The sequence below is a fragment of the Miscanthus floridulus genome, chromosome 12 (assembly GCF_019320115.1).
Source record: "Miscanthus floridulus cultivar M001 chromosome 12, ASM1932011v1, whole genome shotgun sequence".
Classification (NCBI taxonomy): Eukaryota; Viridiplantae; Streptophyta; class Magnoliopsida; order Poales; family Poaceae; genus Miscanthus; species Miscanthus floridulus.
In genome coordinates this window covers 6,116,502-6,186,736 of record NC_089591.1, presented here as the reverse complement: position 1 = coordinate 6,186,736, position 70,235 = coordinate 6,116,502, and the positions used below count along the sequence as shown (strand labels likewise).

Below are 70,235 nucleotides of genomic sequence, written 5' to 3'. Positions count from 1 at the left end.
GAGCTCATTAACCTTCTTCTTGAGGGTCTCATTTTCAACCATAAGTGAGGCATCATAAGTAAAACCATCACTCATAGGTGAAGTGGAAGTGGATGATGAGCTACATGAAGGGTTAGCGGGAGCAACAACAATAGGCATATAGAAAGATTCATCAATTATGTCGGATGTTAAGCCTACATCACATGTTACTACCACTTTCTCATTTTGCTCAACAAGAGTGGAATGAGCCTTTCCAAGCTTCTTGTTAGCCTTGCCAAGATTCTCATAGGCTTCCTCTAGCCTCTCATGAGATGTATTGAGCTCATCAAAGGCTTGCTTAAGGGCTTTTAGTTCCTTATGTAAGTCTTTGCATTCCCTTCTCTTAATGTCAAAATGTTCTTTAGCATCTTCTAACATGTCAATTAGTTCATCTTTAGTAGGCTCATCATCATCATCACTTTCACTTTCATTATTATATTCCTCATCACATCTATCATCACAAGTTTGTACCTTAGTGGCCTTAGCCATGAAGCATGTAGATGGAGTGTTTAAGAGGGAAGGCTTCTCATTGATGGCAATGCTTGCGAGAGCCTTCTTCTTGAAGGTCTTGTCATCATCACTATCATCATCATCACTTGAGGAAGCATCACGATCCCAAGTGACCACATATGAACCATCCTTCTTCTTCTTCTTGAAGGTCATCTTGTTCTTCTTCTCCTTCTTGTCCTTCTTCTTGCCCTTCTTGTCATTATCTTCATTCTGACTATTGTAGGGGCATTGAGCAACAAGATGATCCTTGCTTCCACACTTGAAGCACCTACTTGATTCTTGCTTGTTCTTGGATGAAGATTTCTTCCTTCTTGCATGGTAGCCCTTCTTCACCATGAATTTGCCAAATGTCTTCAGAAAGAGAGCTATTTTCTCATCATCTAACTCATCAAAGCTTGAGTCTTCATCTTCACATGATGATTCTTGCTTTGCCTTGCCCTTGGATGATGATGTGGCTTTGAATGCCACACTCTTCTTCTTCTCATCTTTCTTCTCCTTCTTTTCTTCCTTCTCATCATCATCTCTATATGTATCATCGGTCATTACATCACCCAACACTTGGTTTGGTGCCATGGTGTCCAAACCACTCCTCACTAGAATAGTGACTAATATGTCAAATCTTGATGGTAAGCATCTTAAGAACTTGTGGGAGAAGTCCTTGTACTTCATCTCATCTCCAAGTGCTTTGAGATCATTGACAAGCACTTGAAGTCTATGGAATATCTCCGGTACACTCTCAACTTCCTTTATTTTGAAGCTAGCAAACTTTTCTTTGAGGATGTATGCATTGGCACCCTTTATGGCTTGAGTGCCCTCAAATGACTCCTCCAACTTCCTCCATGCCTCATGAGCCATCTCAATGTTCTTAATTTGCTCAAATCTCCTCTCATTCAATGCATCATGAATGACACTAAGAGCAATGTCATTATTTTGGAGTAGCACTTCTTCGGCGATGGTAGGAGCCTCCTCATTGACAACCTCAATCTTAGTCTCCACCACCTTTCACACCTTTCTATTGATTGACTTGATGTATGTTGTCATCTTCACCTTCCAATAAGGATAATTGCAGCCATCAAATTGTGGTGGCTACTTGGTGTTGTTGATTTGAGCCATTTGGACACCAAAGGTTGTTAAGCCTCAAATCAAGGTGACCATGGCTCCGATACCACTTGAAAGGTCTTAATGGCTAGAGGGGGTGAATAGCCTATAAAAATTTCTACAACAACACTTAAGCCAAGTGGTTAGACAATTAAACGGTAAAACGAGTGTTGCACTAGCCTACTAAAAATGTAAGCCTCCTATCCACAATTCTAGTTGCTATAATATCTATTTCACACACTTAAGCCACTGGGGAAAGGTCAAGAACCCCTCACAATTACCATGATCGGAGCCAAAGACAAGCACCTTCCTTCACTCGACGATCCTCGCTACACCAAGTCATCTAGGTGGCGGCAACCACCAAGAGTAACAAGTGAATCCGCAGTGAAACACAATCACCAAGTGCCTCTACATGCAATCACTTAAAGCAATGCACTTGGATGCTCTCAATTCTCACCAAATGATGAATCAATCAAGTTGGATGAGTGAGAGGGAGATGGCTATGCTCACTAGAATGTATTCTCAAATAAATGGCCAACAGAGTGAGCAAGATTCGGCCACATGACTTAAATAGGCATCTCCTCGAAATAGAACCATTGGCCCCTGTTGTCTACCTTCACGGGACAACCGGACGCACCGGACAGATCAACTGGACGTAGCCCGGGCAATGTCCGGTCGCTAGATGGAAGCCATGTTGCCTCCGTGTTCCGTGGTCGTGCGATCCTAATGATCAAGTTGAGATCGGACGCGCCAGCATTAGACTGGACACAGCGACCTGACGTCCGCTCACACGAAACCACACCCTCACAAAACCATGACTAGACGCGCTGTGGCAGAACTGCCTAATCTAATGCCTCACAAGAGTGCTTGTCTTCCATTAGACACTAAGCACTCAAGGGAGAACACTAAATTACTATGTTCCATCGGGCACACCCCAGGGGAGAACCTGAAAATCCACATTTTTGCCATCAGGATCACAAATAAGAGAATAAAGCTTACATCATTCTGAACCATTTCTTACATTACTTTTAGTACAACATCAGAGTATAATATTTATTAATATAACAGCGGAATGAATTCATATTATCAGAGTTATGAACAATTTAATTGAACAACGGAATATAAATATGTGATCAGAATTACAGCGGAAATGAATATCTAATCGTGACATGATGAAGTATTGGTAAATAAACTACGACAACAGATTATGACACTTTCATTTATAAAAGCATTTGGTGAGAGTTATAAATAACAACTACGATCGCAACATAAAAGAATCCTCGCTGAGCCCACCAGGAGGTATCCACACACAAGAGTCAGCTCTAGCATCCACCTATCACCTGCAACAGGGGGAATAAAATCCTAAGTACTCAATTATACTCAGCAAGACTTACTCGACAGGAGAAAAGAAAAGACTCCAAGGATATGCAAGGCTATCTGGCTTGTGGGCTTATTGCATTGCAGGAAGCATTACTAAGCGTGCGTCTTTACATTTGATTTTTATTAATAGCCGCATTGGTTCATTAACTAACCATTCTATGTAAGTACCTGTGCTACTTTCAAGCAAGTGGTAAGCAATCAGATTTCCTTTGTCCATCTTCCATCTTTCATCTTTCAGTTCTTACTACGATGCTAAACCGTAGACAAGCTGTACCGAATCACCCGGCGATTCACGAATCAATGTCCCCAGTTGGGTACCTCGAAAACACACGCTCCGCTCGTACCCTGGGCACAAGCAGGACCAACCCATCACTCTTCTATCCCGGGTGTCCAGGTCCCCATCCAAACTAGGACTCTAAGCCCCCGCCCCTGAGTCCCAAACTCAGTGCGGTGCAAGGACCTCCTCCACCAAAATAAAACCCCGACAGTCGGTCCAAAAAGAGCCAGATCCATGACAAGAGAGCAACAAGTCTTCCAAGCACCCATACACAAGTATGTGCTCGGGATAATAAGTCTATGACCTGCCTAGAGTCTTATGCAACGAACGGTCCTTAACTGACCAGACAGGGAAAGCAGTGTAACCAAGCCATGCCCCGTGTCCATGGCGACACAACCTCTTACACCCACCAATACCCAAACCATATCCCTGCTCGGTCACCATTTTTTCCTTTTCCAAGTGATGATAATCCAATAATATATTTCCTATATCTCGCGAGTGACAGGCAATCACTCGACTTCTACCGGAGTCCTATAGCATAGCAATCTACACGATCCTGTCATACTAGTAAGACCCGGGTTTCATTCAACTCCTCAAAACATAATGCACAAATATAATTTAAACTGCAGAAAGGTAGGGGTTATGCACCAGGGCTTGCCTGGGTAAGAGATATGAAAAAGTTAGTATCTGCATCTTCAGATCATCCACCAGCAACTGAATAACAAGCCCATCGCATCATCTCCTAGAGAGAATACTATTACACCATCTTCGGATTTCCAATCATCCTTCGATTGATCCGTTGATCCATCATCATACCTATATGATATGCAATGCGATGCAGTGCAAGGATGTAATTAATCAACTGCAATCATGACTCGTAAAATACGACGTACGCCTCTCGAGTTAACCGGCTAATTCTAACGACAACCGTACTTAGGCTACATATACACGTGGTCGGATAAGGCGTTATTTCCCAACAACTATTTTAGTTATATAAACCAACGGTGTTTCTTCATTTGATTCTATCGATTTAATCATTATTCGAAATAAGACATCATTATCTATTTAGAAAACTAATTATTCTGGTGCTATAAACATTATAGTGAGTACATAATATTGTTCGTAACTTACTATATAATTTTTAGATTCAAAAATATTACCAATTTATCATGAAAGTTCCTACAAGTTTATCTTTTCATACTCTTAAGTACCTCAATTTAATTATATAGCTTCCAATAATATTATCCAACTACGTGAACAAAATCTACTAATAGGTAGCTCATGATTTTAGGAACTCAACAAAACTGGGTTCACTATTTTTTATCCCTATACTATTTTATATTGATTTTATAATTTTATTCCCGAGACTAAATTAGCAATCGCTTAGAACTAAAGGGCCAACAGACATCAGCCGGCCCAGTGGCCCGTTCGACCAGGCCCAGCGGTGGACAGGCGGTGGCCCAGCGGCAGGCAGTGGCCCAGGCGCGGGGCGGCAGGTCGGGCAGCCGGTAGCATGAGCAGGCCAGCCCAACAAACCGGCCCTGTCACGAAATCCACAGCGGTTGTGGTAATATTTAAAAGAGTCCTCGTTCTATCTCGTAATCGCAAAACCAATGAGGCCACTATTCTAGTGAGTTATATTGTTCGCGTTTTACTCCCTAGACAAGTCAAATTCATGTTTTCTCACCTTCACTTTCCTTCCCCAAAAACAGAGGACGGAACAGGGGAGCACCGACCGGCGGAAAAAAATTGGCCGCGGGGCAGCGGCAGGCGGACCGGCGATGCGCTGCAGCATGGCACCAGCGACGCCGGCGCGACATGAACGCGAGAAGTAGGCCACCGCGACACGATGGCGCGTGACCCCGGTAGATGCACGACAGGCAACGCCTCGGCACGGTGAAACAGCAGCCAGCGCAGGGAAGAAACGGGGTGGTGACGCGCGCGGAACAGCAGGGAGCACCGGCACAGGAGGAAGGAACGGCGGCGCTCGCGCGCTGTGCACGGCAGCTCAGCGCTGTGGCGCTGCGGATCCGACGCGGTGGCGGCGCGTGGGGCATCAGTGGCTCCGGCCGTACCCGAGGATGGGAGCAGCACAGCCGGGCGGAACCGGTGGAGCACTGCAGCGGGACCCGGCAGGGGCAGCGCCATGGCCAATTTCTGGCGTGGCCCAAGGGGCTCGATTGCACCTGCGCATGGTGAAGAAGAGGCAAGGTAGAGCAGCGCGCTGTGGCCATCATGGCCGCGGATGCGGCTATTGCGGTGATGGGATGCATCACCGGTACGGTCAGCAGGCGGGGCTGCGCAAACGACGGCAGGTGGCGATGGCGCCTGGAGAATAGCTGCTGTGGCGCGGGCGAAACGGCGTGACCATGGGCGCAGTTAGGCAGGCATGGTGGCCACGCATGGCTGCAGCGGAAGAGGAAGAAGAGGGGTGCGGCGGTGATGTGGCACACAACTGTAGAACCGAGGGTGTGGGCCAGCACGAGGCCGAGGTGCGCGCGTATGTGAGTGGATGGAAGGTGGCAGCGCAGGTGGAGCAAGGTGCTGTGGCTCGGTGACGGGAGGTGAACGGCGGGCGCACATGCGCGGCCAGCAACGGGGTGCGGGAGGAGCAGAGAGGCGCTGGCACCTGCGCGGAGGTAGGGCGTCGGCGGCGAGTCGCCGTGGAGCAACCGCGTGCAGAGGAGGTGGCGTGGACTGCGGGCACGGATGGAGCAACGGCCGAGGAGCTCCACAGGGGCTGAGCGTCCGGGCTGAGAACTGGCGGCGCGGACAAGCAGAGGAAAGGGAGCGTGGCAGCGGCCGAGCAGCGGAACAACGGCGCAGCAAGGAGGGGCGCCGGTGCACGGCAGCACAGGGCCGAGGAGTGGACCAAGGCGATGCGGGCACTGTCAAAATGGGTGCTGGCTCGGCACAGACACAGTCCAAAGACAGTCCGACCAACAGCAGAGGTAAAGGAGGATAGGCCTGCTGCAGCGGTGCTCGGCTGCTTGCTGTAAAATAAAATGACTGCTGGTGCTAAAAAAATGGAAGCCAGTGGACAAAACTTAGGCATGCAGGACGAGACGTTAGCTTTTCCTGGCCTATCTCTGAGCACATGCATGCAGCTCCACGCTACTCACTCACGAGAGCTGGCTTCAGGCGATAGCAAGGACAGCGCGACATGGCCGGCAGTGGCATTCATTGCAGCAGAGAAAAAGAGGGAGGGAAAGGCCGTCCTGGCTCAGCTTGGCAGATGAAAATGAAACAAGCAAAGGTGGACAGAGATGGACAGAGGCAGCACGACATGGTTAATAGTTCGATGGGACAACGGAGGCAGAGAAGAGCAAACGCGAGGAAGCAACGCATCTGGTCTACTGCGCTCGTCCAGGACCGCAGCAAGCAAACAACGTGAGGGTTCGGCCAACACCATCAATAATTATTTCCCGCAAAAGTTCATACTTCACACTAACCCATAGCGACAAAATATTTAGGCGCTATTTAATTACTTTGCTCAATATAGTTTGCTAAAAATGGCATTTTAAAACTAAGCTTGATATTTAAATTTTAAAATCCGAGAAACTCGTTCTGGAAATCTTTCTTAGGCCTAAAGCGCGGCGCTAAGTAAGATCGTAACACCGGGGCGTTACACGCGCCGCTGCCCTGACCTGACTCGCGCCAACGCAGAGTCAGATCGTTTCCAGTAAGCTCCCTGAGCGACAAATATTGCGATCGGACGCGTCCGATCAAGAGCGACTGGACGCGCCCAACGTCAGATCCTCTTCTTGCTTGCACAACCGCTCACGTCAGCGTACATCATCCCTGATAGGACACAGACCCTATGCGTCTAGTCACAATTACTGTTCAGCATCCGGTCAAGGACCAGACTGAGCCCGAGCACGCCACCTCCACTAAAATTGACCAGACACACCCAGCGCCGAGTCCGGTCATCACGTGACCAGAGTCCGATCAAAGAAAAATAGCACCACCTCTTCTCCAACTTCGTCACCCTTGATCAAATGTGCAACCACCAAGTGTTTTACCTTGTGCACGTGTGTTAGCATATTCTCACAAATATTTTCAAAGGTGTTAGCACTCACTAGAATCTAAATGCATATGCAATGAGTTAGAACATCTAGTGGCACTTTGATAACTGCATTTCTATACGAGTTTCATCCCTCTTAATAGTATGGCTATCTATCCTAAATGTGATCATACCCACTAGGTGTCTTGATCACCAAAACAAAGAGCTCATATCAAGTTTCACCTTTGCCTTGAGCTTTTTGTTTTTCTCTTTCTTCTTTTTCAAGTCCGAGCACTTGATCATCACCATGCCATCACCATCATCATGATCTTCATTTGCTCCATCACTGGAATATGCCACATATCTCATAATCACTAGAGTAATAGAGTAGCACTTAGGGTTTTATCAATTCATCAAAACTAAACTCGAGCTTTCACACGCCTTCATAGCTGTTGCTTGCCCTTCTCCACTCTGTGAGACACCCCCCTTGCTGTGACACCACCCACTACCGTCATCCGCTTCTCCAGGTCCGTTGAGGCTGGATTCAGCTGTCCCAAGGCAGCCAATGCCTTCATGCCCGCTAAGCCGTGCGCGGGGCCTCCCCCACCGCTACCCCGAGCTAGCAATACCTTCTCGTCCTCCAGGGTGCTGCCACCGTGCCAACCCTCGTCCTTCCCAGACATTGCCTCTCCATTGACCCTTGTCCTTGTGGTGGATTATGTGCACGATCTCCCATGAAGCGTGGCAGGCAAAGCTCAGTTGAATTTGGGTCACATAATTCAAAAAAAGGAAGAATAGAGAATGACAAGTGGGTCACATATGGCAGTGTCTATTAGGATGAATTTGGGACCCCTAATTTGAGGGTTGTCAGCTGAAAATAGCCCCTGTGGAAGTAGGAGATATTTTTTGAGTAGTATTGTTGAAGATTCTCCAAATATTGCCTGATCACAAATTTAAAATGCAACAAGTAAAGCGTACAAATCTACCAATGGTGGTATGGCACGTGCCGGCTTAGGCCTCGGCGTAGAAGATGGTGCACTAAGCAAGTAAGCATCAATATCTAGTCATAATCCATCTGCATCATGTTCCTCTAACTGGTTAGACTCCGCTCTCACTTTAGCACCAGCTCCTACGGAGGAGCCCTACCAAACGGTTTAGTAGGAGAACCCATTTGAAGCTATTTTTCAGTGAAAAAGAGAAGCCAAAGCCGTTCTGAAGAGCCATAAATGGCTTTGGCTCATCCAGAGAAGCCCTAGAAAAGAGCCATACCAAACAAGGCTTAACTCTTACAATTGCTTCTTCCACACTTTTAGCTGCAACGACACAAAGGGAATCTCTCATCTTTGCGATGATGTAGATTGCTCCATTTGTCTTTGAATAAACAGATTTTTAGAGTTGTCTTAACTCAAACTTGTTAAACTTTGATCGGATTTCTGGAAAAAAAACATCAAGGTTTATGGTATCAAATTAGTATCAATTGCATCGCATGGATGAGATACTGTACACTATACAGGAAGGAAACAACCTATGTTATTTGTGTTGATTCGCGTGGTATCACCTGCTGGAAAGAAACAACCCATCATCACAATTTAAAACAACGAATGCGACCGTGCCCTGCTCCTGCTGTAGGGGTCCCCCATGGACGGGTAGACTATGCACTCAGCTCACAAACGGCCCAGTTCAAAAAAACCCACACTAGCCATTATTAATTTTTTATTGCCTATGAATATTCCCATGTGATAACTAAAAATGTTTTGTTCAATCAAAAATGTTTTACTTCATGAGGAAAATGTGGCTTACATTACATAAGAAAATATTATCTTCAACTTACGGAGCAGTAAAATCTAATTCACATTAAAGAAAAGGTCCTCTTAGTAAGAACAAAGACCAAGCTGTACAATGAAAAGGTTCATCACAATAAAAAATGTTTGAGAAAGATATTCCCATTTAAAAAAAGTTTGAGAAATATATTTGATTTGTTCCATATAGAAGCACACAAAATCTAAAGTCACCTTATAAAAATACATGTCCTGTGTGTATAGATATGTATAGATGCAGATTACTCTTGTTCCACAAGTCTGAAGTGTTGCTGAAAACAGAATTCAGATGTGGAGGCTGCTTGTTTATGTTATGGTGTTTGATTTTTCGCGGAGTCTCCTAGTTATAAATCCAGAGGTCAGAAGTTGATGTAATCTGAATGATTTGAATAGGTTGTTGTGAAGTTTGCTTGAATCTTCAGAAACAGATGCAGATTACTGTCTTACTGATGTTACAGTGTTGCTGAAAACAGAGTTCAGATGTTGCAGGTTGCTTGTTTATGTTGTGGTGATTGATTTTTCACGGTGTCCAAGCTAAGCGACGATCCACAAGACCACAAATCCATTATGAGAAGTTTAAACAGTGCCAAGTTGCAAACAGAGCTATAAACCGCTGGCTTCAATCACGTAACGTAAATGGCAGCGGAACACCATGACTTGCTAATTTACCGGTGAGTGGGGAAGCACCGGCGTAAGCAACGGCTGACCGGAGAAGAAGGCTTCCAGGTTAGCAACGACGTGGTCGCGCAGGTCGGACATGGACTCCGCCGTGAAAACCGCCACATGAGGCGTCATCACGACATTGTCCATGCAGAAGAGCTCGCCCGGCGCTCCGGGCTCGTTCTCGAACACATCGAGGCCGGCACCTGCGATCCTGCCCTCCTTCAGCGCCCTGACCAGCTCCGCCTGGTCGACGTTCGCGCCGCGGCCGATGTTCACGACGACCCCGTCCTTTCCTAGCGCCTCCAGGACGTCCTTGCCGACGATGTGCCGCGTCGCCTTGTTCAGCGCGCACGCGACGACGAGCACGTCGGATTCCACCGCGAGGTCGTGAACGTTGGTGAAGTATCTGTAAGGGACCGAGTCCTTGGGCGTTCTAGAGTTGTAGCAGACGATGCAGCCGAGAGCTTGGAGTCTCTTTGCGATTTGTGAACCGATGTTCCCCAAGCCGATGATGCCGACACGCCTGCCACCGATCTTGGAGCCGAGCGGGTGGCCCCCCTGCACCGGCCAGAGGCCGCGGCGGACGAACCGCTCGGCGGCCGACACGCGGCGGAGCACGTCGATGAGCAGGCCGACGGCGTGGTCGGCGACGTCGGCGGAGAAGACGCTGCCGGAGTTGGCGACGACCACGCCGCGGCGTGCGCACTCGTCGAGGTCGATGAAGTCCACGCCCGCCGCCAGGCACATGACGCAGCGGAGGGACGGGACGGCGTCGAGGAACGCGGCGTCCACGGGGATCAGCCCCGCCCCCACGACGATGGCGGCACGAGGGGGCTCCGGAGCGGCCGCTGCGGCGCCGAGGAAGGCCGGGAGCTGCGAGCGCTCGGATGAAGCGAAGAAGTCGAGGACGCGGAAGCGCTCGCGCAGCGCGGCGTGGAAGGAGGCGTCCTTGTGTGGGACGAGAAGGAGGACGACCTTCGTAGCCGGGGGCTCGCCGCGGGACGCCATCATGCCGGCCGGCGGAGGCGGAGGGGGGCCGTATGTAGTGATTGGGAAAGAATAGCAAATTAATTAATCTCGAGACTGAAAGCTAGTTTCATTTTGATGTGGAAGCTAGTTTTCTTGGGCAGCTGCGATCTCACCGTCAATGGTCCCACCTCTGTCTTCTAGAATGTTGCATTTCGAAGAATATATGCCTGGGCCTAAAATGGCCAAAAGCCTGAGGCACGATGGCCTGGGCCATGGTCCGAGTTTTTGGCCCAGCCCAGTCACGGCATGGCCTGGTGGCCATTAGGCCCATGCTGGCCCGGCCCGATGAGAGGGTTGTGTCTGGGCCGCTGTCTCATCACGGCCCGAATTGTAACTACTAACAGCTCAGTACTCCCATCCTGCTGCCACCCTCACCTGGTTGAACAGAGGTCGTGATTTGCCTTTCCTGTTCGTGACTCCCCTTCTTCTTTTCGACTCGCGACGCTCTCCCCTTCACCTTCGCGACTCACGATGCTCCCTCCACTTCCCTCCCCACCCACTCTCGTCCTCCCCCCTCCCCCCGTGATGTTCCCCTCCTTCTTTGGTCACCGCGCGCGGATGTGGCGCCATGCCCCGACATACGTGCTGCAACAGTGGCCATTTGCCCGGTGTAGACGTAGCGGCGACTTGCCCCCCTTGTGCTTTGTGTCGTCTTGGGTCATGCCCTCTAGGCACGTTGGGCCCGTGCCGATATGGCACGACAAATCTTTTTTTTGGCCCAAGCACGACCCGTGGCACGCCGGCATGCCTTCGGGTTGTGCTGGCCCAAGCACGACTGGCGCGGGGTCGGAACCATGGCGGTGGTTCGGATGGACTCAAGAACACAAGAATCATAGAGGGGACGCAATGGTTTATCTTGGTTCAGGCCAATCGATGTCCTACTGTCCAGCAGCTGATAATCGTTATACTCGAGAGCACCCAAAATTTTGAGAGTTACAACACAATGTACAGTAGAAAAGAGATTTGGAGAGGTTGACAACTGCCATGCCTACGGGGCAACGCCTAGGGAGCCCCCAAGCCTCAGTGGCTCAGGGCGTACCTTCTCTTGCCCGGGCCTTGGCTAGCGCCAGAGGTCGGTTGGGAGCCTAAGGCTCAGGTTGAGCCCCCGAGCCCCGAGCGAAAATGGCGGTCACGCTCGGACTCGGCTAGTTTCCTTGGCCTGAGGGCACGCGCGAGCGTACCCGATGGGTATAGCCCCAAGCCCTCGAGCCCCGGCGCGACCCTGGTAGAGTCAGTTGGGGGGTCTCTTGGTTGGGAACCTATGAACCCGAGGCTTAACATACCCATATATTAGGATCTCGTGAACGACTCTAAAAATATCTCTGCTAGTTTTCTTTTTTCGCTCGTGATATAAAAAATATATATCTTATGTGTACTATTTTCATGAAAGTTTTAATGATTTTCATAATCTATCCAAGAATTATATGAGATGTAGTATAATAAATGCTAGGAAATTGCATTTTAGATTTGTAGATGTGTGTGCGTGCCATGCCGGCCCAAGCACGGCCCAAAATACGGGCCGTGCCATGTAGCCCACCATGCCGAGATCCTAGGCACGACACGCCCTTCGTGTTCTTCTCGTGCCGCACGGTCCAAAATATTTCGTGTCGTACCGTACTTCGTGTCAGTGCTAAAAGACCAGTGTGACCCGCCCTCAAATGGCACAGCCCAAGTCCTAGCTCTACTGGTTTCGATGCAATGGGCCAGCACGACATGACCTGACCCTTTGTAGGGTCATGCTTGTGCCGTAGGCACAGCCCGTGGGCTGGCACAGCATGACATGAAGGGACAAGCGGGCCATCTTAGCCCGACACTAATCAGGTCGTGCCTTTAATGGGCCTAGGCCTGGCTGTGCCGTACCGCAATAACGTGGCCCATGTTTTATGTTCTTGTAACACCCGTAAAAACATTTTGGGTGTTAGAAAGTGAAAAGTGATAAATAGTTACTTAGGAGTTTTAATGAATGACAAAAAATAATGTTTTTATCTATTGCTCGAAAGGACTATTAGATCATAGATGTGTACAGCTCGTCGATCATATTTTGTTTGACTACTCATACGCACCGTTCAGAGTTCGGACCAAGAAGTTACTGGTCAGTTGGAAGGTGAAGGGAGAAAAAAAGGCACGTGAACGTTAACCCATAACACAGTGTGTGTGATGAACAGTACTTACAGGTCATCACTGGTGCACGCTGGCGGGAGCGGGGCGCTGCGGACTGGTGTGGATGGGGGCGAACGCTTTACGCCGTTGAACGCGTGGGAGGGAAAAGTACAGAGGGTCCACGATCATAGGTAGGTCACTAGGGGCCACCTAGCTAGTGACGGTGAGAGAGGGGAGCGGCTCTCTCTAGCGCCTAGCGGGTGGCGCACTAGGCACGAGTGTTTCTGATTGGAAAAAAAATTAGGATGGACCCTGGGTCCATGCAAGGTCTCGTGAACAGCCATTGAGTGGAGAGGCTCATGGGACCTTGCATGGACCCTAGGTGCATCTAGTTTTTTTTCAGTCGGATTGCTGGTTGCATCGGAGAGCACGACTTCGGGCTGGAGCTCGCACAGGCTGGGGCGAGGTCGCGGCGTGGGCTGGCTGTCGCTGGGCCTCACGTGTAGGGGAAGGGGAGCGGGGTATAGGCTGGGCCGTCTATGCTGGTCAGCTGTGGCTCGCTTGGTCATTTCCCTTTTCCCTTTTTTCCTTTCTGTCGGGTTCATAAACCTGGGGTCCCTCAGGGATCGGCTTCCACGCTAGGGCTCGGCCTAGGAAAACGGCCTTTCTTTCTTCGGGCCCGGCCCGAAAGTCTAAAACCAACTAGACCGAAGTACTCGCTTCAGGCCCAAGTCGCCTTTGGCCCATCTCTCCGACCAGAAGCGCTAGCTTAGGCTCAGGCCGGCTCCGAACGGCCTCTCCGATCGGAGCGCTAGCGTCAGGCCCCGGCTACCTCCGCACGACCTCCGCTCGGAAAGCCTAACCCGAGGACTGCCTCCGACTCTGACCCCGTGTCTTCGACCAGGATTCATAGAAAAACACCTGCCATCACTATTCTCCGACTGGCGCGCTAGAACCGACTGGGGACCATCCGATTGGGGACGCCCGCTCGGAAAGAACCAGAAGGCATGCAGAGAAAGGCAAGACATGGCTCACAAGTCAACACCACTGTACCAGGGACCATACAATGCACGAAACAGTGCTCTGCAGCTACCCTAACACAAAGTATTGTAGGGGCCGCTAGAAACTCCCATATGGTAAGCCCCCTCCATGTGTCTCTGGACACCGATTGCAGTATGGGCTCTAGGATTTGCCATACCGTGCGAACATAGCACAACTCCTCACATGCCACTAGGCATCCAGAAGTATTCTGCAGGTACCGGCGTCATCCTTCCAGAAGAAGATAGCTCGACCTTCCATACACATCTGACATCCTACAGCGACATCGATAGTATTGGGGGGCTCCAACCATTATCCAGTTTTCATCACCGTAGGCAGCAAGACTTAGAAATATCTGTACTCTCCCTCTCTCACCTGTAAGAGCCATCCCCTTCATCTATAAAAGGGGATGCGCTCCCTCCAACCAGGGGAGATCGATTCTTCAAGCCCAGACTCACTAGATCGACATCAACGCTCCCAACCATAGGACCACCAAGTTCTGACCGCGACCCTTCCGGTCAAAGCCGACCGAACCTCTTGTACACCCCCTTCTTCCTCCTTCTCGTTTATACCCCCACTACATACTTTGAGCACCTGGGCTCAGGAATAAAGTTGCCGACCGACCCCAACTGGACGTAGGGCACATTGCCTGAACTAGTATAAATCCTGTGTCATTGAGTGCTAGGCCACCTCCGATCACAAGGTACAGCAAAACTACAAATATTTACTAGTTGTCACTTTCTGCACCGACAGTTGGCGCCGTCCGTGGGGAAGACGTTGTACGTTCAACACCTTTTGGTCATCGGTTCCCCTATGGCCTTGCGTCCTCCGCGGGCGCCTACGCTCGGGGGCTCCAAAGGATGCTGGCACCGTCCCCCCTCATGTCCGAGTTCGTGGGAGTAGTGGGCTTCGTTCCTGCCATTCCTCACAAACTTCCGGATGATGATGGTGAGAGCGACGATTCAAGCATCGGTGACGTGGCACCCCGCCACTGTCCGTCCTAGGAGTGCGCTATGGCGGACGCTCCGCGACAACCACCGATGGTTGCGGAGTCTGTACAGACTCACACCCCTCCGAACCCGCATGCGGGAGCCCTCGCGTCTACGCAAGCACATGCTGAGGAATTACGACAACGACGGCAGAATCAGCCGCCATCTGCACCGGCGCCGTTGGTACAACACGTTGCGCCCCACGCGCCTGGCCTAGCGGGTGGCGCCCGTGGTCACGCTCATTAGGTTCAGCACGACATCATGAGTGAAGGGAACGATGTCCCACAATTCGCTCGGGGCGGCCAGAATATCGCTGCTGCAGCAATGCTTCTCCACGGTGTTTCTGAGCCCGTCGACCCTCAGGAGCGGGCAGTCTATCGAAACCTCTGGGTTCTAGTAGAGGCCACCACCATCCAATAGGCGGAAAGCTCCGCATCGTGACTCTGACCCTCGTCCTCTCTCCCCACTGGGGGACGGGGACGCACTAGCTGGATTAATCTGTTTGCTCACCGCCGTAGCCGGTAGGCTCGGCTCGGGGAGTGGCAGCCGCGCCACGGTCCAACCAGGCGCCTGCTCCACACCGACCGCACCGAGATGCTTGTAGCGTTGATAGCAACCGTCGTCGAGCCCGACACGGTAACAACATCCGCCATACAGCAGCAGGCGACATGGACCCTGGCCGAATCATCGAGGGAAGCAGAGAAACAGCGCCCCAAGCATGATCGTCGCCCAGATGACCGGAGCCCTAGCCCTGAGGGCCTGAGGCCATGGGCCTTCAGCCAGCGCATCCGGAGAGCGCTGTTTCCACAGCATTTCCAGCCTCCCACCAACATCACCAAATACACCAGGGAGACAAACCCAGGTATTTGGCTTGAAGACTTTTGGCTCGCCTGTCGAGCCGGAGGAGTGGATGATGACTTTTTCATCATCCAAAATCTTCCCATTTGCATAGGGGAGCATGTTTGGCATGGCTCGAATTCATTCCACACAACAGTATCCGCGACTGGATAGACCTTAAGAGGGTCTTCAGTCGGGAATTTCTAGAGGATGTACGTCCTGCCCGGGAAACTCCTAGGACCTCAAGAGCTGCCAGTAGGAGCCCAGCGAATCCCTACGGGATTACATCCACAGATTTTCCCAATGTTGTAACTCCCTCCCTGATGTCATTGATGTAGATGTCATTAGCGCTTTCCTCTCTAGGGACAAACTATGAGTCCCTGATCCACAAGCTTGGCTGCCTAAAACCCGCACCACCCGCGATCTACTCGACGTCGCCACCAACCACTGCCTCTAGGCAAGGAGGCAGTCGGAGCAGTCTTCAACGGAAGGTCGGGACAAAGGCAAACCCAAGCGCGTGGATCTAGACGAAGGCCCCTCCACTCAGAGGGGCAAAAAGAATAGGAAGGATCGACGCCGGACGGACGACACGCATTGATCGCCGCAGCTGATCGCTGCACCTAGGCAGCCCTAATAGGGACTGCCTGACCACTTCAACAAACTCATGGATGATCTATGCCCCAACCACAACTATCCTGTCAACCATCTCTACAAGGACTGCTAGCTCCTCAGGCGCCTGCTGAGGTAGGCCGGTAGGCCAAGGGAAGAAAAGGGCGAGGAGGCAGCGACCGAAGAAGGGGGCGCAGCGGATAAGGATCCAGACGACTAGAGCATGAAAGGATCCAACCGAAAGCCTACCAACTGAAGGACAACAATGATGATGCTCTCTCTGATGACCTTGGAATGGCTATGTCTCTTCTTCTCTTCCTAAGTTTCAGTCTTACCTTTACTTAGCGAACGCTCCCGTAAGAGCACCCCGATTCGAACACTTTTCGGCTCGGGGCGCTCGGGGGGCTGCACTAGGGGGCTCTACTACCCCTTTGTTTTTGTTTTTACCTTAAGAACTATTTTGGTTTTGTATGAAGAAACTCCTTCCTACCTGAACAAAAGGGTAGTTCGGTCCTTTATTTTACCTTACGTAACTTTGCTTTAGAACGTTTCGACTGATTGCACCCTGCCTTTTCCTACGGTTATGACCGGCCGAGCCTCGCGGGCCACGCCCTGGGCTCACAAAGTTGTGACCTACGGAACAAATGGGCAGGTATGAGATAGAAAGAAATTTAAAACAAAATTATGCTAAGGGAAAACTAAGGAACGAAAGGGAACAAGCTTCCCCGAACAGAGCAACTCCATCACAAGAACAAAAACCAATTACAGTCATTAAAACACACCATGAAACGTCTTACATGGGGGCTTCCCTATGAACTTAAAACTTCCTACATTTGCTAACTACTATTATATTTTTACATGCTACTGGGCCGACCCGGCGACATCCGACGACGGTGCAACCGACGAAGGCTCGAGCTGCTCACTTCCTGACGACGTGGCATTTGGCTCAGCCAAGACCAGGGTGACATTCACCTCCAATCCGACATCACGCTCTAGGTTTGCAAAAGGATCCATAAGTCCTCCCCCCCCCCCCGCTCACTCTTCCTCTCACTAAGGAACCACCGCAACGTATAGGCACTCTCGGTGAGAAAGAAGAAGGAAGGAAGAGCGAGGAATCTCTACTAGAAAAGACCACCAGACCTCCCTAAGTTGATCGAGTCACCTAGGAGAGATCAATCGGCCTCCTGAGTCGATCAATTCACTCAGGATAAGCACCTGAGATATAGGTAGGAAGCAAAGGGGCGCCCCATGCGGGCCATACCGACTCCGTCTCAAATGACGAGCACGGGTCCCAGTCAGACATTTCTAACTGAAGCTCTCCGAACCCCGCCTCTCAGGTCATCAAGGTAAGCATGTGTTCATTAAATACAAAACTGTTCACACAAGAGCTAACCCACGATTGACAAGCGCAGGTCTTGGACAGGCGTTTCTAACTAGAGCTCTTTGAACCCCGTCGCTCCAGTCTTCAAGGTAAAACACAATCAAAGCCCCTCTATTTTCATTACAAATCATTCATACATCCATACGCGCATTCATCTCATACGCTTGAACCCCCTGTACGGTTAGGGCATGAACCGCCTGGGGGCTCGGGAACTAAGCATCGCACGTGCAGCGAAATGCACCAAAACGCTTCGTGTTGTGCCACAAAGCAGTGGCTTGCCTCATTCGATATGAGCAACCAAACAGAGCTAGGGGAGAAAACCGTAGATGAGCACCGTGCGGCCTTCGCCCGGTCTAGCAAACCGGGTCATCTCAACCTTCTCGTTCGATCCTGAACCTCTCGCCAAGCCCATAGAATCTCCATCTAAGGGGAGGCCGTCAGGCCACCCAGGTCGGTCTATGGAACGACCTAGGCATCGTCGGGCTGTAGGTAAAGGAGTAGTGGAATGCCACAAGAGGGCTATGCTGACCCCATCACGTACGATGGACCTAGATTCCACTTGATCACACCCGTTAGCGAGCTCACTGAGCTAGTCTTTGAGCCTGAGCGATCGAGACAGGCGATGAAACTCAGCCCCTCTGGTTGTGAGGAACCAGATGGGGTAGCGTAAAAATGACTCACAGCCCCCACGAAGGCCTGATAGGGCTCGGGGGTTTAAACGCCATGGGACCGTGACTCCGAATTCACGTCGATGGGATAGGCGACATTTGGCTACAGCTTGGGACCACGACTCCTTAACTCGCGTCGACGGGATAGGTGACATCCGGCTACGGCTTGGGACCGTGACTCCTTAATTCGCGTTGACGGGATAGGCGACATCCGGCTACGGCTTGGGACCGTGACTCCTTAACTCGCATAACGGCTTCAGACGGCTTCACTAACTAAAACTAACTCTTTTGATCCACGGTGAGCACCGATGCCTGGGTCTACTCGCGACTCCACCTTACCCGATCCCATGGCGTGCACCGACGCCAAAGATCGAACTCTGTTGCATCCGAAACTAAGTTATTTCTGTTCATGGCGCACACCGACGCCAGGGCTTGTTTCAAAAACTAAAAACTTCCTCATCCGATCCCCTGGTGCGCACTGACACCGGGATCATTAAGTTCTGTCTCAAACCAATCCCCGTGCTTAAAAACACCTCGGCTGCACAACTGACGCCATGGTTAAACAAAATTCCGTCTCAAACTAAAAAACATGCATAAACGCCTGCTGAGACAACACCCCCAATTGGTTCAGCCTGAACCACCTAGGGCTCAGGAGCTACACCCGCCGGTGCGTTCGCGCACACCCACCGGCAAGACAAAAACCCCCCAAATGATTCTATCCGAATCACCCGAGGGCTCAGGGGGCTCCTGTCGGGTTCATAAACCTGGGGTCCCTCGGGGACCGGCTTCCACGCCAGGGCTCGGCCTAGGAAAACGGCCTTTCTTTCTTCTGGACCAGCCCAAAAGTCTAAAACCAACAGACCAGAGCACTCGCTTCAGGCCTAGGCCGCCTTTGGCCCATCTCTCCGACCGGAGCGCTAGCTCAGGCTCAAGCTCAGGTCGGCTCCGAACGGCCTCTCCGATCGGAGCGCTAGCGTCAAGCCTCGGCTACCTTCACATGGCCTCCGCTCAGGAAGCCTGACCCTGAGGACCGCCTCCGACTCCGACCCTGTGTCTCCGACCGGGATTCATAGAAAAACACCACCATCACTATTCTCTGACTGGCGCGCCAGAACCGACTGGGGACCATCCGACTAGGGACGCCCGCTCGGAAAGAACCAGAAGGCGTGCAGAGAAAGGCAAGGCATGGATCATAAGTCAACACCACTGTACCAGGGACCATACCCTGCACGAAACAGTGCTCTGCAGCCACCCTGACACAAAGTATTGTAGGGGCCGCTAGAAACTCCCATATGGTAAACCCCCTCCGCGTGTCTCTAGACACTGATTGCGGTATGGGCTCTAGGATTTGCCATACCGGGTGAACATAGCACAACTCATCACATGTCACTAGATATCCAGAAGTATTCTGCAGGTACCGGCGTCATCCTTCCTAAAGAAGATAGCTCGACCTTCCGTACACATCTGGCATCCTACAGTGACATCGATAGTATTGGGGGGCTCCAACCATTATCCAGTTTTCATCACCGTAGGCAGCAATACTTAGAAATATTTGTACTCTCTCCCTCTCACCTGTAAGAGCCATCCCCTTCATCTATAAAAGGGGATGCGCTCCCTCCAACCAGGGGAGATCGATTCTTCAAGCCCAGACTCACTAGATCGACATCAACGCTCCCAACCACAGGACCGCCAAGTTCCGACCGTGACCCTTCCGGTCAGGAGCCGACCGAACCTCTTGTACACCCCCTTCTTCCTCCTTCTCGTTTGTACCCCCACTACAGACTTTGAGCATCTGGGCTCAGGAATAAAGTCGCCGACCGACCCCGACTAGACGTAGGGCACGTTGCCTGAACCAGTATAAATCCTATGTCATTGAGTGCTAGGCCACCTCCGATCACAACGTACAGCAAAACTATAAATATTTACTAGTTGTCACTTTCTACACCTGACACTTTCTAATTTCTAATCTTCTTTAATTCTAATAATTTCTAATTTCCTAAGTCCAACTTGTATACATGTAAGCCCATACATGCACACACCCTTAGGGTGGGTCCACTAGGTCATACTAAGGGGGTTTGCCACACTAGGGCCTTAAGCCCACACACACTAGACAACTTTATTACAGGAGGTGATTAATCAATTTATTAATCAAATCATAAGATCCAATGAGAAGCAACTCACGAGTTGGTGTTACTGTGCATGCTCAAACATCTAGTTGGGTTCACCTAGTGCATCGAGGGTTGGTTTCCTAGTACGTACATTCACCATGTAAGGTTTTTGAAAAAGTTTTTGAAAGTAGGGATTTTTTTGGCTCTGGAATTTTCAGGACTGTTACAGCCTGGCACACCCGAGCAAGTGTCGTGGACACGGGCGTGGTTCCGGAGGCCTACTCTTCCGATCCTCAATATAGGGTGGACACCTCAATACGGCACACCCGAGCAAGTGTTGCGGACGCGAGCGTGGTTCCAAGTAGAAACAGAAACTCCCTTGATTACTCCGTAAAACCAACCACGCACTCAATATTGGGCCTTGTTTAGTTGGCGAAATTTTTTGGGAAATGGTACTGTAGCACTTTCGTTGTTATTTAGCAATTAGTGTCCAATCATAGTCTAATTAGGCTTAAAAGACCCGTCTCGTGAATTTCGTCTAAACTGTGTAATTAGTTTTATTTTTTATTTATATTTAATGCTTCATATATGCGTCCAAAGATTCGATGTGACAGGGAAATCTTAAAAAATTTTGCAAAATTTTGGGAACGGGCACTTGAAACTGCCACGGTGGCGATTACTCCGTGAAACCGACCACGCACTCAATCCCGAAACTCTCGTGATTACTATGTGAAATGGAACACGCATTCAATCCCAGTAATACCTCCATCAATCGGTCATCAATCATGCTCCCATGATTATGAAATCGACCACGCACTCATTCCCAGTAATACCTCCATCAATCAGCCTCTCGCGATTGTGTTTGCTTTGGCCCTGTTTAGATCCAAATTTTTTTGGATTTTGGACACTGTAGCACTTTCGTTTGTATTTAGCAATTAGTGTCTAATTATAGACTAATTAGGTTTAAAAGTTTCGTCTCGCGATTTCTCACCTAACTATGCAATTAGTTTTTTTTCGTCTACATTTAATAGTCCATGCATGTGTCACAAGATTCGATGTGACGAGTACTGCGCAAAATTTTTTGGAATCTAATCAGGCCCTTTGTGAAACTGACCACGCACTCAATCCTGAAACTTGCACTCAATCCCGGTAATACCTCCATCAATCAGTCATCAATCAGCCTCCCGTGATTGCGATTACTCCGTGAACGGACCACGCACTCAATCCCAAAACTCCCGCGGTTACTCCTTGAAACTGACCACGCACTAAATCCTGATACTACCTCCATCAACCGGCCTGAGTGACAAAACCAAGCCTGGCCCACACCACATCACGTTGTGGAGTACGTAGTTAGTGGCCGTGCACGCACACGACTCGGCGACGCGCATGTGGCATGTTTATAGCCTCGCTCAACTTCTCACCAGGAGCATACCTAGTCCACCTATTTAACTCCACCTATTTAATTGAGTCAACATGTAGTAAAAATCTTATAGGGAACTAAAACTATATTGCACCGTAGCATTAAATATGGACTTATGTTTTATTTGATTTCATTAAATAAAATATGGGCCAAGCTACGTTAAATCTAATATTGATTTGGTTCTTGAATCTTGATGTGTTCGCTTCAATCTTCCAAAACTGAAGATACTTTAATACATATCAATCTTGCTACGTCGGCAGCTGGGCATGCATGTAGTTCTCTTATGCCTTCAAGGGTCCAATTTTTTACAATTTAGTCTTTTTTAAGAAAATTTACGTTTAGCCTCCTAGGAGACGTAAACTTATCTTTGGACCCCGAGGGTCGACGTCAAGACTCATGGCGCCGAGGTAACACGTCTCGGCGCCATAGATCTTGGCTCCGAGGTGCCTGGCCATGCACAGCAGGGCATCCTAGGTAGCATTGACGTGGCCGGTACCTCGGCGCTAGAACACATGGCGCCAAGGTCGGCGCCATAGATCTTGATGCCGAGCTCAGTGCCACAGATCTTGGCGTCGACCTCGGAGCCATGTATTCTGGCACCGGGCATGGATTCAAAACCCACGGCCAAGTTTCCCTTGCCTAGGCTGCTCTTCATTTCTTTCTCCTCCCCTCTCGGTTTCTTCTCTCTCATAACCCGCCCAATCTCTTGAATCGACGAATTTAACCTTGGATACTTGGATTTGATCCATACATCTTCGCGAGCAAGGTATCCTCTCTCCCCTTATTATTTTTTATGCATTGATTTGGTATATATTACGTCTATTTTGCAACCCTAGATACGTTATTACCTAATGTTTGAAGTGATTTTTTATTTTTTGTATTATGTAACGGTAGGATGCCAAGGCGTGGTAAAGCTAGTAAGCCAAGGTAATCTCTTATCATCGTGTTATATTATGTTTTCATTTATGTGCAACAAATTAAAAAACCCTAGGTTTATGGTTTAATGTTCATTGCTTTCGGTTCTTAGAACAAATTTGGTTTAATTGTAGTTATGGCTAGGGTGACCGAAAATGCATTCGACCCGTTGCCTCTACCTAGTGGTGTTCTAGTGCCCATGTGCTTTTGCGGCGATCCTTGCAAGGTAGCCAAGTCTGATAAAGATGACACGTATAGGCAAAGGCATTGGATGTATGCCAATTTTGCGTTTGAGCCTACACTTCGTCAGCGCCGCATTAACAAGATGGTGAGAAATTGATGTTGTTTAATATTTATTTTGTGTCAAATAAAGTCTTGCATGATTTATTTGTTTTATAACAATTGCATTTGTTGCAGATCCCTCCACCGCTCTGTGATTTTGAGCAGTGGGTCGACACTGAAATCAAGTCGGAAGACAAGGAGTGGATGTAAGGAACTGTTACTGATGGAAGGCAGAGGACAAGGCGATGATGGAGAAGAGATGCAGAGAGGAGGCTCTAGAAAAGGAGCACAAGGAAAGAGGAGGAAAGGAGGCGTGTTGCTTCGTACAGGGAGGAGAGGGAGAAGGAAGCTTGAGCATGCGCTCTGAGTGAAGGCAGCGATGGAGGAGAATTCCGATGCCCAGAGGAAGGAAAAGTGGCCTCGTTGCACTCAATAGTCTTCATGACTTGCTAGTTCTATGGTTTATTCATGAACAATGTTGTCTAATTTTGGACTTTGCATTGTGTTGTCATGTAATGCACTTTAAGTATGAACGTACCTAGGGCATATTCTATGTTATTTAGTTTGTCGTCATGTAATTTAAATATTGTCATGTACTTCAAATGTTATTATGTTGATTAATGTGCTCTATTATTAACAGTGCGCTCAAATCCATAAGTACAAAGAAAAGACAAAAACATCTTAGGACACTATGGCCATGTTCGCTGGTTTGAAACTTGGTTGAAACTGGCTGAAAAACACTGTTCTAGTTGAATTGTTGTGAGAGAAAAACACTGTTCTGGCTGAAAAAAGAAGCCGAATAAGCCAAATATAGGGTAAGCCGAACCGAGCCTATAGCTAGACGTCGTAGCTGACGACACCGCACAAACATGACACACCTACCGGTACCGGCTGGCCCAGTTGTTTAGTTATGGTAGCCCTGTTTAGTTCATGAAATTTGGCAATTTGGCTACTATAAGCACTTTCATTTTTATTTGGTAATTAGTGTTAATCATAGGACTAATTAGGCTCAAAACGTTCGTCTCGCGATGTCGGTGTTTTGGACCGGCGGTCCTCAATCGACTAGTAAATTTGTATTGCATGTTCCTAATCCTGGATGGTGATGTAAAGAGACACAAGGTGTATACTGGTTCGGGTAATGGATACCCTACATCCAGTTTGAGAGATCGATCTTGTATTCCTTGCACCGAAACTGCTCGTAGTAGCGGGTTACAAGCAGGGCGATAGAGGGAGCTAGTCCCAAGGTCTCTACGTGGTGCGGCATGGGTTGCTTGAGATGTTGATCTCAAGCCGTGGAGAGCCTGTGTGTTCGTCCATGTGGTTTTGCTCAAGTTCGTCGCAGCGGGTCTAGGCCTAATCGTCCCTCTCCTAGAAATGGCCCAGGTCCTCTCCCTTTTATAGTTGAAGGGGGAGACAAGGGTAATACATTCGCTAGCTATACGACGTCGTGCGGACGGAGGCTGGCATGTCCGAGCCCTGTAGCCTGTTACTAGTGGCGGCGTGGGCGATGGAGTGGTCTCATCCTTGAAGTACTGGGGCGACACGTCGGTCACATCCGATCCTGTGTGTCGTGGGAGCTCTAGTGTTATCTTGAAGCGGGCGCGGCGGTCGAAGTGTTGGTCACTGTGTGTTGACCGCGCGAGAAGCCGAGGCTCAGTTGGTGCCGAGGCCGAGCCAGCGTGGGGGTTTTGGCAAACGTGAATCCCGAGGCTGCCGAGACCCCGATGTAGATTGCCGAGGCTTGGAGGGAACAGTTGGTCTCATACGCTGATTCCGAGGTTATGGTGACCCGGACTAGACTCCCCATGCCGCGTTGTCTCCGGGGCGGAGGGATGCGTGGCATAGTGTAGTGCAGGCACTGGTCATGGGCACAGCACTAGAGCACAGTGGCCGGAAATCCTAGCCGCGACCTATCCTAGTCGGTATGGCATTGAAGCGACTTCTTGTCCCATCGGCCACTCCGCGGTGTCGAGCCGTCGTCTGGCTGAGATTGCGGGAGTGGTTGATGCATTAATGGGACGCGACGTGTTGTCGGGAAGACTGGTCGAGGCAGGAGCGATGGATTATTGCCGAGCCGGCTCGAGCGATATGGAGAATCGTTGTCTCGTTCGAGGCTGTACGTGTGGGGCCTCAGGCGAGATGAAAAATTGGTTCCTCGTCGAGGCCTCCCGTGTGAGGCCTCGCGTGAGACGGAGATTTGGCAGGCCGTCGAGGCCTCCCGTGCGAGGCCTCGGGCGAGGCGGAGAACCGGTGGCCTCGGACGAGGCCAGGGTTTAACCTATGGCTTGCCTTTTGGCTTTGTTTTCGATGGGGTCTAAGTGATTCTTTTGGTATACGCTCAGGGTACCCCATTTTATGGTACCCGACAGTAGCCCCCGAGCCTTAGGAAGAGCATGAGCGCTCTTCTTAAGGTTTTGACGAGGCTCGACTTGCGGTAGCTCCTGGCAGGATAGTGTTTCGTACTTTGAGGCCTTGGTGGGTGCGCGCGAGCGCACCCGCCGGGTGTAGCCCCCGAGGCCCTAGGGTAGTGGATTCATTCTTCCAGGGTCTTTTTCTCATGCTGAGCGAGAGATTTTATCATTTTTTGACGAGCTCACAAGTGCGAGTTCGGGTCGCGGGGTTTCGGTAAGGTCGCAGGAAGAGCCCCTGAGCCTCTGCACGGAGTGAGGGCGATCAGGGGTTCCTCTGTCTTTTTGTGCGACCCTCGTGCTTCCTTTTCGCTCGGAAGGAGGGGTGGAATATGCCAGGCTACTCTCGGTGGGCGCGAGCAGTGACATTTCCGGTGAGCTGTTATCGAGTAAGTCCGAGTAGAGGCCCGTGTCCCATTCGCTAGGGGTTGGCTAGCGGTCTAGAGACGCACTCCAAGAGTACCAGAGGGTTTCTCTAGTGGGTGCCGGGGCCGTTCGCTGGGCCCCGATGGCTCGGTGCCTCCCTATGGTGGGATCCCATTCGGAGACCTCCCTATCGGTCTCAGACATGACTTAGGACGTCCCGAGCGATCGTTTGCTCAGGCCTTGGCCGTACATGGGCTCGCCCATAGTTGTCCCTAACTCTATTGCCCTGGGGCAGCTGTCGAAACCCTAGGGGGCCCAGCCTTTGAACCCTTGGACTGTAACGGGCTCGATGCCCTTTATCGTGTTTTTTTCGAATCTTCCAGCACGGGCTTAGGTCGCTTGTTTTTGTCTTGGGTGCAGGAGGAGCCCCCGAGCCTCTGCACGGAGCGAGAGGGTGGTCAGGGGTCCCCCTAACTTTTTCGTTCGACCCTCACACATCCTTTTTGTTCGGACGGAGGGGTTGTTTGCCGAGCCCACTTGTGTGCGAGCCTGGGTCACTGGGTCTCGGCAAGGTTGCAAGAAGAGCCCCTGAGCCTCTGCACGGAGCGAGAGGGCGATCAGGAGTTCCCCTGGCTTTTTGTATGCCCCTCGCACATGAGGGTTTGTTTGCCGAGCCCCCCTTGGGTGCGAGCCTAGGTCGCGGGGTCTCGGCATATCTTTAGGAAGAGCCCCCTAGCCTCTACATGGAGCGAGAGGGCCGTCAGGAGTTCACCTAGCTTTTTGTATGACCCTCGCGCTTCCTTTTCGCTCGGAAGGAGGGGTTGTTTTGCCGAGCCCCCTCGAGTGCGAGCTGGGGTCGTTGGGTCTCAGCAAGGTTGCAGGAAGAGCCCCTTAGCCTCTGCACGGAGCAAGAGGGCCATCGGGGGTTCCCCTAGCTTTTTGTACGACCCTTGCGCTTCCTTTTTGCTTGGAAGGAGGGGTGGAATGTGCCAGGCTACCCTCGGTGGGCACGAGTGGTGGCACTTCTGGTGAGCTATTATCGGGTAAGTCCAAATGGAGGCCCATGCCCCATTCGCTGGGGGTCGGCTAGCGGTCCAGAGATGCACTCCAAGAGTACCAGAGGGTTTCTCTAGTGGGTGCCGGGGCCGTTCGCTGGGCCCCGGTGGCTCGGCGCCTCCCTATGGTGGGATCCCATTCGGAGACCTCCCTGCTGGTCTCGGACACAACTTTGGGCGTCCCAAGCATTTTGCTTGCTTGGGTCTTGGCCCCGTATGGGCTCGCCCACGGTCGTCCCTGACTCTGTTGCCCTGGGGTGGCCATCGAAACCCCTAGGGGCCTAGCCTTCGAACCCCTGGACCATAATGGGCTCGGTGCCTAGTTCCTTCGTCTAAAAGGAATAGGGTGAGGGGATATCTCCCCCTTCGGCTCGACAATGGCTGGCATGCCTTTTGAGGTGATTTTCTCGAGGAGGCAGTACGATGCCTGCCGCTGCAGCGGTGGGATGCGGCGTGGTGTTAGTGGATGGGACATAATTGTTCCCACGATTAATGAGGAAAAGGTGGGCTCATGGGCGGTAAAATCGAATCGGCATTAACAGTGCTGGATCTGAGGGAATCTTCTCTGGTTTCGTCGCCCGTCCATTTTGCCTTCATCCTGCATAAATACACAATAAGCTTTGCCCCTCCCCTCCTTACCTTGCCTGCATCAGCTCTGCCGCCCTTTGAGCCATCGCTAGAGCAGAGAGCCCTAGGAGGAAGAAGGGAGAGAGGTGAGGCAGAGAGAGAGAGGGGGAGAGAGACTCACCGCCATAGTCGAACCCTCCACTGCACTCATGGCCAGTGACATCATTGTCATCGAGGCGGACCCTTGGGGTCCATCCGACGTCACCGTGGAGATGCTTCAGTTGCTCGTCGATGGTGGACTTCTTCGTCCAATTACCGACCCCAACAGGCCGGAGTGGATCGCTCCATCTAGCGAGCTGGAGCCGAGGCCCCGCGACGGTTATATCGTGAGCTTCATGTCTTTTCATGAGCGCGGCCTCAGCCTTCCGGCAGATCGGTTCATGCGGGCGCTCCCGCACTACTACGGCGTGGAGCTCCACAACTTCAACCCCAATTCCATCGTGCAGGCGGCCATCTTCGTTGCTGTCTGCAAGGGGTATCTGGGGATTGCTCCCCATTGGGAGCTATGGCTCCACCTCTTCCAGGCGAGGCACACCACCAAGCCGATGTGCACGTCGGGCATGAGGAAGGCGGTGAGGGCTGGTGGCTGCACTCTCCAAGTGCGCTAGGACCGTCAGCACCTCTACATACCAGCCCAGCTCTCATCAACCAATCACCGGGTACACGAGCTGGTTCTATCTTCGTAATGACGATGGTGGACTCCCCCCTACACTGGGCGAATCATGGGGAGCTGCCCAGAGAGGTGGAAGTATGGCGTCCTGAGGGAGGATCAGCCCAAGCTACAGCCGCTCCTAGAGGGGCTAGAGAGGTTGCGAGATCATGGCCTTACTACGACTGTGGTCGTGGCCACCTTCTACTGCCAGAGGGTGCTGCCGCTGATGGCTCGATGGCGGCGCTTGTTTGAGATGAGGCCGGATGGGCCGATCGAGGGCATCCGGATGTCTGCCTCCGCCCTTTTTGAAGAGGAAATTCTTCGCTGGGTGAGGGAGACGGTGGAGGCGAAGCTGAGGGGCGGTGGCCTGACGCCCTTCACGATGCGCCCATCATGGGGGTTCCTCTCGCTGGTAAGTCACGTGCCGCTGTAGCCCCCGGGGCCTCCCCATTTCTCATTGTTTCTTGTTCCCTTATCCGTGTTCGCTATTCCTACAGGGGATGAGGGACTTGCGAGCCTCCCCACCGCCCGTTCTCGAGGATGCAAGGTGGTGGGCGGTCAACCGAGTGCACGCCAAGGCACAGAAAAGGTAGAAGAACGCCAAGGTGGCGAAGCGCATGAAGAAGATCCTTGCGCGCGAGGAACTGGATAAGCGCCACCGGCAGCAAAGGAAGGATGGTCTCCTGTTGGAGGAGTCCCCGTTGCCATCGCTATCAATGGATGCCTTGGATGGAGATGATGAGGGTGAGATGGGGCGGGGTCCCCAAGACCATCTCCCTGACATTGAGGAGACAGTGTCTGGGGCGTCGGCAAGCAGCCCGGCACTCCCAGGAGGAGGAAGAGGAGCTACCCTGGGGTCAGCGATTGCCTGCCTCGGGGCCAAGGCCGACACACCCAAGGCACGGGCGCTGGGAAAGCGTGCCATCAGCCCGGTGGGCTCGACGGCATCGGTGAAACAGGTGGCGGCGGGGGTGACGCAACTGCCCCCGCAGAGGACCGAGGGGGCACCGAGGTCCATCGAGGACCGGCCGGCGCTGGCGGATACAGAGGCCGTGCCTCTACTGCCGCCACCGCCTTTGTAGATGAGGGTCGCCATGCCAAAGCGGTTGCAGCCCCGCTCGAGGTAAGCGTATTTTTGGTGGAGCCACAGCGTTTTCCATTTGCTCTTTTGTCTTGTGCTGACCCTGTAAGTGTTTTGTCCTTAGTCGGAAGCGACCTATGGAGGTGCCTACCTTGGTGCCCCTTAAGGCGCTCAAGGTGAACCCTGGCTCCACTGCCCACTGGGTGGCGGAGGTGCAAGCTGCCCTACAACATGGCACGGCATCGGCGAGGGCTGACCCGAAGGAGCCGGCCACCCAAGGAGGGGCTGCCGAGGCGGCCTCGACATAGACAGGGGAGGGAGCGCCTCTGCCCCACGATGGCGAGGCCCATGAGTCGGATGGGGCCGAGGTGCCCTTAGTTGCTGAGGCCACCAAGATCGAGGTCCCCGAGGTCTTAGAGGCCGAGGCGACGGAGGCCAGGGCGCCTAAGACCATCGAGGCTGCAGCGGCGGTGGCCGGGACCCCTGCGACCACTGAGGCCATGATGGCGGAGGCCGGAGCCCTTGGGACCACCGAGGCCATGATGGCAGAGGCTGGAGCCCCCGGGACTACCGAGGCCGACATGATTGCGGTGAGGCTGTCGGCCCAAGAAGTGGAGATGAAGGCGGCGGAGGCCTCGGTGGCACCCTTGGTTCAAGGCCCACCGTTGTCGCGGGAGGGCACCTGGGAGGTGGAGGTCCATTCGATCTCCTCCGATGATATGTCCCGGGCGCAGGAGGTGGTCGACGCTGAGGTGGTCGGCGCCGTGGAATAGCCGATTCGGACCCCGAGCGAGGGAAACTCGGCCCTCATGCGGGTACGACCCAAGCCCCACGGGTGGGATCACCCGTGTGTCCTATGGTAGAGTCGGGACAACCCTGAGGGGGAGCCTCTATTCGCCCTTGAGGATGCGGCCAAGGGCGAGCGCTGGGACACCTTTGAGCAATACCACCAGCTGGCGGAGTGGTCACTATGGACGGCGCTGTCCATGGTGGCCGACGATCTGCCCAGAGTCACCTAGGTTTGCGCTTTCTTTTCTCGTGCAGTGTTGTCTTTTTCTGAGTTTTCTTGTAGTAAATGACCCCTATTCTGCTTCCTCAGGAGCTCGAGACCCGGTCCCTTGGGAAGTCGGTCTTTCTCCAGTGGGAGAGGGATGTCTGGGACCAACTCCAGCGGCAAAAGGGCCTGCTTGCGGGCGCCAATGAGCTTCTGGCGGTGCAGAGCATGGACATGGAGGACCTTCATCTTTGTTGTGCTGATGCGAAGGTTGAGGCGGCCATGGCCCAGGAGCAGGTCACCCCTTTGGTGGCATGGGTCAAGGAGTCGGAGGAGGAGCTGACCCACATCGCTGGTGATTGGGATGCCTTCAGGTCCTGGGTTGAAGAACTGATGACCTTGGGCAAGGTCCTTGCTGGGTAGCTAGGAGCAGAGCAGAGTGCACACTAGCTGATGAAAGGTGCCTTGGATGAGGCCCTTACGGTGGTTGAGGCCTCCCGAACTAAGGCTATGGTCTGGAGGGGAAAGGCCGAGGGTGAGTCCTATTCCCCTCGTTTTATTCGCTTTTCTTGTGTTCACCTCCTAACTCCCTGGTGTAATGAAGAGCTGGGGAGAGAGGCTTCAAGGGCAGCTGAGGCTTCTCGGGTTGAGGCCCAGCGCCTGAAGGAAAAGGCCAAGGCTTCCCGGGTCGAGGCCTAGCGCTGGGGAGAGAAAGTCGAGGCCTCTCGGGTCGAGGCCCGACGCTAGGAGCAGAAGGCCAAGGGTGAGTCCCACAAGCTTCCATCCCTTTTTGGCTTGTTTTCCTTTGCGCTCAACCTCACTCCATTTCCTTTGGCGCAGAGTTGGAGGCGGAGGTCACTCGGGCAGCCGAGGCTTCTGTCACGGTGCAGGCAGTGCTCGAGACCGAGATCGGGGAGCACGACGCACTGAAAGGTGCCGCCCATACCGCCTATGAGGCCCTGGAGGTCGAGGGGGTTCAGTCAGGTAGCTCCCTTGGGAGCCGTCTAATTGTGCTGAGCGACCAAGTGCACGAGCGGCTCTGAGGAGCGCTGCACATGGGTGTCAAGCGCGCGCTGGCCATCATCGCCTCGCACTACATCGGCATTGACCTCCAAGCCATCAGCGATGGCTACGTCCTACCCAACAATGACGAGGAGGCTGACGAGGTGGTCACGAAGCTGATGGAGGTGGCGGAGGGTCTTAGCACGGCGCTGGCAAAGCTATTCGAAGAGGAGGTGGTCCCTCCCCCGCCGTCTACCGATGCTGGAGGCCCTGAGCCTTGACCTAGGCCCTAGAGGCCATGTAAATAGAATAGGGATTAACTTTGTATCGTAACGCTTGTGGCCGTCGAGGCCTCTTCTTAAAGTACTCATGTTTCTTAATCATTTTTCTTGTATTTCTGAGCCTCTGCCCTCTGTTGTCTCTGATCAGATTTCTTTTGCAAAAAACCTCCTTAGAACCTAAGCCGCCCCTTGGGCGAAAGGTGGTGAGGGAGTGTCGTAGCCTAGGGGCATAGGCTGTCTCGTGACTCTACCGACCTTCTGTCCCTGGAACATACTTTTTGGTCCTTGGGTTTTTTACAACCGATTCGTCAGAGCGTGCTAGAGAGTTTGGCGTTGGAATTTTTTCAAAAAACGACTAAAAAATGATGCGTGGAACTTAGGGGGGAGTCCCCCATCTAGCCCCCGAGGGAGGCTCAGTTCTGCAGAGGCAGAGCCGAGTCTCCCTTATAGTGTTATCGTATTGCCGAGACCCGTGATGGACTCAGGGGGGGTTTCTCGAAAAATTAGAACAACTAAAGAACGCTTCTCAATTGTATTCCGAGAAATAATATATACAATGCTTGGAAATTTAAGGGTAAAAGTGACGTAGCTGTTCTATGTTCCAAGCGTGGGTGAGGATTTCACCCTTCTTGTTGGCTAGCTTGTAGGTCCTGGGCTTCAACACTTGGGCAACGATGTACGGTCCTTCCCACGGTGGGGTCAGCTTGTGGCGGCCCTTGTTGCTCTGTCCCAGCCTCAACACTAGGTCGCCTACCTTCAAGTCTCAGCTTCGAATGCACCGGGCCTGATAGCGCCATAGGGCTTGCTGGTACTTGGCCAAATGCAGTAGCGCGACGTCTCGGGCTTCCTCCAGTTGGTCGAGGGCGTCCTCGCGGGTGGTGCGGTTGCTTTGCTCATTGTAGGCCTGTAGCCTCGGGGAACAATATTCCAAGTCAGTGGGGAGGATAGCCTCGGCTCCATAGACCAGGAAGAAAGGTGTGAACCCCGTGGCTCGGCTTGGTGTGTTCCTCAGGCTCCAGATGACCGACAGGAGTTCGGCGAGCCATTTCTTGCCAAACTTCTTCAACTGGTTGTAAATTCTTGGCTTGAGGCCTTGTAGGATCATGTCGTTGGTACGTTCTACTTGGCCATTTGTCCTTGGGTGTCCTACGGTCGACCAGGCCACACAGATGTGGTGGTCGTCGCAGAATGTCAGGAATTTTTGGCCGGTGAACTGCGTCCCGTTGTCAGTGATGATGGTATTTGGGACCCCGAACCTGTGGATGATGTCAGTGAAGAATAGCACTGCTTGCTCGGATTTGATTTGATTGATCGGACGAGCCTCGATTCATTTGGAGAACTTATCGATTGCTACCAGTAGATGGGTGTAGCCCCCGGGGGCCTTTTGCAGAGGCCTAACCATGTCGAGCCCCCACACAGCAAATGGCCATGTAATGGGGATGGTTTGGAGGGCCTGGACCGGGAGGTGCGTCTGCCACGCATAGTACTAGCATCCCTTGCAAGAGCATACTAACTTGGTGGTGTCGGCAACCGCCGTCGGCCAGTAGAACCCTTGGCGAAAGGTGTTTCCGATGAGCGTCCGAGGCACCGCATGGTGCCTGCAGGCCCCCATGTGCAAGTCCCAAAGTAGGGCTTGGCCTGCCTCAGTGGTGATGCATCGTTGGAGGACACCGGATGGACTTCGCCTGTATAATTCGCCGTTGCAGAGGATGTAAGTTTTGGCTTGTCGCGCAAGCCGTTGGGCTTTGGTCTTGTCACTAGGAAGCTCTCCTTAAGTGAGCCAATCAAGGAATGAGACTCACCAGTCCATGTCCTGGTCGGTCTAGGGAGGCTCCTTGTCGACTTCCATGACCTCGGGCTCGGCCGAAGGAGTCTCGGCGGCAGAGGGGGCATCGAGCCCCGAGGTGGGTTCGGCCGATGGGCCCTCTTCTGCTGCCGAGGCATAGTCAATGGAAGACTTGTGGAGGTCCCTAGCAAAGACGTTCGGGGGGACCAGAGCCCGTGCCGAGGCCATCTTTGCCAGTTCATCCGTGGCCTTATTGTATTTCCACGCGATGTGGTTGAGTTCGAGACCGTCGAACTTGTCTTCTAGGTGACATACCAACTTGCAGTACGCCTCCATTTTGGGGTCGAGGTAGTTTGACTACATGACTTGATCAACAACGAGCTGCGAGTCACCCTGGATGTCGAGACGTCGTACTCCAAGTTCGATGGCGATCTGCAAGCCATTGACGAAGGCTTCGTACTCGGCTGTGTTGTTGGAGGCAGCGAAGTGGAGCCGAACCATGCAGCGCATGTGTACTCCAAGGGGCGAGATGAAGAGCAGACCCGCGCCTGCCCCCGATCTTCATCAAGGACCCGTCGAAGTACACGGTCTAGCACTCCATCTAAATTTTAGCTGGCGGCAGCTGGGTGTCGGTCCACTCAGCCACAAAATCGGCCAAGACCTGAGACTTTATTGCTTTCTAAGGTGCAAAGGTCAGGCCTTCCCCCATGAGTTCAATGGCCCACTTGGCTATCCTACCCGAGGCCTCTCGGTTATGGATTATCTCTCCCAAGGGGAAAGACGGCACCATGGTTATTGGGTGGGACTCGAAGTAGTGACGCAGCTTGCGCCGAGCCAAGACTATGGCGTAGATCAACTTGTGGATGTGGGGGTAGCGTGTTTTGGTCTCAGAGAGCACATCGCTGACGAAGTAGATTGGTCGTTGGATGGGTAGAGCATGCCCCTCTTCCTACCTCTCTACTACTACGACCGTGCTAACCACTTGGGGCGTTGCAGCGATGTAGAGTAAGAGGGCCTCATCCCTGGCCGACGGTACCAGGACAGGAGGATTGGTGAGCAGTGCTTTGAGCTTGGAGAGGGCTTCTTCAGCCTCGGGGGTCCAAGAAAAGCGTTCGGATTTCCTCAAGAGGTGGTACAGACGCAAGCCTTTTTCGCCAAGGTGTGAGATGAAGCGGCTCAGGGCCGCAAGGCATCCCATGACCCTCTGCACTCCCTTAAGGTCTTAGATCAGTCCCATGCTGGTCACGGCCGAGACCTTCTCCGGGTTGGCCTCGATGCCGCATTCCGAGACTATGAATCCCAAGAGCATGCCTCGGGGGACCCCGAACACATACTTCTCGGGGTTGAGCTTGATGCCCTTCTCTCTAAGGCATTTGAAGGCTATCTTCAGGTCGTCGACGAGATCCCTGACCTTTCTGGACTTGACCACGATGTCGTCCACATAGGCCTTGACGGTTTACCCAATGTGGTCGCCAAAGACCTGGGTCATGCACCGCTGGTATGTGGCCCCTATGTTTCTGAGGCCGAAAGGCATAGTCACATAGCAGTACATGCCGAATGGGGTGATAAAAGAAGTCGCGAGCTGGTCGGGCTCTTTCATCTCGATTTGATGGTAACCAGAATATGCATCAAGGAAAGACAGGGTCTCGCACCCCGCAGTGGAGTCAACGATTTGATCGATTCAAGGTAATGGGAAGGAGACTTTTGGACAGGCTTTATTCAAACCGGTGTAGTCTACACACATCCTCCATTTCCCATTTTTCTTCTTAACTAACATAGGGTTAGCCAACCACTCTGGATGGGATACTTGATGAATCCGGCCGCCAAGAGTTTCTGCACCTCCTCACCGATGGTCCTATGTTTTTCCTTGTCAAATCGGTGTAGGCGCTGCTTCACTGGTCTGGAGCCGGCCCAGATGTCCAAGGCGTGCTCGGCAACCTCCCTCGGTATGCCCGACATGTCCGAGGGACTCCATGCGAACATATCGGCATTCGCACGGAGAAAGTCAACGAGCACGGCTTCCTATTTGATGTCGAGGGTGGCGCTGATCCTCAGCGCCCAGTCATCGAGGCAGGCGGGGTCAACTAGGACGAGCTTGATGGCCTCCACAGGCTCGAACGTCTCGGCGCGACGCTTGGAGTCAGGCCCCTCGCCATCGAGCCAGTCAAGGTTGGCAATGAGGGTCTCGGCCTCCATGAGAGCCTCGGCGTACTTGATGCACTTGACATCGCAGTTGTATGCATGTTCATATGTGGACTCAATTGTGATGACGCTGTTGGGACCTGGCATCTTGAGCTTAAGGTAGGTGTAGTTGGGGACTGCCATGAACTTGGCGTAGCACGGTCACCCTAGGATGGCGTGGTAGGTTCCCCTAAATCTAACCACCTCGAAGGTAAGGACCTCTTTATGGTAGTTGGAGGGGGTGTCGAAGCAAATAGCAAGGTCGATGCATCCGAGGGGTCGCGTGTGTTTCCTTGGCACGATGCCGTGGAAAGGCACGGCGTCACCCCGGAGCCACGACCGGTCGATCTCCAGGAGCTCCAGGGTGTTGGCGTAGAGGATGTTGAGGCCACTGCCTCCGTCCATCAACACCTTGGTGAGTCTGGTGTTGCCAACGATTGGCTCGACAACGAGTGGGTACTGCCCAGGATTCAGGACATGGTCGGGGTGGTCATCTCGATCAAAGGTGATCGTCTCCCGAGACCAATCAAGGTATCAGGGAGTGGCCACCTTGACTGAGACAACCTCTCGGTGTTCCCTCTTTCGCTGGCGCGCCGTAAGGCACGCCGAGGGTCCGTCAAAGGTCATGAAGGCATTGTGCACCTTAGGGAACCCGTCGTCCTTATCATCGTCCCGGTCGTCGGTGTCTTTCTGCTTGGCATTGTCGTCAGGGAGCCCGAGCTTGGCATAGTAACGCCGAAGCATGGAGCAATCCTTGAGGGTGTGCTTTACCAGGCCCTGGTGGTAAGGGCAGGGTTTCCTAAGCATGTCGTCAAAGAGCCTGGGGCCCCTAGGGCCTCGGGGATTCTTGTGCTCTACGGCCGCGACCAGATCAGCCTTGAGGATGTCCTGCTTCCCCTAGCAACCCTTTTTCTTTTTCTTGGGGAGGTGGGGAGCCAAGGCCTTGAGGGCCTCGTCCCTCCGCTTCCCTTTGGCATCGTTGTCGGGGAAGATGGCCCCAACAGCCTCTTCGCCTAAGGCGAAGTTGGTGGCGATGTCGAGGAGCGCGGCATGTTCTGGCCTAACTCTCGGACCAAGTCTCGGCAGGTGGTGCCAGAGAGGAAAGCCTGGATGATTTTTGAGTCACCAACGCTGGGCAACTCAGTGCACTGTTTGGAGAAGCTTCGGATGAAGTCTCAGAGAGACTCATCTGGTTTCTGGCAATAGCTCTTAAGATCCCAGGAGTTTCCAGGGCGCACATATGTGCCCTGGAAATTCCCGATGAAGATCCTAACCAAGTCGCGCCAGTCGTGGATCTATGAGGGAGGAAGGTGCTTGAGCCAGGCTCGTGCCGAGTCTGACAAGAGCAAGGGGAGGTTGGGGATGATGAGTAGGTCATCATCTGCGCCACCTAGCTGACAAGCCAGGCGGTAATCGGCAAGCCAAAGTTCAGGATTGGTCTCGCCGCTATACTTCGTGAGGTTGGCTGGTTGCTGAAACTGGGCCAAGAAATGAGCAGCGCGGATGGCTCTGCTGAAGACTCGAGGGCTAGGCGGTTCAAGAGAAGGACTGTGGTCCTCCTCACTATCATAACGGCCACCTCGGTGCAGATGGTTGCCCCAGGTGGGCCCCTCATTGTCATGGCATCGTCGCCTGCTGACCACCTCATGGTCTCCCTACGCCTCGCATTGGTTGCCAAAGCAGTCGAGCAGCAAGGGGACTTGGTGGGCTATCGGTGCTTGAGCGGGCTCGAGACGTATCGAGGCCTCCCTATTCTGCCAAGGCGGTGCCATGGGAAGGTCCGAGGCGCCCCTGCACTGTCGAGAGGCAGAACTGTTAGCTTGCTGCACCATGGTGGTCTCGAGGAGATCCCGGAGCTCACCGTGGACCCGTCGCCCCTCTGTAGTGGAGGGCTCGGGCATCGTGCGGACTAGCATTGCCATAGCCACGATGTTCTGGCTAGCGCGATTGAAGATTGGGGGTTGCTCACTCCCTTCATCGTCGTTGATGCGGTGGTGCACGTCGCGGGCCCTCTATCGGGTTCCTCCGCCCTCGCCACGACCTCACTGCTCCTGCTCGAGTGTGTCTCGAAGCTACTGTAGGAGGAGTCGGTCTTGTTCGACCTTGGCCTAGAACTCATGGAGCTATTCCAGGTCTAGGCATTGAGGTCATGCGAGGGCGAGGTTCTCGTTTCGTGCTGCCGACTGGACAATGCGCGGAGGTGTGGCGGTGCCTGCACCCGGGCGAAGCGGGGAATAGCTACCTACCCCCTCGTCCTCCTCGCCTATCCTCGGCATCCTGAGCCCAATGTGGAAACACTCGCGAGTGGGGTCATAAGCACCTTCGTCGTTGGAGTCGGAGTAGCCGAAGCAGTAGTCGCTTGCGGCCAAAAAGCGGCGCATGGTTTCAAGGTCGTGGAGTTCAGAGTAGCCGAAGCAGTAGTCGCTTGTGGCCAAAAAGCGGTGCATGGTTTTAGGGTCATGGAGTTCAGAGAAATCCGCTCTGGCCCATGCCTTGTCCTCCTCCGAGGACTCAGCGTGGGTGTGGGTCGACGTGGCGGTGTCGAAGTTGAGGACGAAGCGCTGGCGGTGTCCTGAGTTATCCGTGTGAGCGGAAGCATAGGCATAAGCGTAGGAGGCGGCGGCATTTCTCAACCCAAAGGGGTATGGGGATGGTGCCATCGCCAGGCTCTACTCCGCCGAAGTTGGCTCCTCAGGGAGTGGTGGAGCAGAGCTTGATGACGGGGCGTTGCCGCACACCACCGGCGTTTTCCCCTTGTCCAGGCTTAGGCTGGACAGGTCCTCGACCAGGGACCTTGTGCCAACAGCTGGGCGTGGGATACCGGTGGGGCGTGGCATGTCGCCCTGGGTTTGCGCAGTGTCAAGGTGGTCCCGTCCGTGTCGCGCTTGGTGGGCATGACGAGGACGGCGGCCCCGGCACCGCCTACGCCTGGGCTGCCGGTGTGTGATGTCGTCGTCGGTTGGTGGGGCTTGAGGTGTGAGGAGCACCATGTCATACTCAGATCCTAGAGACATGAACTCTAGCCTCCCAAACCAGATCACCGTGCCGAGACGTAGTGGTCGTACGGGGTCTACCATCTAGAACTTGTTGGGATGATGAAGCTAACACGCAGAGGCCCCTACCTGGCATGCCAACTGTCGGTGTTTTGGACCGGCGGTCCTCAATTGACTAGTAAATTTGTACTGCGTGTTCTCAATCCTGGATGGTGATGCAAAGAGACACAAGGTTTATACTGGTTCGGGTAATGGGTACCCTACGTCCAGTTTGAGAGATCGATCTTGTATTCCTTGCACCGAAATGCTCATAGTAGGGGGTTACAAGTAGGGTGAGAGAGGGAGCTAGTCCTAGGTCTCTACGTGGTGCGGCGTGGGTTGCTTGAGATGTTGATCTCAAGCCATGGAGAGCCCGTGTGTTCATCCATGTGGTTTTGCTCAAGTTCGTCGCGCGGGTCTAGGCCTAATCGTCCCTCTCCTAGAAACGGCCTAGGTCCCTCCCTTTTATAGTTGAAGGGGGGACAAGGGTAATACATTCACTAGCTATACAACGTCATGCGGACGGAGGCGGCATGTCCAAGCCCTGTAGCCTGTTACTGTGGCGACGTGGGCGATGGAGTGGTCTCGTCCTTGAAGTACTGGGGCGACACGTCGGTCACATCCGATCTTGTGCGTCATGGGAGCTCCAGTGTTATCTTGAAGCGGGCACGGCGGTTGGAGTGCTGGTCACTGCGTGTTGACCACGCGAGAAGCCGAGGCTCAGTTGGTGCCGAGGCCGAGCCATCATGGGGGTTTTGGGAGACGTGAATCCCGAGGTTGCCAAGACCCCTATGTAGATTGCCGAGGCTTGGAGGGAACAGTTGGTCTCGTACGCTGATTCTGAGGCTATGGTGACCCGGACTAGACTCCCCATGCCGCGTTGTCTCTAGGGCGGGGGGATGCGTGGCATAGTGTAGTGCAGGCACTGGTCGTGGGCACAGCACCAGAGCACAGTGGCCGGTAATCTTAGCCGTGCCCTGTCCTGGTTGGTATGGCATTGATGTGACTTCTTGTCCCATCGGCCACTCCGCGGTGTCGAGCCGTCGTTCGGCTGAGATTGCGGGAGTGGTTGACGCGTTAATGGGACGCGACGCGCTGTCGGGAAGACTGGTCGAGGCAGGAGCGACGGATTATTACTGAGCCGGCCTCGAGCGATACGGAGAATCGCCGTCTTGTTTGAGGCTGTACGCGCGGGGCCTCGGGCGAGACGGAAAATTGGTTCCTCGTCGAGGCCTCTCGTGCGAGGCCTTGCGCGAGACGGAGATTTGGTAGGCCGTCGAGGCCTCCCGTGTGAGGCCTCGGGCGAGGCGGAGAATCGGTGGCCTCAGACGAGGCCAGGGTTTAACCTATGGCTTGCCTTTTGGCTTTGTTTTCGATGGGGTCTAAGTGATTCTTTTGGTATATGCTCGGGGTACCCCATTTTATGGTACCCGACACGCGATTTCCAACCAAACTGTGCAATTAGTTTTTTTTCGTCTATATTTAATGCTCCATCCACGTATCGCAAGATTCGATATGATGACTACTGTAGCACTTTTTGAGAAACTTTTTAGGAACTAAACACAGCAGGTAGTGCGCTCAATGATCAATAGGATAGGACCATTTATATATAATAATTAAAATATACTATACATACGTTTTGCATGCATGTGACTACTACTGTCTATAGCTGCTGGAGCAGCGTACTCGTACATCATCATGGCAGGAGGACGGTTATTATTACTTACACTAATGGCATGGGACAAGCTACTGTCAAGCCAAAGTGCAACAGTGACCTCATTTACTGTATTTAGAACTTGGCATGTGTGAACATCATAATATTCAATAAAGTATACAAAAGTTCAAAGACGCTTACTTGTGCAAGTCTATTGACACCGAGAACGGCTCCACGGGCCACTCCTGCCTTAACCCAAATTGGCGTGCAACCCGATGTGACAGGTGGAACTCAACCGTGTAGAAACAGATCAACGGGCACCGCATTAGGTATAGGTCTTCGTCCATCTTGCACATGATGATGAACCCAATGTGCTCGTACTGTTTGTCGTCGTACGGCTCCCAACTAACCTGCATTTGATTCTTTAGTCAAGTAGTGCTTACATTAGAAAAACAAATTAGTATGTGAAATGCAGCTAACTCACCAGCCCTGGCGTGAGTGCGTCGAGCTCATTCGCAAACTCGATGTAGGCGTGTTTACTCCGGGTGAAGGGACCCTTAACCTAGTCCCAAAGGTAGGCATACGTCGGTCGACGTTGAAGGCCATGCACCTCGAACCAGGGACAAGGATCAAGAACTTTGGGCCGACCGACCAATAGACGAGACCACGTCCAAAGTTGAAGCAGGTAAACACATCATCCTAATGAAGAGTTTGGCAAACTCCGGTGGCACGCCTCGCAAAGCTGCCGGTACAAGTACCCCAGCACTGCGGAACCCCAGCAATAGCCCCCTGCCGTGAGCCAGTCAGTAAGATTGGGAAGGTACATCCATGACGTGGTGTCTCTCGTCCTGTCAGGGAACAAAACACAACCAAAAAGGTGCATGATCCATGCCCTGCAGTAGTAGATAACTGTCTGCTCATCTGCATGATTAGGACACTGACCAAAGTTATGCCTCAACCAACTAATAAGTACTCTAGAGGAGTGGGTACCCGGTGTCTCTAGAGGAAGCTCTCTTCCAAGGAAGAGCTCCACTCTACCTGTCCAACCAGCAGCAGTGTAGTGCCCGATAACTAGATGGCCACTTATACGGACACCCAGGAACTTCTGTGTGTCCTGAAGAGTAACAATCATCTCATCGTAAGGTAGGTGGAAGCTATAAGTCTCCGGCATCCATCTACAAAACAAGAACAAAGTACTATGGTTATATGCACATCGAGAACCAAAAATATAAATGGAAGTGAATCTATTCATACTTATAGTACCTGTTGACTAGAGCTGAGATCACCGCAGGGTTGAAGGCAGGCAACCCACGGTGAACCTGGAATGATACAACGTCAAGTCCAGCCCTCTCAAGAAGAGGAGTGTACCTGTCGTCGTATCGCATGTCCTCGAACTTATCGTGGGTTCGAGGACGAAGAGGGTACAACTCCTGCAAAGAATATAAATTATTAAATTCATGTGCAGAGGAAAAATAACAAGCAGAAGTAAAGTCGTTACCCCTCCTCCATAGTGAGTCATCCTCGGTGGTTCTCCTCATAGTACGGCTCCAGCAGGTGGAACAGCTCCATCCTACAAAATATAATGAGAAAGTACATATTAGTTTTATATGAAGGAATAAATAACTTTTTGGTACTAGTAAACATGCATGCGAAACATCAGTTATTTTCACCTGACTAAGCAGCCAATGGCATGTACGTGAATTATGCCCAAGTCTACCACATTTGCCACATTGGTTCTGCTCGAGATCAGTAAGAAAGGGGGTTGCTCTCCCTCGCCTCGTTCTACCGGAAACCTGGTTCATGACCATCTTGTGCCTCGTCCTCTTTTGGGTTCCATGTTTGTCCCAACATGTACCTGGATTGGCAATGTATTTCAGCCTAGTGTAAGGTGCCCACTGACCCTCATCTAGGAAAGGCTCGAAACGAGGAGACCAAGTCTGTATAAGGCTGACAACACTGAACTCCCACGGTATCTAGGTCTCATAGGCAAAGTTGCGATGATGAGATGCTGCAACATAATGAGAACAAGGAAAGTGGTACTGCCTAGTTTTCCCACATCCGCATGAGAAATTACTAAGTACCACAATATAACTCCTTGATGGCCGGACCTCACCATCGGACGTTGTACCACCCCTTTTCTGTGACCTGGTACTTGCCGGTGATATGGTCAAAGCAATCGACGTCATGTGTGGCAGCCCTTTCCTTTGCCTTGTCAAGATGCTTCTTAGGTTTAGGTGCTCATTTCTGATTATTACTCTGTAGTACCATTGCTTGAGCATGTCTCTCGTTAAACCATGCAACTAGCCTATAAAAGGTGAATGATACAATGGCATTGACGGGCATGGCATGTATACCCTTGAGTACACTATTAAATGACTCCACCATGTTGCTACTCTGAAACTTGTACCTCCATCCACCATCGTCGTAGGCTCTTGTCCATTTCTCAGGTTCTCTCATCAATCCTTTCAGCCACTATAACACCCCGGGTGTTTAAATATTAAAAACATGACATGTCATCATATGCATTGCAAGGCATTTGGTCAAATTGCAAACTTTGATATGCATTCACTAAAACAAGTTTACATTTGTGTTAGGTGTGTTGAATTGAATTGTTTGAATCCTGTAAAAATTTGGTTTGGATTTGAATTTTTCAGAAAACCCTGATTTTCAGTATTTAATTCCTGCCCTGAAAACTTATTTCAAAATCTAAGCGTATTTTGGGGTTGAGCCCAAAAGCAAAAGTGTAGAGCTTGACATGTTATACAAAGTTTGTTTTTGGAGTTTTTCAAGTTGTTTAGTAAAAATTGAAGTTATTTAAAAAGGCGAAATTCCTTAAATATCCCCGCTTTGAATTCAAAAAGTTCATTTCAAAATGTAGACCGAATTTGGGTATGGTTTAAAAAGCAAAGTTGTAGAAATTTTGATTTTGAACAACTTTTGTTTTTGGAGATTTTTGAGTTGTTATGAAAATTTGGGAGTAATTTGTGAAATTTGGCGAATGGCAATTCTATAATTTCGATGAACAGTGTTCACCACTTGTGCTACACCGCCGGCGAGCTTCGGTTAGCTTCCAGACACGCGCGTGGACGTCCTCGGCTTCGCGCTGGCGTGGAGAAGGCTTCCGCATGGCTTCTTTACGCTTCCTTGGTCGCGTTATAAGCCAGCCACCGTCGCCGTTCTTCGCTTTCTCTTCTCCTCTGTTTTTCCAGTCATCACCGCCGCTACTCAGTTGAGCCCTCACCGTCGAACCAGTGTCTGCGCTATCACGGCATAGTGCTAGATAGCTTCGCCTCTTCCTTGCGCACCTAGCCAGCTAGCTCTGGTCGATTGATTTCACCATGAGTTCGCCGTTCGTCGCTTTCTTCCTCGCGGCCTGCAACCTCACCCGAGATTCCGTTTCACCGCGGCCAGCCTACTTCGGTGAGCCGTTGGCCTTGATCGGTGTACCTATGGCTTTGTCTCGATGTTGTGGTGCTTAATCCTATGTTGCTTGCTCATTTTGATCACTGTAGTCGCCGGTTCTTCCTCACCGACGATCTTTGCTCCGCCGTGATCACCGTGGTCGTCGTCACGCCTCTCCGTTGCTTCTCCGACCTCGCTCCTTGCTTCAACGCATTCGGGGTGAGCTACTGGTGCTTCCTAGATCCTTTGTTTGAGCCCTACTGGTTTCACGTCGCCGACGTAGCGCTGCCGTGCCACCGCATCCGCCATGGCCGATGTCGAGCTAGTATAGGGTCGTAATCAGTGCTGATAGTGACATCAATCGATACGCCTAGTCTAGGTGATCGTTTTGGTACTTTGGCCGTCGCCGTTGGACTCACCGTCGACGGGTTTACGTCGGTCAGCGCCATCGCCGTCGTGGTCAAACGCGCGAGGTTAGGGATGACAGGTGGGACCCATTGTCAGCGACTCAGCGTTCAAATGGATTTTTTCTATTTTCATATTTGAATGTATAGTGATGTAATTTGTTATTTTTGTGTAGATTTATTTAGAGCTCCAAAAATTATGAAAATTTTTGTGTAACTTCTCTGTGATGTATAATATTTAAGAAAAATATGAAATAATGTTTTTCAGTACTTTTTGAATGTGATAAAAATTGCTCAATTTATTAATAAATGGATTTCCATGATTTTTCTATGCTTATTTAATTGTCCAAAAATTATGAATTTTGTTTTGCCACTTACTTATCATGTAATAAACATATACTAAAATTTTGAGCTCAATTAGAATAAGTTGATTTATTTCATAATTTTGAATTAAATAATTAATTCATAAAAGCAAATAGTAACCTTTAATAATTTAGGTTTTGTTTGAAATTTTGGATTGAGTGATGATCTTGGATCATTTGTTAATAATGATCCATGACAATTGATGTATGTGTTACAAAAAAGATTTAGTTTGTTTGACTTGCAACTATACCGTAAAGGAAAGTTGTATTCAAATTGTTAATTTTTGCATCCATCATCGAGCATCATGTTTCGTATTCCGCATCATGTTAAACATGGCATTGTTATTACGTGTAGTGAACGAAGGTGAACACATGGTAGTTAATCAAGTTGTTGAGGAGGTTAATCCATCTTTTGAGGTCGGATCGAATACTTGTGAGACATCGCAGGAACCAGACTTTTCCATCAACGAAGGCAAGCCCCGGATGCATACAACCCTACCTTGTATTTTACAAATTGATTTCGCTTTTGCTTCTCGTTACTACATTAAGTGATTAGGAGTCAAGTGAAAAACAAATTGGTGCATTACCAACCTTGTTATTCCATATTTACCATATTACTAGTTTTAAATTTGTATATGCCTAGTTTTGCTTAGCTATGCTTAGAACGATGAAAGTCGGGTGATTACCTGTCACCTGTGAACTTTAAACGGAATTTTGGTTAACTCATGTTATCATGTGATATGGGAATGTGGAGTAATAAATCTAGACTGGGCGGACTCGGTGTGTGTGCGCCACAAGACATGGAGGTCTTGTGAGCGGGTTCTTTCCGCCTGTGTCGATTAAGGCACGTTCGTTGTTGAATTGCATGAGGTGAGAATTTGTAGTACTAACCACATACTCTGGTAAGCCTTAACTTGGTGATTCTAGTACGAGAATGGCTACTCACGCACTAGGAGTGGAGAGATGGCTGGAATAGCGTGTATCCACGTGGCCATGGGCTGGAATGGTGGAGTACTGTATTCTCGGGTGGTGCAGACCCATTCTTGTTTTAGAGGATCCGAGGGTAGGTTGGTATATGGAGGTCAGGGATCTGCATATGTCGTGTGGTCTGGAATTCCTAGCTGAGTTTTTAATCGGTTCGAATCGTCGTTGCTCCTCGGTTATGGAGACTCAACTCACTATTCATCATCGTAGTATTAATAACTAGAACTTGAGAAAGGTCTGCGAAAGAGATTGATATGAAGTTCATGTTCTCATTACGGATCATGGCAGATTCATATGTGGTACTTATAAAGTTTTACCTTTGAAGTAAAGAATTTTGTAAAGAGCTTTTATGCAAAAGAACTTTGATTATTGTTAAAGCCATACCTTGAATCCCATGAGCCAGCATTCCTGAGTTCTATCAGTTTTATTTCAGTTAAGTCTTGTTGAGTACTTTTATACTCAGGGTTCATTGACCCCTTGTTGCAGGTGAGCCTCATGAGCAGATCTGTTTTGGATCATGCTGCATGACAGTTGTTCCTTGTGATGACGATGAGAAGTAAATGTGTGGCCTGTGGGCAAGATAGTTTCATTGTGTGTTTTGTATTATATTATAATGCCACTCCACTATTTCGTTTTGTAATAAACATCGAACCTAGTTGCGAGGTTTGAAACTACTGTTTTGTAAATTATGTTATTGTAAGACTTCCGCTGTTTTTACTCTGGTATTGATATTTGAATAAATGTGGTAATACTGCAATGACTCTGTAACGTGATCCTGCTAAAAAATCGTAGATGATTTGGGGTTCCCCGAGGACACCCGACGGTCTTCTTAAGTTAACGGAAACATATGCATAAATGTCAAAGGTCGTCGGACAGTGACAGGTGCATGTGGGCCCTATAACTTAGGAGGTTCTGCCACAGCCACTGCCTACCTTCTGCATTTGTTGCCATTTTTAGCTGCTCCAACTTCTCCTCAAAGAACGGCACCTCAAGCATGTGAGCAACCTCCTCGAATAGAGGAAAGTTGTCCTTCGTACCATCCTTTCGAAGTAAATTCTCGGCAAGGTGTCGAGTGCACCAACGGTGGTACAAAGGTGCATACCCTGAAATCTGCTCCTATACGGCACTGAGTATGCCATGGTGTCTATCAGATATGACACCTACCTCCCTATGAGGGCCAACGACATGGATCCTAACAAGCCACAAGAACCAGCCCCAGCTATCTTTGTTCTCCCTCTCCACCAAAGCGAAAGCCAAAGGAACCAATGTGTTGTTTGCGTCACACGAAATGGCTACCAAAAGTGTGCCCATGTACTTGCCAAGCAGAAAAGTACCATCAATAGATAACACTGGACGACAGTGCTTGAAGGCCTCGATGCACTGGGTAAAGCACTAGAATGCACGAAAGAATATATGCCTCCCATCCTTCCATTCATTCGGCTTCGGGATATACACGTAATGCATGCTGAATTTGCTGCTTTCATTGCATTGAACATCGTAGGCAACTGCTCGTACCCCTCCTCCTAGTCCCCATATATCATCTTCCAGGATCGTTGTTTTGCCCTCCATGCTTTCCCATACTTTATGTCATACTTAAATATCTCCTTAGTCATCTCCATAATTGTCCTGACCTTCAAGTTTGGTTGACCCCTTCAAAGTTGTGTATAACTTTCTAGCAATGAGGGTAGAGGTCAATCGTCTATGCTTCTATTTTAGATCTGTCTGGGCACAAGTGTGTGGACCTATAATTTTGGTGATCTTGAATTTCCCTGTGGCTATCTGTTTGCAAGCACAGACCCTCCAATTGCAATCTGCCATCTCGCACACCACCATGTAACGACGCTCCACATAGGAGTGCCTCACCTTGAATGGTCTCTTACATTTCACAGAATATTCCTGTAGCCACCTTCTGAAGGTGGGCAAGTCCTTGAAGACCATGCCCTTCTGAATTTCCATGTTGTCATTGGCCTTAGGAGCCTCTAGCAGCTCGTCATCTCTTCCTTCTCCATAAGCATGTTGAGAATGACTAAGGTCGTTGAATTCATGAACTAGTGGATCATGATCAAGACACAAGCGTCTGATGAGCTCCATTTCTTATTCGCTCAAAGCTGCAATTGGGCGGTCATCATCAGAATTAATGGCCCTTGCTGTGCCATAAGGTTCCTCATCATCCGTAATATCAACATCTACACTATTAGAGGCCATAAACCCTAGGTCCACGTTGTTTGATGGAGGAAAAGGAGCACAACCATCATTATCAGGATTGTCTCCTGCATTTAAAGCACAAATATGGATAACACTGAGACAAAGGAATGGAATGAACAAAGAATAAGGAAAGCCAAGTGTTACTAAATCACTTACTAGGAAGATTCTGGGTCAAATGGATCTCCTGAGGGGCACCAACAACATCATCAGTCCCACATTCTGCACGGATACCAAGACATACACCAACCTCATTCGGGGCGGATTGCGCATCGGGCACCACAACCACATCTTCCACATCCACCTCACGGTTGGGTAACAGAGGCTTATAGGGTGCTAGATTCTTTGGTGCTGGTGACAACCCATGAGGGGGTGAATGAACATTAGGGGATGAATACCTATGAGGGGTGGGACCATTGGACAACTTCCGTACAACCAAATCCAAACATTGGAACTCATTCTTCATGATAGTTTTGACATATTTGTCCCATTGAGCCTCTGATGCAATTGGGACCAACTGCCTCAAAATTGTCCCTGACCTACCATGGTGAAGTACCCCCTCAACTAAGATGGCATCTTCATTTGAATTGCATTTAAGCTCATCACGAGCCCTACCAAACAACTCAGAAAACAATGGCCGATCATCGAATATCACTGGCACCCTTTGCATTCCAACAAAACTAATATTCTCAAACTCATCTTCCTCCACACTTCCTCCATGATACAGGGTGACTACGTTGTCCATCTAGTTTGTATGCACAACACCAAAGTTATTACGGGTTTAACTAATATGGGTATAACTAAATTACATACATACCTAAATAAATAAGTATCTAATCTAAACCACCTATCTATCTAACTACATCTACTACAAGTACTATCTATATAACTAAATTACCTAACTATCTATCTAAATTAGCTAAATAAATATCTACCTAAATTATCTAACTAAATTACATCACTAAATCACTGAATAACTAAAAAAGCTTTACCAAACTACAAAACTATATAAAATAAATAACTACATTATCTAAACTAACTCAATTAAAAAAACTAAAGAAAAAATTACCTGAGATGGCTCCTAGAGGGAGGGGGTGGCGTCACTGGGGCTGGTGGCGTCACTGGGAGCCGGTGGGGGCCGGTGGGGGGTTGCGCGGGGGTGCCGCTAGACTCGATCGCTGGCAACCTGCCGACCGACAGGGACGCTGGGGAGAAGCAGGGGCCGCCCTCCTTGCCGGTGCGCGCGGAGGAAGCTCTGGGGAGACGAGGGTGGCTGAGGGAGTGGATGGGGGTGCGAGGGAGGCGACCGGCGAGCGGGGGACGGCGGGCGGTGGCCTGCTGCGGTGGAGCGGGCGGCAGCCGACGGAGGAGGCGCGGGTGACGGCGGGGCTGGCTAGTGGTGACGGTGAGAGGGAGAGATAGAGCACGAGAGAGAGCTGCGGCCACACGCTTTGAATCCATGCTCGGCGCCAGAATATATGGCTCCAAGGTCGGCGCCATGTATTCTGGCGCTGAGGTACCGACTACGTCAATGCCACCTAGAATGCCCTGTTGTGCACGGTCAGGCACCTTGAAGCGAAGATCTGTGGCGCCGAGACATGTTACCTCGACGCTATGAGTCCTGGCATCGATTCTAGGTTCAAACATGAGTTTACGTCTCCAAACGTAAATTTTCTTTAAAAAAAGGCTAAAAAATTGAGGCCTATGGGCAAGCTGCAGAGCGGCCCGGCCCTTGCGCGAGCTGCCGAAAATTTTGGTGACCGGCGACCTGCGTAGTAGGGCTCACTACTGCATAGTGCCGAGTGCCGCCGACCTGGTCAGACCTTAATTGCCGCCCCCTTTCGTCCCCGCTAGCGGCGACTGCAGCAACCTACGTCCCCCGCCGACCGTCGGGCCATTATCCATTCCCCTGCGCCTGACCATTCCCCTCGTGCTCTGCAGGTACGTCATCCACCCAGGACCAGATTGATTGATTTCGTCTGAACTGCTCTTGGTAAATCGAATCCCTAACTTTGTTGGTTGAGTGGATGGATGGATGGATTGCTCGCCTTATCCTGCACAACCAATCGTCTTCCTTGTTTTTTCGCGAGCCCTAGAATCCGAATGCTCCTCCTCGCTCCAATCCGTCCACATTGTGCCGGATTCGCTAGCTGCGTGGTTGGATTACTAATAGCCTTTCGTCTACCAATTTTGTTTTGGGCTCAACTAAACCCTATTCTTTCCCCATGTTATTAGGTCTAAGTCATAAAATAAAAATTCATTTGTGTATCCTGTATGGAAAAGGGTCCCATCTTTAAAATGTGTTTTTTCAGTTCCTATTTCGCTGGGAACGACGGTGGGCATGCTGGACAGACATAAATTTAGGACCCCTTTTATTTTACTCTTAATTTAAAATTTAGGGACCAAAGTCTGTCTGACTGAATTTTTCGTGATGAAACCACAGGAGTGAGGGCTTGATCAGAGATGAATGCCCCAGATCGCTACGAGCGCTTTGTCGTGCCTGAGGGCACCAAGAAGTAAGTTTTCCCAGCCCGCCCCCCCGCCCCCACCCACCACTTGCCACATGAAATCGGTTCAGTATCAATGATCATTGTTGACCAGCCTGTTTTGGTGTGCCTGGTTTCTCTATAAAATAGTAATACCAATGTTAAGCAATGCCACAAATCCTGTTCCTGTTCCTGAATTATAATATGAAGTGGAGCTTTCAGCATCAACTTGTAGAACTGTGATGCTTAACCTGCTCGTGCTCTTGCTTTTATAAATTTGCTGAATGCACACTTATAGGTTTTTGTTTTGGTTTTGGTACTGATAATTAACCTTTCAGGGTGTCGTATGAGAGAGACACAAAGATTGTGAATGCCGCGTCTTTCACTATTGAGCGTGAGGACCATACCATCGGCAACATCGTCCGCATGTGAGCATAGTTCTCTTGGTGACCTTATTGTTATCTTCTTTTCTGTTTTATAAATGTATGATGCCCATATGGTTGTCGAATTCGCAGGCAGCTGCACAGAGACCCAAATGTGCTCTTTGCTGGCTATAAGCTCCCTCATCCACTTCAGTACAAGATCATCGTGAGGGTAGGGTACATATTGTGCTGTTTCTTCTGTTTCACTTCACCAGCTTATCCATCTACTGTCTAATTTTTCCCTGCGTGGACAGATCCATACTACCAGCCAGTCCTCCCCAACACAGGCCTACACCCAGGCAATCAATGATCTAGACAAGGAGCTCGAGTACCTTAAGCAAGCTTTTGAGGTCTGTTTCTGAAATACCCACCCAAGTTCTTAGTTATTTTTCCTGTAACGCATCCTTCTGCTATGGAGTAGCAACGGGAAAATGAAAAGCAACAGTTTGACTTGATTCTACTGTATAAAATGAAGAGCCTTCTGCTTTGATATTACATTTCATGGAAAGTTCATTGATATGATGATCATTGGCTTTTAGGTGTGGTCATTGTTTGACCAAGCAAATTTAGAAAAACAACATTACAATCTTTTATTCTCTTTGATTTGAAGCAGTCATGCCATGGGATGTAGCCATATAGGATGTCCTGATTGTTTACATGCTATAAATATTCAGCGTTATAAAATCTTTACTAGGTATTCTAAATGAAGAATTTTGGCTATACAATACCTTGAATTGTGACTGCATACTCCAACCATTGTTGTCCTTTTGGAAATACTGCTACTGAGTATCATGGAACGCCCCTTTTTTGGTTTTAGGATATATATAAAAAATGCCACGCATGAACTAGGAATCATCCATAGATACGCCAAGCCGCCAAGTGCCTGACTTCTATAGAATTTGCATACTCATTCTACCTTCAAACTCTTGTTATACCTTTAAGTTCATTATGATTTTTTCCCTTTCCAAAGGAGTCTCATTACCTTTGCTTTTTCCTGCTAGCCATGTACAACTTGTTAAGTTAATCTTCAGAGCACTAGGAAATTTGTCATTCTGTAGTTTTTAGTATGAGCTTTGCTTTTTTTTCTGGGTTACATGGCATGACATCAGTAATGCTATTTTGCTTTTTATGGAAAAGTTTTAGTTTGTACTGAATCACGATGCTGAGTATGGAAGAGTGGGAAGCATTTAAGAATAATTTGTGTTAAGAATATTTCTTATTGAGTGAAAACTTGCTTCATATTCTATAACTTTAATGCGGATTTTCATGTTGAAGTATTTGGAAAGACAATTTGGATGATTTATGTTATTTTTTTATAAACTTTTGTTTGTGAATTTTCAAAATTTTCATGTCTCCAATAGTACAACAAAGCCTTGGGCATGCATTTTGGGACTGTATGTTATTTGTTCTGTTCTTGATGGGTCTTTGACAGAGTTTGTGTTTTTTTGCTTTATAATTTCTAAAACAAAGCACTTGGGCAACAACCATGGAAAATCTGAATGGCTAGCAGAGACTTCTAATGTGGCATTACTGTTCAGAACATTAACGAAGTGATGGTGTTCCTGTTAGGCACACTTCTAAGCAGTTTTTTACAATTGGCATATAGAATACTTGGATCACTAGTGGACATCTCTGAATAATTAAAGAAACGTTAGAATTCAAATGCTTATGTATAGATCCCATTTCCATATCAGTTCCTCTTCTATGCAGTAACTCTTTTGGTTGGAGAAGTGTGGAAAAAGACAAACAATAAAATCATAGTGCCCCAAATATTGTTCAGGCTTTAATATCCATCTGTTGCTACTAGGACTAGGAGACACTGTTAGTACACCCAAGTTGATGGTTGCTGATTATCTGGCATCTTTTGCATTATGTTTTAATTGTCTACTTTTGTACAATAGTGAAACACTGTTAGTAGGATTGTGCTCCTTTATTAGGATCTGCTGTGCTCCTTTTTCTTTTTGGTAATTTGAGTTTATATGATATGTTGAAATTTTCCCCCCCTCTCCTTTCGACATTGTCAGCTACATTCTACAATTCCTGTCTTGGAACTTCTGTCCATTTTGCTTTTGCTTTCTGTGTTATACGAGTAGTTGATTTGGTAGCTGAAAAAAAATGCTTTGGTTGATATAAATTTGATGTAGCTTGGCCATTTTGAAGTATTTGGGAAGAACAATATAAAGCATTCATGTTAATTCTGAATAATCGTATTTTTCCTAGTTCCTGAACATAGATGTCTGAAGCAGCACCAATGTCCTGGGAGCAGTTGGCGTTGAAACATTTGACAACCACATATTTACATTGAAATAGTTAAGACGAGAAAGCTATAGACTCGCAAGTCAATTATTTTCCATGCTGTTTTTAATGCATCTTCTGCTAAGTTTGTAATGCTAAGGAAACACCATATGCGTTCTAAAAGAAAGCATCTGATCTGGGCCACAACCGAGGAGATCTGAACAGGTAGCTGAAGCTTTTGATTGGCATGGCCACTAGTGGAATTCTTGTATATAAAATCATAAATAACAGAATTCAGATATACAGATCCCCTTTTCCTGCATCTGTATACAGTTACTATTTGTTTAGGGAAGCATTTGTAATATTTTTTTTTAGTGCTGAGCATTATAGTCTGTTTGGAACCTGGTGATTCCTATGTGCTGCTGACATTCAGGCCTTTTTTTTTCAGGATGAGAAGAACAGGTTTGAGATGGCGAGACCTTAGGTGTGCTACAAAGAAGGCTCGAAGATTATGTAGATGATGATGACCTCAGACTGTTCCCCGAACTACCAGTACCTTTGACCTTGCATGGTGTAATCCTTGAACATGTGCCAAGACTCCAAACACTCTTTGCTGTGTTAGCTATGTGGCTGTGGCGCTCATGCCCCGACTTCGTTTTATTGCTGTGTTATCATGTGTTTGCATTACTATATGAAGCCGTGGGCTGCAGTGCTTCACCTGTTGTCCGATGCTACACTCCGCGGCCCATTTGTGCCGGGCCGGCATAGCCAAGGGGCAACACGTGATTTGGGGCACTGTCGAAAAAAAGCCAGCTTGTTCGGCTTCTTTTTTCAGCCGGACAAATGGGTCTTTAGTCCAAATGGGTGTGTGGCCTTTAGAAGTCGGCTTGCCTTTTTTCAGCCACACACACCCTTCGAAAAAAAAAAATCCATTCTACCTCGTTCAACTATCGCCACACACCCATGGGGAAAAAATCATGCTACCTCATTGAACTATCGCCATAGAATTTTGATGCAAATCTTCAGACAAGCCAACGAATGAATTTGGCCTGGCCTGGCTTGGCTGGTCTTGTGCAGTTTACGGGTGTTTGGTCTCTTGGTTGTCGACTTGGTCCAGTCCCCAGCGATGCAAAACGAATGGCGCGGTGTAGCTCCCAGCAAACGAAACCGAGTTTGGTTTCTGGTGAGCGTGGCTCGCTCGATGCAGACGGCAACGCAAGCGCGCGGATGAATGCATGTGATGTGAGAGCGAAAGCTGCCGAACGGGTACAACCAACCAACACCTTTCCTTTTGTGCCCTGGCTGCACGTGAACGCCAACCAAATTACTCTTTCAGTCCCATAATAAATACATTTCTAAAGTTCAAAAAAAAATTTAAAATAAGTGCACCCTAGATATAAGACAAACTAACATATGACAGATGGAGTAGCAGACATTGCAGCTGAAAAGCCTGGCCATTGGCCGCCGGTGTCGCTGGTGCGACTGTGCGAGCCAAGCCACGTCGAGATAGAAGAAACCAATCGCGCGCCCTAAACGTCCAGCGGATGTAGCATCAGCAAGGCTAATAATACAGCCGGTTTGTTGGCTGTAAGGTTCCTTGTAGCCTTCTCTCAGCCCACTCATACAGTAGTTAGCTGTTTATAATTAATACATGGCCCACTTGTCTCTCTCACAGATTTTCTTGGTTCTTGTGCCCAAGCCGGCTATAAGCTTACAGCCCGCTTCTTCTCTCTCTTCTCCCCTCTCTCCTCCACCTCAGCATTTAGTCGACTTACAGCTTGTTATTATACTTGCTCTAAACGAAACAAAACCTCCCCTCTCTCAAGTCACACATACACTAGCTAGTGACCACCGCACAAGATTACCGGTGTGAGCACTTCCATGAATGAGCTGTTCCTATCCCTATTTGAATGTTTGTGTATCTTCCTATTTTTTATGCAGAGGAAAGAGAAGTAGAAGCCGGACGCTGAAGTTGAAGCGCCATCTTTTCTTTAGTTTTTGGACTAAAGACTACACCATGGCTTAAAGATGCTGGCCCTGTTCGGCTTACCTTTAAAGCCGGCTTGTTCGGCTTCTTTTTTCAGCTGGAACAGTGTTTTTCTCTCACAACAATTCAGCTTTGGCTTGTTTTTTCAGCCAAGCGAACGAGGCCGCTAAAGTTTAGTCAAGATGACTGTTGGATCCAGGTGCAAAAACATGACTAAAATGTGAAAGGGAGAGGAGAGAGAAAGAGAGTAAAAGCATTTTTAGCCTCTTTTAGCCCACCTTGAGGGGCTAATGGACTAATGGGAGTAAAAATTAGTGCTCCCCTTTTTAGCCCACCTGTTAGGTTCCTCAAAAGCTAAAAGTAGGCAAAAAAGTGTAGGGCTAAAGTTTAGTCCAGTGAAACCAAACATGCCCTTAGTCTAATCATGCGCTCACCGCTATCCATATGTCCTTCACTCATCATATAGCAATGTGAGGTTTAACTTACTCATGCATGAATTTAGATGTTTGTAAAGGTTTCTATCCAAAATTTACTCCTTCCATCTCAATTACTATATCATTTTGTCTTGTTTTTTATTATACGTTAGAAATACGGTACATCCAAAAAAATTTAGAAAATGAAAAAGATCCGGCCTCTGCAATCACACACAACCAAGTCTTACAAGTTTTTAACTTAGTTGCTAATCAATTATAAAAGAGAAATGACAATAATAAACTAAAGGAAAAGATCATATGCAAATTCTATTATTGTTTCTCCATCCGTTCTTTGTGAATATGTCCAGAGCGACGACCTTCAATCCTCTACAACCTATATACTACATCTAGGTCTTATCTAAAAAAAATACACTACATTTAGATAATACCCGTGCATTGCAACGGGAGAAAAAGTATCAAATATCCACATGGAAGTCCTCGTCGTAGATTGCAAATGTGCATTTATTTAGACTAGACCAGACAATAGACTAATCAAGATTTTAGTTTACGGTTTGATTAATTGAACTTTCAGCTCATTTTTGTTGAATAAAATATATTTAATAGACTACTCAAGATATACATTTATTTAATTGGACTATGCGCGACCTGCACATGGATATATATTTATTTAGACCAGATTAGATAATAGACTACTCAAGGTTTTAGTTTACAGTTTGAATAATTCAAGTATCAGCTCGTTTAGGTTTGAATAAAATAAATTTTATTTTTTATATCAAAACTACATCAATACAATAATTAATTTGACGGTGAAAATCTTTGTTTTTTTAGATGAGGACAGGCGCAACAAACAAATCAGAAGAAGGCGCTGGAAACCAAAAACGGAGGGAACGGATCGAAACTGCATCTATAACACAGAAAGAAAAAAGAAAACGAAGAAAAAAAGGAAAGAAAATGGAGACAGAAAAAGGAAAATGGGACGCAAACTGCCCAAGCCGACACCGAAAACTGAAAACGCCCCTCAAAAAAAAAAAAAACTGAAAACGGAGGAAACGCAAACTGCATCAGACATGCAACAAAAACTGGACAGACCGTGCGGATGGACAAAATCGTGTACGTAAACAGAAACACGCACCACGTAAATCGGGCTGAGAACACGCACATACAAGGAAGCACGAGCAGACGTAGAGCAGCGCCCGCCGCAGAAAGCGAGCACGCAACAGACGACGACGGTCGACGCGACGCTCCAGCGCCAAACGGCAGCAGGTCCGCCCATCACCTTCCGCGCTCCTTGCTCGCCCCGGCCCATGGCGTCCACGCCCTCCGCCGTCAAGGCCGCCGCGGTCCTTCCCGTCCCGCCGCCGTCCGCCGTGGCACTGGTGTCAGTAGTGGCGCGGCAGCGGCGCGCACCGGTGCCGGCGGCCCGCCTGCGCGCCCTGCAGGGCGGCAACGCGCGGCGTGGCGCGGCGCTGGTGGCGTCCGCCGCGCTCGATGACCTGCGCCCGGCCATCATCGACGCCGACCGCCGCGCCTACCTCGAGTCCCAGATCGTCACCTCTGGCCAGGTACGGTACGTCCCCTCCTCTCCACACCCGCCGACGATTCCTCGACCCGGCCGCTCTCGGATTAATTCGGTATGATTTGATTGGTTGCTCGATCGTTCGGTTGGCATCCAGATGAGCCCGGCGGCGAAGCTCACCGACGTGATGTCGCGCCCCGTGCAGGTGGCCACGCCGGGGCAGCGCCTCGCGGAGGTCGATGCATTCTTCGCCGCGCAGCAGTACTCTGGCCTGCCCGTGGTCGACGACGACGGCAGGTGCATTGGGGTCATCTCCTACAAGGACAAGGCCAAGGCGCCCAATGGGGTCAGTTCACTCGCTGCTCCTCTCCTTGGTGCCTGTCACCCTTTTTATGCCTGTTAATTGCTGCTTAGCTGGGAGGTTCTTAATTACTGATAGAGTTATCCAATCATGAAAAATGGGGATGGACAACTATACCACATTCACTAAGGCCTTGTTTGGATGCATATCTATTCCTCTCAATCAACATGTGTTGAAGTGGATTAAAGTGAAATTAAACTAAATTTCGTTCCATTTCACTCCAACACATGTGGATTGAGGTGGAAACAAGGCCTAAATGCAAACTGCATGACCTGCATTTGGCATACTGTGGATCGATGTTGTAAATGGAAATGGAAATGTTTTACATCGCCCTTTCACAGTGTGTTCTTTAAGCATGATCTCTAGGATCATTTTCAATATTACTATCAAGTGCAGGAGCTTGATCAAGTGTCTGATTACCGGAAGACATTTGCGATTCTTTTATAATAAATAAACTATCCATTGCTCTTTTCTGAGATTGAGTTGACTACCCGATCCTTTGTTTCTTCTTACGCTTTTGGGAACTAGATTTATATTTTCTAAATCGATTTGCGGAAGACATGGCTTCGATCAAAAGATGAAAAGAACAAAATTAAAATTATACAAACAGTTCCAGTCTCACACGAATACATGGGCCTTCTCCTGCTGGGCTGATTTTTTGAGGCCCTAAATATTTAAGGGCCCTGTACAGTCTGAGCATGTTAATGAAGATGCAGCCATTTTTGATATCTTTTGGTTTGCATGCTGTATCGACTAATTTTTCATGCTTGTTGTCATGTTGAAGATGGAGTCAACTGTAGGTGAAGTCATGTCATCTCCTGCGATAACGCTAACACTGTATAAGACTGTCTTGGGTAATAAGCTTTACTCCCCTCTAGCTACCCTATATAATAACCAACATGGACACTTGAAGTCGTTACAAGAATTTGCTAACATGAAGTTAAAAAAAAAAGAATTTGCTAACATGTTGTTGGTTATGTGAGCAGAGGCTGCAGCGTTAATGCTTAAGGAGAAGGTTCACAGGATACCGGTTGTGAATGAACAGCACTACGTGATCGGTAAGGTTTTCCAGATTGCTTACTTTCAATAAAGTCTATATCTCAATAGAGCAACAAAACTTTTACTTAGCTGGCCCAGAGAATACTGTTTCACTTTGTTCAGAGCTCTGTTTTGGGTTTGTTGGACTTTGGAGTGCTAACTTTTTAAAACACGCCCTTGACAAAATTAACTGCAAACTGTGAGTCACTGATAATAAGGCTTCACTAAAGCAATCAAGATGCAATCAATACAATGCTAGTGGTTTAGTTAAATTCATTCAGGTGGAAGCTAAACATAGTTGATCTTGTTTCAGGAACCTGTTATCCAGTTGTTTTTTGTTGAAAATGTACCTAGATGAAATTACCCACCCTGCTACTGACACTCCTGGCTTTACTCCCTGCGAATTTTATGAGGATACATAGCAGTACATATAAGAAGTTTCATGCTCTGATTCTGCAAATAATGCCCACATGGCCACATGATAACCTTTGTTTACCTTTCATGATGGTAACAGGAATTGTGACTCGCTCGGACGTATTCCAGACTCTTGAGCCCAACAACAAAGCATGAGTGAGGTCCCCTGTTAGGCTTGTTCTCGCCAGATGTTGCCCTTGCTGGTTGTAAATATCAGTCGAATCAGACTGCTGCTCGACCTTGTATATATTCTAGTTCTAGCTGCTGTTGTATACTAGTCTGGACGTGTTGACTGTTGAGCTTGTGTACATGTGGACTGTGACATGTTTCTGAACTCACTTGATGTCTTGGTTGTGTGCTGGACCTCTATCATGGAATATTGTTGAACTAAAAGTTGCTTACGATTACCTCTATGGTTTTTGAAAACATCTAGGCTCCTAGTTGGGTTTCGATGATTAATAACAATACGAGATTATTATGACTAACGTGTGTTTTACAGAGGCAATTAAGTTAGATCTGGTAATGACAATTGATTGGCCAATCATGATTGTCATGCTCCTACAATGAAAATCGTTTCGGTTTTCAAAGGATGGACGATAAGGTTAAGGATGGACTAGTTCTAAGTGTCGTTTGGTGTTGAACAGACACTTAGAGTAGTTTATGATTTTGTTTTTCCTTTGACCGTACTATTAAGAGGGGTATGGACTAGTAGCTTGACCTAAGTGAGTGTAATGGGTTAGGTGTGATGCACACTTGTCAAATTTAGCGCTAGGTAGCTCCTAAGTAGCCCTAAGATCAATTGGAGTAAACTTCATTCACATATGATTTCGAGTTGGAAGTGAATGGATGGTCAAATGTTGACCGGACGCTGGTTCCGGTGTGACCGGACGCTGGTAGTAGAGTCCGGTCAGTTCATTTGATCAAGTGAAGTCGTCTGGATGCGACCGAATGCTGAGTGAAATGTGACCGGACGCTGAGTGAAATATGACTGAACGCTGGGTGCCAGAGTCCGGTCAACTCCGGTAAGGTTCTAGAGAGGGAGAATCCTGATCAGACGCGTCCGGTCAGTGCTGACCGGACGCTGGTCAGGTTCCGGCTACTGACCGGACGCTGAGCAGCAAAGTGACCGGACGCTGGATGTCAGCGTCCGGTCAACATCAGTAAGGTTCCAGAGAGCAGTTTTTGTGACCGGACGCAGGTTAGAGTCCGGTCACAACTTAACGGCTCAGTGGCGGGGAGAACTGACCGGAGCGTCCGGTCACCCCGCAGAGTCACATAACGGTTCGTTTTAAATGAGGGGTTATAAATATTCCTCTATTCATTCAAGGGGGTACTCTTGCCCATTTCAATAGCGCTAAGAAACACCCTTGAGAGTGCCAAGGAGAGCAAGAGCCTAATGAGGTGATTGCGATTTGAGAATCCAAGATTAAGACCTCATTAGCAAAAGGAGAGTAGCAAGTGTGCATCTACCCTTCTCATTAGGCTTGTTGTGGTTAAGTGAGAGTTCTTGCTTGTTAATTTTGGTGATCGCCATCACCTAGATAGCTTAGTGGTGATTGGGAGTTTGGTGATTATCCGGTAGAGCTTATGGATGACCCAACTAAAGTTGTGAGCGGTTGTGAGTTATTCACCGCGACGGAGTGTCGAAGAATCAACCCGTAGAGAGCATTTGATCCTTGCGCGGATCAAGGAGGAGCTACAGCCTTGCGCGGGTGCTCCAACGAGGACTAGTGGGGAGTGGCGACTCTCCGATACCTCGGCAAAACATCGCCGCGTTCCTTCTCCTCTCTTTACTTTGAGCATTTACTTTTGAACAATTCAATTCTTATCTTTACATTCTTAGAATTGCCATGGTAGAGTAGGATTAGAACTTAGGGTGCTAAACTTTTATGCGCTAGATCAATAGAATCACTTTCTAGACACAAGGGGTGAAGTGGGTTAAGTGTGGGGTTTAATTATTGTAAAGAATTTTAGAATTAGCACAATTCACCCTTCTCTTTTGGACATCTTGATCCTTTCAGTTTTCATATTAAAAGACATTTGGGCCGTCCATCGACCCATACACACCAGTCTCCAATTAATTCTTTTTTTTTTTGAAGAAAAAAAAAACAGATCTACACAACATTGATGAAGTTCGTGAAACTTGTGGCTATTGTACAGATTCCACACTCTGTATCAACATCTGTACCTGTCCACATTCCACACACTGGCATTTTTCACTAGTTTTGTGCAACAGTAGATTCAACAGGTCATAATGCCACGTAAAGGCATACAGAAACAATGGAGCTGCATAATGACGTCTTTCCACAACTTCGTCTGGGAAACTCTGGCCTGAGAATTAATCTGTGAAGAAAACGACGAAACAGCATTATTAGTTCATTTCATTCTCAGTATAAAAAAACTGAAATTCAAAACTTCAAATTCCCCTTTGTGTAGTGATTTTATCAGAGTATGTTCAATTAAGATACTACCTCCGTCCAAAAAAAAAAATTAATTCCTACAATCTCCTAAAGTCAAACCATCTTAAATTTGACGTCCTAAAATAAATTAATTCCTAAAATCACCTAAAGTCAAACTATCTTAAGCACCAAATATTTCATGAGGTATATAGTGATATTAATTTGGTGTCATAATACTAAAGTTTTTTTTATAGATTCGGTCAAACTTAAAATAGTTTGACTTAAAAAAACTGTAGAAGTTGTTGGGACGGAGGTAGTATACATCATATAAAGAAGGGGATCATTGGAATGGGAGATAATTGTGGAACTATAATTGCAAATTTGGTACTACCTCCGTCATGGAGTGTCATTTTTGTTTTGTCCTCAGTCAAACAATCCTACATTTAATTAGGTTTATACAAAAAATACAAATGTTTATAATATCAAATAAATATTACTAAGTTTATCATGACATTTCATAGTAAATCTATTTGGTGCTAGAAATGTTGACAATCTTTTCTATAAACTTGGTCAAACATAAGATCTTTTGACTTAGGACAAAACCAAAATGTCACACTCATCAATAAATCAAGACAACTCCTTTTTGGAAGGTGCACATGCATATCATGCCCCGACCTTCATAATCTTTGATTAACGCCGAAAGTTTTGTAGATTATACGATACAAGATTAGTACCTTAGATCAAATTTAAAGTATGGTGTGATGCTTTTTTTTCTTTGGTCATGGCTATATACCATGAGAGATTAATGGACAAAAGTATAATCTTGGAGACAGTATCCAGTCAAACCACACCTTACATTTTGTAAAAGAGGGAGTACATGGCCTTGATAGTGCTAACTCAACTAAAAAAGTTGAACGGATTGCAGCGATGGTCTCTACTCCTAAGGTTAGAAATGATCTGAGCTTAACTAGCGTGCCCATCTATCACATGTCAATCCAGCTTCCTAAAATTGTGCTAAGAAAAATGGAACAAATGAGAAGAGACTTCTTTCAGCAGATTGGGTGTATTATGAAATAAAAATCATGTGAACTGTCACATACCTAAGCAAAAGAGCTTCTAGGAACACTAGACTTGACCAAACTGAATGAGTCTTTTGTGAATGATGCTGGGAGCTTCGAGCTAAGAAAGGCTTCTGTAAAGATATTGCGTGGAAACATCACTTAGAAAAGTGATTGCATAGACCAGGAAAACTGCAAAGTGACTCAGCAGTATTGGATGACTTGCTAAAAGTTAAAACAGATCTGTAGATGTTAGGTATGACAACAAAGTTGGGGACTGAGAGGGGTATTGATTTCTGCCATGATTGCCTTTTTTTTTGTAAAAAAAAAAAAATCATATGTAAAAGCTTCTGTGACTATCCGCAATGAGCAGAACTTAACTTTCAAAAGGATGCTTTCAAGTAACAAGCAGACGTAACTTCCAGAACAGATAATGGTAGTACTTACACAGATAAATAATACTCGTTTCAAGTTTAAGTGTTAAAAACAACTAGTAATCAACAGTATATACATTTCGGATTCTCCAACTCCTAGATTTTGCCAAACTTGCTTGGGACTGAAAGGCTATGTTGTTGTTGTGGACACTTTATCAGCCCAGGAGTACAACCATAAATGGGCCAAGTCAAATTTCTTGAGTAAATAAGCAGCATTTATTCGCTGTAGTTGCTCGCTGTCTTGGTTAAGTTGGACTTTGCCATATTGTCATGTTCCCTTTCTGATCAGGGGCATTGGTAGTTTTAGCGTTTAATATTTTGTTTCCACAATCTATACACTTATTGCTTTTTAATTTCATTGCCTTGGTAATGGAATTTGAGTATCCTGTCGTGGAAAAAAAATTAATTCCAATGTCTTGTGAGTTTTGATTTGACTACAAAGTGTAAAAAAAGAACAAACTAATACCAAATTTGAAATTTCATTTTAATGGAAGGAACTAACATACGAACTCCCAGTTGGAATGTATATAACCTAACCAATATATCATAAGCATCACACAGCTCCTCAATGCAGAAGCATCACAATTCTTAGGCACATGAACTACAGAATCATAGGGATAGCAGGAAATGGAACAATAACATCTTTTGGAGTACTGTTGAGGAAGGAATAAGAAATCACTAACCTTGTATGGCAAAATATGACCAAATCCATTCATTACAGGATTGATTATCCAAAGGAGCCTCTGCACTTGCGGGACCGACATAAGCAATTTTTAGACTTCCGACAACCAGAATTGGATCCCAGTTGAACATTACCTTGGCTCTGACCATAATCATATGTGAGCTCTGTCATTGGAGGAATATGCTTCATTGCAAAGAATGCAATGTGTGGATGTCCCTCATCACCATGATCATACAAAACTGGTTGCCAAAAAACATTAGGCGAGCAGCTGTGGTTCATAAAGCGAGCTACATTGCCAATTCGTTTTGCACTAATGATGATCGGCAGTTGCTTGGGTGTCTCATTTGAGTCAGAAAGATTAGGTTCACCCAGTAATTCTGGTGCATAGTTCCACCTTAAACTCGGCTCAGAAGGAGGGGTCTCAAAGATGTAGTCATCTTCTTCATTCACACTATTTTTGTCAATGATTTCACCTGCATATTCACAGATAAATGTTCCAGCTCGAATTGGATCCCAACTACGAAGGCCCCAACCACGATCTCCTGTCTTAAACACTTCAAAATGGATCCGGGCACCTTTCTGTACAACTCGGTTCCGGCAACTATTTGAACAAATGCAGGAATCATTACACTCGTATAACATAGGCATGCGGCTAACAAGTATACCTGAAGCACTGTAAGGAAGCGCACCAGCATTTCGGTGTGTACAAGGGCAGTTGTTATCACCAGGGAGGCATACACTTGCACATTTGCATCCTTGCATCTTTCTCATCGAGCTCTGCAGGTTCCCATAGTTCAATTTGGTCATATAGGTGAACTGGCTAAGACCCTTATCATCGTCAACCTCATTTACAAGGCAAACAGGCTTATTTTCCACACCATATGACACGTCGCCTAACATAACATGGTCTCTAGATGATGGATCTTCCCTCCATTTTTCAGTTTTCTTCCACATTGCAATGCCTTCAGCTTGGCCAGGTTCCCTGAGCAACTTGTGTTTAAAAACATTGAAACCAGATTTCGCTTTCTCCACCCAGGCTTCTTTGATCTTGTAAAGGCCGTCATATATGTATATCTTACCAGTTGGACAAGTCAAATCCCTTACGCTGCGAATGACTCTAATTGGATTGCCTCTATGCAAACTCCTCTCCAGTGCAAGATTACCCTTCTCAAGTTTTTGATCATCTTTACCAGACATGCCCTGTCCAGTGTAAACTAGAACATATGGATCATCTTCGGTATTATCATACACACCAGCTGACACAACACTAATAGCCACAGGATCCTCCTCATTACCAAACTTGGCAGACATGTAATCAATACCTGCCATGTTCTGACTATTCAACCCCACCAGGCACATCTCAATTCTGAAGTAGAACATGTCAGCAACCTCAACACCAGGAACCTCTCCAATCTGCTTGTTCTTATTGACACGAAGTTCAGCATTAGTCATGATGCTCCCAGCCTTCAAGTTATGCTGCTGCTTTGCAGCTTGATTCACCTCATCCAGCTGTATAAGCCTCCGCCGCAGTGCGTCAAACATCATGAGTACATTATCTGCAGCTTCCCTAGGATCATCTGAAGACAAAGTTGGAAGCTGCAACAAATTGGTATCAATTTTCCTAGGCTGTCCACGTTTTGCTGCATCAACAGTGTCATCATCTATCGAGAAACCTGAATGACTTGGGGCTGCCGAACCATTGGGCGCACGCCTTGGACGTCCCCTTTTCCTTTTACCACATTCAGGTGAGGTGGTCGCAGGTGTCTGGGAAGTGGGCTCACTATCTTTTGAGTGAATTGAAGGTGTTGAAGTATCCAAACTATCCTGTAAACGTTTGGGACGTCCCATTTTCCTTGTACCGGATTCATGTACAGTGGGTGCAGGAGGCATCTCAAGAATAGGTGTATTATCAGCTTGAGGAGCTAAAGGAGTTGCCAGGACATGAATGTCTTGCACACGCTTGGGCCGTCCCCTCTTCCTCTTGCCAGATTCCTGTGGGGTGGCTGAAGAAGGTGTCAGGGAAACAACATTATTATTTTCTTGAGGAGGTGAAGGAACTTTAGGAAGTGAATAAATTGGAGAAACCGTGGGAGCCAGAGGAGTTGAAGTAGCTGAAGGAACCATATTATCTGACACACGCTTGGGTCTGCCCCTCTTCCTTTTACTGGATTCCGGTGTCCCGGCTGATAGAGGAGTTTGTAAGGAAGGAGTGGCCAAACTGTTGGTTGCAGTACCATTAGCATGAGCAGCTCCATTTGTATTAACTCTATCAAGCTCTCCCCTGGGATCTGTAGGAGAAGCTGGTGCTGCAAACATTGATGGAACGCCAGCAGCCATCCCTAATCCAGTGCCTCCAGCATACGGTCCAAATGGGGTCGCACAGACAACTGAAGGTGAGTTTTGAGGGGTGAATGTGTGAAGACCTAGTGGTGCAGGGAACATGGGGGTCAACATACGCAAGGGCTTGGCATCAAGAACTGCTGAATCATTCAACGGTGAAGCTGTCTGCTGAGCCATTGTGAGCCAACAATTGATCTTTTGGCCAAATCAAGTTTTATGTCACTATTTCCTTCGTACCCTCCTCAGTTGTTTATAGATCATACTTCAGTGGAAACTGAAAGAGATGCATCTTTTTTTTTAGCATTTTTATATTATTATCCAAATTCAAGAGAAAATATCAAAATCAGGAAATACTGAACCTTGGCTGTCTATTCTAGGTTATAATAAGCACAAGAGAGTTAAGGATGCAATTTACCAAATAAATGATATATTGAGTTAACAATGCAATTCAAGAGATTTTAAATCACATAAACGAATGAGGTATACAAATTTCACAAGATACGCTAGCAAGAATAACCAGGAGTTGCACTTGTCTAGGATTTGGGGAAGCAAATAGGGGCAGAAAAGAGTAAAAGTGTTGCTGCAGGCACCTTGTAACTAATTAACTAGTCCATCCAGTTATCAAATTAAAAGTTTCTTATGTACATGGACTTGTCAAACTATGTTAGCTCAGCTAATTGATCAATTTGAGAGTATTGGCTTTACACAAGAAACTGGCACTAGTATAATTTCATCATCCGTGCTGTTATTTATATTTATTTCCTAATTCATTACAATAAAAACACAGTTTGTGAGCTGAGACAACTCCACATTAATATCATATACTAGAAAAAGTTTTGACTAGGACCCACGTTGCAATTTAAAGTTGTCATTTTGTATAAGCATGGAACAAAGATAAGAAGTAACTTCCCATTTTAATAGCAGCATGTTGAAAAAGAATAAAAATATTGCAATAGGTAGCACTACAAAATTTGCCAAAAGGTGCGGTTAGGTAGCTAACTTTGTTACCTCCGTATTTATCATGCAATGAATCCCATGAGGTTCTGTGGCATTGTTTACATGCCATCGTGCCTAACGAGGAACATTATATCTCCACTACCAGTGGTGGAGCTTTGCACCGGACCAAGGAATGCTGAAGTGTTCCTGTTCCTAAAAAAATCTTGGAAAATGAGAGAGTGCAAATGTGCAATCGTCATCTACCTCTATGACTACGAGGGAGGGACGAATTGCGTTGGGCATGGTTGTACGGTTAAATAGGCATTTTTTTTTTCTTTTCAAGAAGAATAGATTTGATTGCCCATACAAGCAGGTACTAGGTAAATAGATCCATCTATGCCCCAACCCCCAGCACAAGTAAGTCTTAGGGAAAAAAAAAATACACCTTGCTAAGGTTTGTTACCAGCGGAAGGATCGACTGTAGGCTGGGATGGATCAGGAATCCAATCGACGGGTCGACAGTGGTAGTGCCAACTTGAACTGGCTCTGGCTGCCTTCCCTTCTTCTCCTGCGGTGGAATCACCAGCGGCTGGCCTGGCTGCAACCGTTCTTCTTCACAGTGGAAAGACGGGGAAGGGAAAGGGGAAATGGAAGCAGCAGCAGCAGCTAGCGGGTCAGCGGATGCCGGGTGGCAGCGGAGCGCGGGGAAGGAGGCGAGGCGAGCTGAGCTGCAGCCTGGTGCCTGGAGCCAGGAGCGGAATCGGCTCCGCCAACGAGGCAGCGTCGATCCGCCATCCCACGGTAGCTACACGCAGCTTCAACGGAAGAGGAGCACTAAACGATAGTGAGTGGCCCCACCGAACAGAGGAACGATGCCCGCCCTACCATCTATTTTCGCAGCTATTTTCCGTAAATAATTTTTTAGATTTTCTTTTCGGTAGATGTCCAGATGAGCGAGGGTTCACAACGTCGTCGGCGGTTGTCTCGGCGCCTAGGCTTCCTAGGCGACTCGAGAGCATCTCATGGCGATAGTGCACCGGAGGATTTCTTCGTGCTCTCTTTCCATGGATCTCCCTCCTAATTTCCTTCTCACGATCTTGTTCGGTCCTCCCTAGGTCCTTCCTGCTGATCGTGCTGCACCCAGTGTCCACAAAATTCCCTAAACCCCACATCCAGTTGCTAGCGCGTAGTCTGCACGATCGTCAGGGCCTCATCTAGGGGATCCCGGTCTCATCGAGGAGTTCGTGATGGAGAATGTGGAGGGATTGATGGAGAAGTTGCAACTCTCGGCGGCAGAGAAGAGAAGCGTCCGGATTGATCTGAATCCAGGCAAGGAGAAGGAGGAACTGCCACCACAGGCTGTGGGGAAGCTTCTGTCGGATCGTTGTGGTTGAACAGGCAGTGGGCTGGATCTGGTGTCCAGCGAAAGGGATCGAATGCAAGGATCTGGGAGACAACACCTTCCTGATCATCTTCAGTGAGGCATCGGGCAAAACAAGGGCGCTCGAGGAGGGTCCGTGGATGATTTCTAAGGAGCTTCTGGTGGTGTCGGAGTTTGATGGTACAAAATCTATTGATGAGATCAATTTTTCCTTTATCCCAATTTGGCTCCGTGTGTCCCGCCTCCCTATGGGACTGATGAACAAATCCATGGCGGTTACGATTGGAAATGTGGTGGGGAGTTTCATGGAGGCCGATGTTGAGAATGGAGACTATGCTGCTGGTAGATTCCTTCGTCTGAAAGTCCGCTTGGACATAAGAAAACCGTTGATAAGAGGTATGACGATGATCATTGGGGAGGACAAGGAGGATCGGTGGTGTCCATTTTGCTATGAATACTTGCCTGACTTCTGTTACAATTGCGGGATCATCGGCCATACTGACAAAGTTTGTTCGGTGAAGCTGGGGCCAAATGTTTCAAAACCTTTTGGCAAGGATATGCGCTTCATCCCTCCAAAGCACAGATTTGGCAGTGAAGTTTCAAGGAACCAGGAGCCTCACTTCTCCATTCAGCCAAGAAGGGGCGGCTCAGGTTCATGGGGCCAAGGTGCTTCTAGGAGTGACAGCGGTGGTCGTCGGTCACAGAGCGACGCGCCGTCTTGGAGGAAGGAAGAGCAGATGGATATAGATAAATTGGGGAAGAAGATGCCTGGCACAATGGAGAAAATGACGAGCCCTCCGAAGAATACTGACTCCAAAATCCCAGTGGGGTCTCCTAGCATGTCGCAAAAAATACGTTTACTAGCTTTGGAGGAGAAGAAGTTGCAGGAGGTGTCGGCTGTTGGAGGGAACGTGAATAGCCCCATGCAATCCATGAAGGGGACAGGTGCAGCTGATGGATCAGCAGAGAAGCAGAAGCACAAGCAACGTACTTACAAGAAAAGACCACAGGGGGAGAGGCAGAAGGGGGGCAAGCTAGTCCTGGTGCGAAGTCTGGTAGGAAGAGAGGTGGTGAGGATTGGATGGATGAGGATGGTGATGCTCTCATGTCTCATAAAAAGGTGCGTGCTGCAAGCAAGGGGAAGGCAACTTCTGAGGAATCCAAGAACGACGCGGGGCTGTCGGAACAGCCCTGCGAGTCAAAATGAAGATAATAGCATGGAATTGCCGCGGGTTGGGGAACGACACGACAATTCGTGGCCTTCTGATATTCAGAAGGAGGAGGACCCCGACATCCTATTCTTGTCCGAAACTAAAATGGATGAGCGTAGGATTAAAGGCTTGAGGTGGAAATTGGGTTTGACCAATATGGTGGTGAAAGATTGCTTGGGGAGAGGTGGTGGTCTCACAATTTTTTGGTGGAAGGATATTGATATGCATGTGCGGTTATGTGCGGTTGATATCGCAGTTGTACATATATGTTGATGTCACAGAGGTGCCGGGTTTTGTCTGGCGCCTAACGTACAGGTTTCTATGGTGAACCTAGCACTGACAGAAAGGTCTTGTCGTGGAAAGCGTTGCGGGTGTTGAATGCGGCGAGACGGAGGCCTTGGCTTTGTTTGGGAGATTTTAATGAGATTCTCATGGGGTGTGAGAAGGAGGGTGGGACACCGAGATCCCGGGCTCAGATGGACTGTTTTAGAACGGCTTTGGAGGAGTGTGAGTTGTCGGATCTTGGTTTCACTGGTGATCCATACACGTGGCGCAACAATTCTCATGATAGCATTGACTATGTCTGAGAGAGACTGGACAGAGTTGTAGCCTTAACTAACTGGATCACACGGTTCCCTACTTACAAGGTGATCAATGGGGAACCAAGGCACTCAAATCATCGCCTTATTATCGTCGAGACTAAAGGAGTGCCAAGGGGAAGGAGTCGTGCTGCCCCACATCAGTTTCGCTTTGAAGCTGGGTGGGTGGAGGAGGAGGACTGTCCGGTTATTGTTGAGAACGCCTGGAGGGCGTCGGTGGAGTTTTATGGTGGAGGAGTGTAGGAGGCGGTCCGGAGTGTGGCGCAGGAGTTAGTGGATTGGAGTAGGAATGTTTTAGGTGATCTGGAGAAACGTATTAAGCGCACTCGTCAGGTGCTGGAGGAGTGTAGAAGGGGAGCCATTAATTCTTAGGGAGTTGTGAAGGAGGAAATTCTGAAATTTAAACTTCATAGATTAGAGGAGCAGAAAAAACATGTATTGGAGACAGTGAGCAAAAGCTCACTAGTTGGTGAATGGTGATCGTAACACAAAATTTTTCCATCTTTATGCTAGCAAGAGGAAGAGAAGAAGTAGAATTAGCACATTAGTGAAGGAGGATGGGGCTGCAGTGGAGCAAGAGGAGATAAAGCTCCTAATTGCTAACTTCTATAAAGATCTTTTCACTTCTCATGCAGGCTCCCACATGGAGGACCTGCTGCAACATGTGTTACCTAGAGTCTCTGATGA

The 70,235-nt window shown here is 48.8% G+C and overlaps 5 protein-coding genes across 9 annotated transcripts; 2 read left to right on the top strand and 3 right to left on the bottom strand.

The window, feature by feature from the left end:
- Positions 1-9,647: 9,647 nt before the first annotated feature.
- On the bottom strand, positions 9,648-10,833 carry LOC136497143 (glyoxylate/hydroxypyruvate reductase HPR3-like). The gene has a single exon (XM_066492938.1). It carries the CDS (start codon positions 10,775-10,777, stop codon positions 9,764-9,766), a length of 1,014 nt encoding a protein of 337 aa, XP_066349035.1. The 5' UTR covers positions 10,778-10,833; the 3' UTR covers positions 9,648-9,763.
- Positions 10,834-35,416: 24,583 nt separating this feature from the next.
- LOC136495514 (uncharacterized) lies at positions 35,417-35,719 on the bottom strand. The gene has a single exon (XM_066491427.1). It carries the CDS (start codon positions 35,717-35,719, stop codon positions 35,417-35,419), a length of 303 nt encoding a protein of 100 aa, XP_066347524.1.
- A 13,662-nt stretch (positions 35,720-49,381) lies between these two features.
- LOC136497908 (DNA-directed RNA polymerases II, IV and V subunit 11-like) lies at positions 49,382-53,418 on the top strand. Its single transcript, XM_066493805.1, has 6 exons — positions 49,382-49,556; positions 50,059-50,131; positions 50,440-50,529; positions 50,617-50,695; positions 50,778-50,873; positions 53,207-53,418. The coding sequence occupies exons 2-6, from the start codon at positions 50,079-50,081 to the stop codon at positions 53,240-53,242; spliced, it is 354 nt and encodes a 117-aa protein (XP_066349902.1). The 5' UTR covers positions 49,382-49,556; positions 50,059-50,078; the 3' UTR covers positions 53,243-53,418.
- A 2,880-nt stretch (positions 53,419-56,298) lies between these two features.
- On the top strand, positions 56,299-58,901 carry LOC136497617 (uncharacterized). Of its 2 annotated transcripts, none has more exons than XM_066493466.1 (5): positions 56,299-56,810; positions 56,901-57,041; positions 57,841-57,910; positions 58,043-58,114; positions 58,609-58,901. In XM_066493466.1, the coding sequence occupies exons 1-5, from the start codon at positions 56,484-56,486 to the stop codon at positions 58,662-58,664; spliced, it is 666 nt and encodes a 221-aa protein (XP_066349563.1). In that variant the 5' UTR covers positions 56,299-56,483; the 3' UTR covers positions 58,665-58,901. The 2 variants fall into 2 exon arrangements, with proteins under 2 accessions (XP_066349563.1, XP_066349564.1); XM_066493467.1 differs by having other exon boundaries at positions 56,304-56,741; positions 56,853-57,041.
- A 1,679-nt stretch (positions 58,902-60,580) lies between these two features.
- Positions 60,581-67,139, bottom strand: LOC136497259 (histone-lysine N-methyltransferase, H3 lysine-9 specific SUVH3-like). Of its 4 annotated transcripts, XR_010769264.1 has the most exons (5): positions 66,821-67,139; positions 66,430-66,570; positions 63,083-65,695; positions 62,008-62,099; positions 60,581-60,851 (listed from the first exon to the last, which is right to left on the bottom strand). XR_010769264.1 is itself a non-coding variant. In XM_066493055.1 (4 exons), exon 3 carries the CDS (start codon positions 65,596-65,598, stop codon positions 63,127-63,129), a length of 2,472 nt encoding a protein of 823 aa, XP_066349152.1. In that variant the 5' UTR covers positions 65,599-65,695; positions 66,430-66,570; positions 66,821-67,138; the 3' UTR covers positions 60,581-60,851; positions 63,083-63,126. The 4 variants fall into 4 exon arrangements, 3 of the variants coding, with proteins under 3 accessions (XP_066349152.1, XP_066349153.1, XP_066349154.1); XM_066493055.1 differs by lacking the exon at positions 62,008-62,099 and having other exon boundaries at positions 66,821-67,138; XM_066493056.1 differs by lacking the exon at positions 62,008-62,099 and having other exon boundaries at positions 66,430-66,564; positions 66,821-67,138.
- Between the last annotated feature and the right edge of the window lie 3,096 nt (positions 67,140-70,235).

Coding starts and splice junctions, on each gene's coding strand:
- LOC136497617 (XM_066493466.1), top strand. CDS start 56,484: ATGGCGTCCACGCCCTCCGCCGTCAAGGCCGCCGCGGTCCTTCCCGTC. Junction 56,811..56,900: donor GCCGCTCTCGGATTAATTCG/GTATGATTTGAT, acceptor CGCCCCGTGCAG/GTGGCCACGCCGGGGCAGCG. Junction 57,042..57,840: donor AGGCCAAGGCGCCCAATGGG/GTCAGTTCACTC, acceptor GTCATGTTGAAG/ATGGAGTCAACTGTAGGTGA.
- LOC136497259 (XM_066493055.1), bottom strand. CDS start 65,598: ATGGCTCAGCAGACAGCTTCACCGTTGAATGATTCAGCAGTTCTTGAT.
- LOC136495514 (XM_066491427.1), bottom strand. CDS start 35,719: ATGGCAGTCCCCAACTACACCTACCTTAAGCTCAAGATGCCAGGTCCC.
- LOC136497908 (XM_066493805.1), top strand. CDS start 50,079: ATGAATGCCCCAGATCGCTACGAGCGCTTTGTCGTGCCTGAGGGCACC. Junction 50,530..50,616: donor ATCGGCAACATCGTCCGCAT/GTGAGCATAGTT, acceptor TCGAATTCGCAG/GCAGCTGCACAGAGACCCAA. Junction 50,696..50,777: donor AGTACAAGATCATCGTGAGG/GTAGGGTACATA, acceptor CTGCGTGGACAG/ATCCATACTACCAGCCAGTC.
- LOC136497143 (XM_066492938.1), bottom strand. CDS start 10,777: ATGATGGCGTCCCGCGGCGAGCCCCCGGCTACGAAGGTCGTCCTCCTT.